We start from the raw sequence: 72,089 nt of genomic DNA, 5'->3' as shown, positions 1-72,089 counted from the left end.
AGAAATCTAATAGATACCTTTTCTGTAAAATCTTTTACATTTCTTTTATTTATCAGCACAAATACAACAAATGTAACAAAAAGGCAACAGTAAAAATATTGGGTTTCTGTCTGGATGGTCTCTTGTGACGAGCCGAAGGACAGATAATGGAAGTAGTGATCTTCCTCCCATATTTGGCCATACTGGGGGTTGTAAAATATATGTATGTATGTATGTATGTATGTATGTATGTATGTATGTATGTATGTATGTATGTGAGGAAGTTCACTACTTCCATTCTCTGTCTATCGGCTCATCAGATACCTATCATCCTGGCTTAGCTGATAAGGAGTCTAACTCTGTGGCTTAATGGTTAACACATCTGCCTAAGATGCAATACAGCATAGGTTTGAATCCCAGTAAGGGTATGGCTAGCTGATGAGAGCTAAATAGCTTGATATATGTATGTATGTATGTATGTATGTATATATATATATATATATATATATATATATATATATATATATATATATATATATATATGTATGTATATATATATGTATGTATATGTGTGTGTGTGTGTGTGTGTGTGTGTGTGTGTGTGTATATATTATATATATATATATATATATATATATATATATATATATATATATATATAATCTGCACACAAGTCAATACTGCTGTCCATTCAAACAACCCCTTACTTGCTTCTCACACATGAGAGACTGTGAGAATATAATTGCATGGTTTAGCTATATTACTAAAATGGTTGTGTTTGGCTTTCCAACAAGGCATCATAGTTTGGTGCTATTTATAAATTTTATTTCCAAGGTTTTAGTACTTTCCTTTTATTGTTTGGGGTGAAGTCAGAGCCCGCAGTTGTCCTTCAATTTAAACAAACAAAACAGCTTTTAAATACAACTGGGGAAAAGCCCAGGTCTTTATAACAATGAACTGTGCAATTGCCTCTTTCTCAACTCTGACACACTAGGACAGAACATCCAGTCAGAATTTTTCTCTGGGCACTTTTACTTCTGAAGGAAGTTCACAATCTGATTTTTCAAAAATAATTTGCAGGGAAAAGCAGAATAAAACTGTGTACTGTGTAGACTGACTGACCGATTGACCGACTCTGCTTTGTTGTTATTTAAAAGAAATATTTTTGGATAGTTTTTCTCTTCTGGAAATGAGGGCCAAAGAAAACAGAAAATGTAAGGAACCTGGGGAAAACAGCTGATGCAAATGTTTTTTTATGGCAGTGGGGCATGATAGAAACATTCATTCTGTGTTAACAATCGTTTTTATGATTGAGATTGGTGTAAACTTTTGTCTGTTTGGAACAAAGAGTAGGGATAGGTCTATTAAAATGGCCATTTTGCAACTTCGAAGTGACTATAACAAGAGGGATGGATGCTTGGAGAGCAAAATAATATTGCATTAATGCTGCAACAACAGGCTTTAAATCCCAAGATAAGAGGATGTGTGAAAAAAATGGAAGATGGAACTTATTTGAGGATTAGCATAAGTATGAAGAGGTACTAATCTCTATGAATGGCCATTATAATTAGAATTTCAGGCACATATTGGATGGAGTCTCTATCTGCACCTCATTTTGATATTATCCGATGTGGTGTTTATATAACACCAAGAAAGAATAAAAGAACTACTAGTAGTATGTGTCGGCCATAAAAATGAAAATTGCAAAGGTGTGACCTAGAACTATGGATACAGTTGGGTAACAATAGGTTAATATGTTTGCAAAAAGTAATCTTTCTTTATAGCAAACAAGTGCCTCAAGAAACCTGAATACCAAGGTGCATTATTGAATGGCTAGTGTTGAAATAAAATAATAAAATAAAATAATAAATAATAAAATAAAATAAGGAAAACAAAGGTGGAGAAATGAAATCAACAAATCAGAAAACTAGTTCTTGATGCAGATTATGGAACCATGAATTACTGATGTTAAACATACAGTTTAAACTTAGAAAATTGAAAGGAACCAGGTATATCAAGAGGATACAACAAAAGTATAGAATCGGAATTTGAGGATTAGCATAAGTATGAAGAGGTACTAATCTCTATGAATGGCCATTATAATTAGAATTTCAGGCACATATTGGATGGGGTCTCTATCTGCACCTCATTTTGATATTATCCGATGAGGTGTTTATATAACACCAAGAAAGAATAAAAAAACTACTAGTAGTATGTGTCAGCCATAAAAATGAAAATTGCAAATGAAAATTGTTCAGTGTAAAAAATAGAATTAGTACATTTAACTTACGTGAAAGAGAAGCTGAGAAGCTATGGGAAAAGAAAACCAAAAGGGGGAGGAGTCAAAATTTCAAAGAGAAAAAGATGCAATTAGCTTTTAGAACAGGTTATTGACCCACTCAATCTGATAGACAGGTAGGAGGACAAACAAGTAAAGGAAACAATGATAGCATGGGGGAAAAAATTGGTTAAATAATTGAATTAGATCAATGGCAAAAATTGTGAAATATATACAGTATATATTTTAACTATAAATTAACAATGTCAACTGCCTACAAAGAAAATTTGTATAAGATGTTGTATAGATGGCATTTTGCACCAATGTGGTTGGCAAAGATATTTAAAGATAAATCAGCTAAATGCTGGAAGTGCCACCAGATACCTGGGTCATATTATCATATGTGGTAGACTTGCCCAAAAGTAAAAAAATACTGGATAAAAGTACATATGTGGTTGGAAAAAATGATAAAACAGCATATTGATTTATTATTTATTTATTTATTTATTTATTTATTTATTTATTTATTTATTTATTTGTCTTGTATGCCGCCCACTCCCGAAGGACCCCAGGCGGCTCACAATAGACAAGGGAAGGGGGATAAATAGACAAAGACAACACTTTAAAAAGACGCAACATTCACAGTTTCCGTGGGGCTGGATGTTTCACAAGCCCCCCGGCCTGCTGGAGCAGCCAGGACTTGGTGGCTTTGCGGAAGGCCGGGAGGGTAGTAAGGGTCCGGATCTCCATGGGGAGGTCATTCCAGAGGGCTGGAGCTGCAACAGAGAAGGCTCTCCCCCAAGGAGTCGCCAGCCGACATTGGCTGGCAGATGGAATCCGGAGGAGACCTAACCTGTGAGATCTAATCAGTCTATGGGAGGTAATCGGCAGGAGGCGGTCTCTCAGGTACCCAGGTCCGATGCCATGTAGGGCTTTATAGGTAACGACCAGCACCTTGAAGCAGGTCCAGAGACTAATGGGTAGCCAGTGCAGCTCGCGGAGGATAGGTGTGATGTGGGTGTACCTGGGTGCACCCACGATCGCTCGCGCGGCTGCGTTCTGGACTAACTGAAGTCTTCGAACACTCTTCAAGGGCAGCCCCATATAGAGCGCGTTACAGTAATCCAGTCTTGAGGTCACAAGGGCATGAGTGACTGTCTGAAGGGCCTCCCGATCCAGGTAGGGTCGCAATTGGTGCACCAGGCGAACCTGGGCAAAGGTCCCCCTGGTCACAGCTGACAAAAGGTGTTCTAAAGTCAGCTGGGGATCCAGGAGGACTCCCAAATTGCGAACCCTCTCTGAGGGGCGTATAATTTCACCCCCCAGCCTGAGAGATGGAATACTTGGCCAATCTTTGGGAGGGAACATCAGAAGCCACTCGGTCTTGTCTGGATTGAGTGCCAACTTGTTTGCTCCCATCCAGACCCCAACAGCCTCCAGGCACTGGCACATCACTTCTACTGCTTCGCTGAGTTGGCACGGGGCGGACAGATGCAATTGCGTATCGTCCACGTATTGGTGGTACTTAATCCCGTGCTGGCATATGATCTCACCCAGCGGCTTCATGTAGATGTTAAATAGGAGGGGGGACAGGACCGAACCCCGCGGCACCCCATAGTTGAGGGGCCTTTGGGTCGACCTCTGCCCTCCAACCAACACCGACTGCGACCTGTCCGAGAGGTAGGAGGAGAACCACCAAAGGACGGTGCCTCCCACTCCCACCTCTCGCAACCGTCGCAGAAGTATACCATGGTCAATGGTATCGAAGGCCGCTGAGAGGTCAAGGAGCAAAAGGATAGAGGGGTGACCCCTATCCCTGGCTCGCCAGAGATCATTGGTCAGTGCGACCAAAGCAGTTTCCGTGCTGTAACCAGGCCTGAAACCCGACTGAAAGGAGTCTAGGTCGGAGTTGAGAGGCCACCACTTTCTCAACAACCTTCCCAACAAAGGGAAGGTTGGAGACTGGACGATAGTTGCTCAAAATGGCTGGGTCCAGAGACGGTTTCTTCAGGAGGGATCTCACCACCGCATCCTTTAGGAGGGACGGGAAAATTCCCTCCCGGAGAGAGGTGTTAACTATCGTCCGGCTCCAGCCCCGTGTCACCTCCCTGCTGGTCGAGACCAGCCAGGAGGGACACGGGTCCAGTATACAAGTGGAGGCACTCACTGCTCCCATGGCCTTGTCCACTTCCTCAGGAGAAGCAAGTTGAAACTCAATCCATAAAGTATGCTCAAGACCTTCCCCCGGTACCTCGGCTGGTACCGTGCAATTGGAGTCCAGCTCTGTCCAAATCCGAGCGACTTTATCCGTTAAATGCTGAACAAATTCCTCAGCTCTACCTTGTAAAGGGTCATCCGCATCCCTCCCTTTCAAGAGGGAGCGGGTTATTCTAAACAAGGCAGCTGGGCGCGATTCAGCAGATGCAATAAGGGCGGCAAAATGCGAACATTTCGCCGCCCGTATTGCCACGAGATAGGCTCTGATAAAGGCTCTCATCAGTGCTCGGTCTGACTCAGATTTACTGGCCCTCCAGCAGCGCTCTAGGCGTCTCTTTTGGCGCTTCATCTCCCGGAGTTCCTCGGTAAACCAAGGGGCCCTCCTGGATCCGCTGCCTTGGAGAGGTCGCAAAGGCGCAATCCGGTTTAGAGCCCCCGCCGCCGCTGTATTCCAAGCAGCGACTAAGGACTCCACCGGATTGTGGACGATAGTGTCAGGTATTTCTCCAAGCGCCGTCTGAAATCCCATAGGGTCCATCAGGCGCCTGGGGCGGAACCACCTAATCGGTTCCCCCTCCCTACAGTGGGGGATTGGTTTCCGAAAGTCAAGCCTCAGTAGGAAGTGATCAGACCATGACAAGGGCAAGGTTTTAATGCCCTTCAACTCTAGATCACATCTCCACTGCTCCGAAAGGAATACGAGGTCAAGCGTGTGACCTGCTGAATGAGTCGAACCCCGAATTACTTGGGTCAAGTCCATGGCTGTCATGGAAGCCATGAACTCCTGCGCCCCATCAGAGCATTCACCAAGTGTAGGCAGGTTGAAATCCCCCAGAACCATAAGCCTGGGGAACTCTACCGCCAACTTGGCTACTGACTCGAGGAGCGAGGGGAGGGCTGTTGCAACGCTGTTGGGAGGTAGGTACGTTAGCAACAAACCCACTTGACCCCCAAGGTCCAACTTCATCAACAGGGACTCACACCCGACAAGCTCCAGAGCAGGGATCCTACGAGGAACTAAAGACCTTCGGATGATGACAGCCACTCCCCCACCCCTTCTCTGGGGTCGCGGCTGATGAAGCACCTGAAATCCTTCTGAGCACATTTCAGTGAGGGGGACTCCTCCCTCCGGGCCCAGCCAGGTTTCAGTAATACATGCCAGGTCTGCCCCCTCGTCTAAAATTAGGTCCCGGACAAGGGGAACTTTGTGAACCACAGACCTGGCATTTAGCAACAACAGCCTGAGACCAGGGCCCTGACAGTTCTCGCCATCTGGCCCTGGAGTGGAACTAGCAGGGCCGGAAGGAGGGATCTCTGTGACGTAACGAACCCTCCTTCCCCGGTAATGGCTAGCCCTGAAGTTCCCGTCGTACCTGCCTCTCCCCATAGTGACCATAATGCTCCGGCCCACTCCCGCACCCGTAGACCCCATATCCCCTCCCACAGCCTCCGCTCCATCCAGCAGGCAATTTTTATCACTCATTCTGGGACGGGAGGTAGGCCTGGGCCCCCTACCACTTCTGCAATAGCACAGTGGAGGAGGCACCAGGCTGTACTTTCAATCCTCTCATACACACACAGCCACTCATCCATGCATTCCCCACATATGTTAATTAAACACAAAAAATACAACAATATGAGGTTAAAAAAGTGGGTACAGACATCAGCCAGGCACACCATTCACACTACATTCCTAAAATGTACGAAGCACTGCACAGGTACAGTTCAGATAGTCAATGGTGCGGAAGGAGGAGGGAGAACCAGAAACATTTCTATTGGGGATTCTACCCAAAAAATGCAGTAAGGAAATGCATATGTACTTATTCATATATTAACTGCCACTAGAATTGTATTTGCACAAAGTTGGAAGAGTGAAGAGATACCTACAGATGAAAATGTAATTAGGAAAATATAGAATGTGCAAAAATAGATTAACATTGGCAATTAAATAAAATAAAAATAAATATTTTTTAAAAAATCTGACAGACAGGTTATGTTGTGGGCCCTATCAGTCAAAGAGATTCAGCTGGTGAGATCTAGGAGGAAGGTCTTTCCTGCTGTGACCCCCAATCTTTGGAATATCCTGCTGCATGAGGTGAGGTCTGTCCCCACCCTTTTTCCTTCTGGAAGGACATTAAAACATGACCCTACTGGTTGGCTTGGGTTCCAGACAAGGGTCCTCTATTTTGGAGATGGCTGGTGGACTGATAGGATACTAGATTTGATCCAGGGTGGGTTCTGGCCGGCTTTACTGCCGGTTCACTAGTGCATGCATGCTGGATGCGCGCATGTGCAGTTCAATTAAAATTGTTCTGCGCATGCGCAGAACTCAAAAACAAAATGGCAGTGGTGACCGGGGAACTGGTTCAGGGGTGTGGCAGGCTTGGGTCACTGCCAGTGACCCAGGCTGCCATACCACTACCGGTCCAGCCGAACCAGGCCGAACCGGTAGGAACTCGCCTCTGACTTGATCTAAGCCAAAAGACCGAGAAGTGATGACCGTAATAAAGATATTTTCTACTCTATTCTGGTGGACTGATAGGAAAAATGTCACTACTCTACCATTCTTGCTTTTAGTTTTTTATTTTTTGTACCTAATGTGGTTATTTTTTAATATTTATTATTTTAATTTTAAATAATCCAGAGTCATTTTTCAAAATGAGATGGAAAGCAAATACATTTAAGGAATAAATAAATAATGGCCAGCATGAAAGCCTTTGGGTAACAAGGAAGTAGGATGCTTAACACTGTCAATGTCAAGAAAAGAAAGGACAAGTAAAAATACTGAAGAGTAACAGTATACAAAACATTCTGAATTTGAAGTGTTTCAGGCTTGAAATACCCTGTTCGGGTTTTCAAATAACTCTTCCAACCTTGCAGGAGGCATTCCAAGCTTGAATCCAATTTCAAACTTTAAAAAAATACCTATTTCAAGCTCAGGTGCACAGATGTTTCAGCCCAAAACACTTCTGGATGGCCAAAACAACTTGCTCAAAACTTGAAATACCTGTTTCTAGCTGAAAATAGTGTGTCCTGAGTTTCAAAATGTTGCACACCTCTGTTCAGAGTAAACACGACAAGAGATCTAATAGAGGCATATGAGGTCAAAGGAAGAGAGAAAGAATGTATTGCAATCCATTATAAAGCAGGCTACAGAGAGGCAGGCAATTGATAATAAGTAGTCAAATAGCAAATCTCCAGATGGAGATATATTTATTTCATTATTTCAAGCTGTAGGAATTGTTGGTGTGCACTTTGCCCAGAATGAAGAAGCGGGATGCAAAAGTAAACATTAGTGAACTGTTTTAAAATTCTGTTTCCAGAGGAGGAGGAGGAGGAGGAGGAGGAGGAGGAGGAGGAGGAGGAGGAGGAGGAGGAGGAGGAGGAGGAGGGGGAGGGGGAGGAGGAGGAAGAAGAAGAAGAAGAAGAAGAAGAAGAAGAAGAAGAAGAAGAAGAAGAAGAAGAAGAAGAAGAAGAAGAAGAAGAAGAAGAAGAAGAAGAAGAAGAAGGCGGCTATCACAAAGATGAGGGGGTAAAACTATTTTCCAAGCACCAGGAGGCAAGATAAGAACGGATGGATAACGGATGGAAAATAATCAAGGTGAGAAGCAACCTAGAACCAAGGAGAAATTTCCTCACAGAACAATCAATCAGTGGAATATCTTGGCTTCAGAAGCTTTGGGTGCCCCATCACTGGAGGCTTTCAAGAAGGGACTAGACAGCCATTTGTCTGAAATGGTATAGGGTCTCCTGCTTGTGCAAGGAGTTGCACTAGATGGCCTCCAAGGTCTCTTCCAACTTCATATATATATATATATATATATATATATATATATATATATATGTATATGTATATGTATATGTATATGTATATGTATATGTATATGTATATGTATATGTATATGTATATGTATATGTATATGTATATGTATATGTATATGTATATGTATATGTATATGTATATGTATATGTATATGTATATGTATATGTATATGTATATGTATATGTATATATGCATTATATGCCACCTACTTACTTCTAAGTGAGATGTAGCATATACATTTAATAAATAAATAAGCACATATACACATACGTGCAGAGGTGGTATTCAGCTGGTTCTGACCAGTTGTGGAGAATCGGTAGCAGAAATTTTGAGTAGTTCGGAGAACCTGTAAATACCACCTCTGACTGGCCATGCCCCCATCTATTCTTTGCTTCCAGAGTCCCAGCTAATTGGGAGGGAATGGGGATTTTGCAGTAAACTTCCTCTGTAGTGAGGAGGAAATAGATATTTTACAGTATCCTTTCCCTGCCACACCCACCAAGCCATGCCCACAATACCACGCCACGCCCACCATGCTGCGTCATGCCCACCATGCCACGCCCACAGAACCAGTAGTAAAAAAAATTGAATCCCACCACTGGTGCACACATACCGTATGTTAATATATGATGCCATATCCTATTTTTTGTCTGAAAGTTTCCTCTGTATGTGTTATGTACATGTACACATGCACACACAAGCAACTTTCAGAAAAGAGAGAGTGTCTTGAAGAGTATTTGAGTATTTGAAAATTTATTTATAGGCTGCCCTTTTCCCTGGGGGGACTCAGGGCGGCTTACAACTCAAAGGGGGGGGGGGAAATACAGACAATAACACATAAGGACAATACATAATTAAAAATAGAACACAACATTCATACCATTCGGGTGGGGGTGAGTTACATTCTTTAACCCCAGGCCTGACGGGATAGCCAGATTTTAAGGGCTGTGCGGAAGGTCTGGAGGGTGGTGAGGGTGCGAATCTCCACGGGGAGATCGTTCCAAAGGGTCGGAGCTACTACCGAGAAGGCTCTCCTCCGCGTAGTTGCCAGTCGACACTGACTGGCAGATGGAACTCGGAGGAGGCCTAATCTATGCGATCTGATGGGTCGCGAGGAGGTGATTGGCAGGAGGCGGTCTCTCAAGTATCCAGACAGAGTGTTATGAAATAACACAGCTAATATAAGATGGATAATGGAGAGACTAAGAAACTTATTTTTTGCAACATTTGCTACAGTAGAGCCAAAATATGGAAAGCATTAAAGCTAACATGTATACTAGATTACCTGATTATCCTTTTGAGACATCTTCACCGGGAACAAGAAAGTACATAAAAGAACCAACCAATCAGTCTCGAACCAAACAAGGTTGACTTCTCCCTTGAGAAACTCAGACAAGTAATTCAATTGGATGAAGGACTAGAAAAAAGACTATGTTTGGCCAGGTTGAGAGACAGGAAGCAGGCAAGACAATGAACAATGTGAGTAGAGGGGATTAAAGAAATGGCTTTCAAAGAGCTACAATGTGGTGCTGGGGACAAGTCAGGACAGTAAACAAGCATCCATGCTGTCACCAACAGATGGGATTTATTTGATGGCATCTAACTACAAAATAATCAGTAAAATGTTTTTTTTTCTTAGAAATGTTTCTAACCCCATCAATCAAACCGGTGTAATTATTTCATTATTCCAACGTTATTTCATTATTCAAACCATACTATAACCCATACCATTTCTTTTGGTTAAGTACATTTTCCCATAATTTATTTAAAGCATTGGTTCTTAAATCATTTGACCTGATTATGCCTTTTCCCCCATCTCAAATAATATAATTAAAAGACCCGGACTTTTGTTTTACACAAAGCATATTGGCAATAGCAGTCGCAAACTGGACCCTCAACTCACAAACAAGCAATTACAAATTGCGCTATTACCCCAGGATAAATACATCCAGTATAAGAACCAGTGATTTAGAGGCACAAGTATAGTTTGACTATAAATTTTAAAACCATAATATGGGTTTCGATTAGCATTAGTCATTTGACTAAATGGTGATCCACAAGCCAATAGTGCCTTGATTATATTTCCATACAATAAATAAAATCTAAAATCCAATCAGAGTCTACCTAGCCATCTCTCTCTCTCTCTCTCTCTCTCTCTTTCTCTGTCTGTCTATCATCTATCATCTTCATCTATATCTATTATCTACTTCTATCATCTATCTATCTATCTATCTATCTATCTATCTATCTATCTATCTATCTATCTATCTATCTATCATCTATCTAATCTATCTACAACCAAGCAAACATTGTTCAATATTGACAACTTCCAATTGCTTCTCTGTATACATAAAAGATGAAACAAGGAAGTTTAGATAGGTAGCAGATACCTACCCTGTTTCCCCTAAAATAAGACCTCCCTGGATAATAAGCCCAATTGGGCTTTTGAGCGCATGAGTTAAAATAAGCCCTTCCTAAAAATAAGCCCACCCCGAAAATATTGCAACACAGCAGCAGCCATGAGGTGACCATGCTGGCCACCTCCTGCACCTCAAAAATAATAAGACCTCCCCGAAAATAAGGCCAAGCGCTTATTTGGAGGTCAAAAGAAAATAAGACCCTGTCTTACTTTCGGGGAAACATGGTATCACTAATTTTATGAAGATACATTACTACACTGTTGATCAATATCTTATTATCCAGCTCTACAAAGTCCTCCTAAAAAGGTTTCATTCGTGACTATTTCAGAAGGCCTTATTCAGTGGCAAATCATGCTAAGTCATATTCCCTGCTCTACTCTGTGGAGGACATTGATATGGCCCTCACATAGGACAACCATAAATGGGATATTTCCACATAGTTCTCTTATATCTGGGTGTGACCTAAAGTGTTCTTATATGCTGTAAGGCATATAAGGCAAACTTGCTGCATCATGTTGCCATCATGTGATGTTTTGCAACTTTTTCCCATTCACGGAGCTGGGGTGGACATAGCCTGCACATGACGCATCCGGCCCATGGGCCACCAGATTGACACCCCTACAAGGGATTTAAATATGTAACAGCAATTCATGTATCATACACAGTTGTTTTGCTAAAGGAAGGAATAGCACATAAAAATGCTTTTTGAACAAATGGGTGGCCCAAGAGTTGAAACTGAAATAAATAAAGATATCGCTGTTACAATGAAGTGCAAGCACTTCTGCTATCGGCAAGGGAATCCACAGCGGGGTGGCTGCCATCTTAACTTTTTTGGCACCTCTCTTTCCTCTCTCCTTCCCTTTCCCCCTTCCGATGGTTGCCCAGACTGCAGACATTCTCAGAGGAAAAGCAGGTGACTTCTGGCAATCTCTAAAGTTTTTTATGAACTCCAAGATTTTCTACATTTGTATTCTAAAATCTTCCTAGGCTATAATTCACTTCGTGGGGCATAAAACCCCTCAGTGGGACTTCTAAGTAAATACTCCAAAAGACTGTTTTATTACAGTGAGGTTTTGATCTTTAAGGATTGAAACAGCTTTACTACTTCTCTGAAATACAAATATGAAATATTTTGGCTTGACCAAAATATTCTTTGCCTCAACCAACAGACACTTTGAGTACAACAGCTTTTCAAACCAATTTGTCTCACTTGTGCAAACATGCACTGGTTGTTGTTTTTATTGGTTGGGTTGTTGTTGTTGTTGTTGTTGTTTGGGGGGGATTCAGTTTATGGCCTCAAAAGTTGTTTCTTCTTGAGACTTCCTGGGAGGAGCCTACTGGTGGGGGCAGCAAAAAATCAGCTGCCTCCGAATTCCTGGCTACGTACCTGTTTAGAGGATCTTCCATCTGACGTCTTATCAGGTTTTCTTATCCTTCAGGCAAGAAGGAAAGAAGAAACTGTTTTGCTGGCAAATGCTCTTCGATTTTTGCAGCTTTTGTGCTTGCAAGGAAAGGGGGGCTAGCCCAAGGCAGAACGGCTGTCCGTGCTGGGAACTTCAAACTGCCTTGTGCAGGACAAAGTAGGTCTCCCCCACTCTGCTCAAAGTTTTGTTTGATTTAATCTTATCACGAGCTGAATCCGTTTACTGCGTGGACAATAATTGCTTATCAACATTTTAGCTTCTTTTCTTTTTCTCCTCCGAAAAATTATTTACTCAGAGGCTTTTAAAATGGCGCCGAGCAGGCTGGTTTCTCCGGTAATAACGAACACTTTTTGCTAATCCTCACAAGAATTCAAAACAAAAGAGATTGCTTATCATATGTTTTGGTTTCACAATAGAAGAATTTTACTCCTTCATTAACCTTGCTTATCTGGAAGTTAAACGGTGATGAATCTGCTGAACGGTCTTGTTACAATGTTTACTCACTGAAAGTTTTGCCAAGCCTTAAACTTCAAAATAAAAGCCTCTTTACTTAAAGCTGCATATTCAGGCAATAGAGTTTTATTAACTGCAGGCAGATAAATTTTGAAATGGCCTCAAAACCAAATATTAACTTGAAGTCGTCACCCTCTACTTCCAGGGGCACATCCTCAGTGCCTGGCACAAAGCTGCAGCCTCCGCTTCCTACGCCCCCTGCTGGGGATATGTTAACGAAAGAATTTTTCCTGAGTAATCTAAGCGAGGCTCTTAATGCACAGACAATTAAAATGGAAGATAAATTTAGAGATAATAGAGAGGAGAGAAAAGAGGAAATAAAAGAAATGAAAGAAGAAATTAAAAGTGAAATAAAAGGACTTAAACAGGAGCTGTATGAGAAATTTGAGGCTAAGGTTGATAAAATTAGAGACGACATGCTGAGTCTTGTAACTGTATTAACAGAACATATTTCTGGAGTGGAAGATACTCTAGAGGTTCTTAATGATGCCAATGCTAACTTGACATTGAAAACAGAGGTGGTGGAACAAAAAGTGGAAAATGCTGAAAAAGAAATTATTATGATACAGTACCGACAAATGGAGTTCGCATTAAGAGTAAGGGGGCTGCGTGAGGAGAAACAGGAGAACCTGAAACAGATCCTATCGGAAGCTTTTGACCGCCTGATGGGAAGACCAGGGACCAACCAAGACTGGCAAATTGACAAAGCTTACCGCGTTAACTCCTGGCTGGCAAAGCAGAAGCAGCTTCCTCGAGACATCGTTATATATTTTACTACAAGAGAGCTTAGAAATATGGTACTGCAAGCGTCTTATAACACTAAGCTTCAAATTGGCGGTCAAGACCTGGCTGTTTTGAAAGAGATACCACCTCAAATGTTAAGAGCCAGGAGAGACTACGCTTTTTTGGTCGAAGAACTCAGAAATCGTCAGATACAGTATAGATGGGATGCACCATTCGGCATCATATTTACATTTGATAAGCAAAGGTACCGCCTCAACTCTGTATGGAAAGCCCGAGATTTTTATTATAATATATTGAAGGCCGGACACCCTGCACCATCTGGACCTAGAGAAAGACCACAAGAAGGACAGGATAGACAGCAAACTACACAACCACCAGACAAGATGGAGCATCTCTCTTCTCTAGAAGTGCAAGGTGCTATGGAACCAAGACCTAGCTGCATGACTACTAGACGTATGGAGAAACAAGCTAAAAAGCAACAGCATCAACAATCATCGGCCATCGATCAAGGAACTACAATAACAAATCTGGAAGCAGTGGGAGGAGCTAGACCTAAGGTTAAACAGGCCGTGCAGGAAGCTCTAAAAATGCTTCAACCAACCAAAGATGACAACTAAGATTTTAACATGGAATGTCAACGGACTGAACTCTCCACAGAAGAGGAAGAAAATATTTCATTATCTCAAACAGTTTAAGAACGATGTAATTTGTTTGCAAGAAACTCATATCAAGTCAACTGATCAAAAATATTTGATCAACTCAAAACTTGGTCAACATTTTGCAACTTCTGCTATGGAAAAGAAGAATGGTATAGTTGTATACTTAAGAAAAGATATGAAAGCTGAATTAATAGAAGCAGATCCCTCCGGAAGATATATTGCTTTAGACTTAATCTTAGAAGGGAAAAAGACATTACTTTTGGGAATTTATGCTCCCAATCAACAGCAAGATAGATTCTATAGAAATCTTCATGCTAAATTAGTACAGTGGGACTATAGTTCCTGTATACTATTGGGTGACTGGAATGGAGTGATAGACACTAAGAGAGATAAGAAGATTTCCCGCCTAAATACCAAGATGCGAGCAAAGTTACCCAAATCTTTCTTTGACATTATGGATGATTTTGAATTGAGAGATATTTGGCGAGAAAGAAATGCAGAGGAATATGACTTCACTTTCTTCTCGGACAGGCATCAATCCCTCTCAAGGATTGATTTTATTCTAACCACTAATGATTTGCTTTCTAGGGTCAAGAAAACAAAGATTGCAGCTAGGGTCCTTTCGGACCATAACCCAGTTTGGATGGAGTTGGGAAGGGTAGTGCAGGCAAGAAGGTCTTGGAGATTGAATGAAAACTTATTTAGATATGAAAAGTATATTAATGATTGTAAAAAATTACTATCTGAATATTTTGTTTTGAATATGAATAAGGGTACATCTATGGAATTTGTATGGGACGCAAGCAAAGCGTATATGAGAGGAGTTTTGATGAATATAAATAAAACACATAGAAATAAGCAAGGGTTAAAACGAACAGAACTGGAAGAGGAAATTAAGAGAAAAGAGCTGGAGTTAACAATGAACCCAGACGATACAAAGGTTAAGGAAGCTATTAACATATTAAAATCTCAATTTGACATGTTGATCTCTGACCAGGTAGCTACTAATTTATTATATGCAAAACACAATACTTTTTGTAATGCAAACAAACCTGGCAGATGGTTAGCTTATCAGATTAGGAAAAAAAGGAAAACTCGAAATATATCTAAACTGATTTACAGAGGGAAGGAGGTGTTTCAACAGGAAGAGATTCAAAAGGCTTTCTGGGAATTTTTTACAGAACTGTATAAAGGGGATAAAATTAATGGTTTAGACATAGACAAATATTTAGACAAAGAGAAAATACCTTCAGTTAGAGAACAACACAGGCAAAAATTGAATCAACCAATAACCTCGGGGGAAATCCTGCAGGTAATTAAGCAATTAAAGTCAGGGAAAGCACCAGGTACAGATGGCTTGACAGCGGTTTACTATAAAAACTTACAGTTAGAAATGGTAGAACCTCTTAGAGAATTATTTAATATGATTCAAACGGAAGGTAAAGTCCCTCCATCTTGGAAGACAGCGTTTATATCTTTGATACCCAAAGAAGATCAAGATACTACTCAACCCAAAAATTATAGACCTATTTCATTACTGAATGTAGATTATAAAATTTTTACTAAAATATTAGCAAATAGGTTAATGTTGGTCACTCAACAATTGATACATACGGACCAAACAGGTTTTATACAAGGGAGACAGATGAAAAGTAATGTTAGATTAATTATTAATGCATTAGAATATTTGGGAAAGAACAACCAGATCCCTGCTGCGTTTATATTTTTGGATGCTGAGAAGGCCTTTGATCGAGTTAACTGGCAATTTCTGTTGAAGATACTGCAAAAAATGCAGATAGGAGATAATTTTTTACAGTCAATTAAAGCAATATACCAACAGCAAACAGCACAAATCATAGTCAATGGAAGTTTAACAGACTCTTTTCAAATTGGAAAAGGTACAAGACAGGGCTGTCCTTTGTCCCCATTATTGTTTATTATAACTTTGGAAGTATTGTTGAATAAAATACGGGGCTTGGATGGTTTAAAAGGGATCAAGATTAGGCAGCAAGAATATAGAGTCCGCGCTTTTGCGGACGATTTGGTCATAATATTGGAACAACCGCAGGAATCCAGTATGGTTTTAATGAATACGATTAATCAATATGGTCAAGTGTCGGGCTTTAAAATAAACTTAGGAAAAACCAAAATATTAGCTATAAATATGAATATTAAACAAAAGGAAGAATTAGGAGTGATGCTAGGATGTGAGGTAGTTAAAAAAGTCAAATATCTTGGAGTTAACATTTTAACTTCAAATGGGAAATTATATAAGCATAATTATGAACCACTTTGGCATAGCATACAGACAGAGATGAAAAAATGGGAGAAATTACACTTATCTTTGCTGGGTAGGATAGCGGCAGTGAAAATGAACATTTTACCAAAATTTTTATTTCTTTTCCAAATGTTACCTATACTTAAAAAAGATGCGAACCTTTTAGAATGGCAGAAGGGTATCAACAAATTTGTGTGGGCAGGAAAGAAGCCGAGGGTAAAGATGAAAATAATGCAAGATGTACGTGAGAGAGGAGGATTGAAACTACCTAATTTAAAACTATATTATGATGCAGTGGCATTATCTGTAATTAGTGATTGGATTCATTTAACCAATGATAGAATATTGAATATTGAGGGACACGATCTGGTATTTGGTTGGCATGCTTACCTGTTATTCAACAAAAAATTGGATAAGAATTTTAAAAGTCATATTTTAAGAAATGCTTTATTGCGGGTTTGGAAGAAATACCAATATAAATTAAATGACAAGATACCCATGTGGGCAATTCCTAGACACGCAATTGAAAATATGAATACAGCACAAAAACAGGACAGAATTACTTACAGACAGCTTCTTACCTCGGAAAGGGGGGTATTACAATTAAAATCTTTAGAGGTATTAAAAGAGGAGAAGGTAGTTCAAACATGGTTCCAGTATGGGCAATTACAGGCTAGGTGGAAAATAGATCAAAAAATTGGTTTTATTCAAGTTGAGGATAATCTGTTTAAACAAATAAGAGATCAAAGCTTAATGCATATAAAGAGGATATATAATGTATTAATACAGATGGATTCGGAAACAGAATTAGTTAAAGATTGTATGATAAAATGGGCTCAAAATATTGAGGAACCAATAATGTTGGATACATGGGAAAGAATCTGGGTAAGAAATGTGAAATTTACACAAGCTCAAAATCTGAGAGAAAATTTTTACAAGATGTTCTATAGATGGCATTTAGATCCTAAAAAGTTGGCTTCTATGTATCCGAATGTACAGCCTAAATGTTGGAGGTGTGGTTCTCTCGATGCTACATATTATCATATATGGTGGACCTGCCAAAAGGTTAAGGCATTTTGGATAAAAATATGGTGGGTCATGCAAAATGTTTTTAAAAGAAGGATAAAGTTTAGTCCTCAGTTATTTTTACTAGGTATATGTACTGACTTTACAGTGGTAGAGACCAATTTGATTCTGCACCTGATAACTGCAGCAAGACTGTTGGTGGCGCAATATTGGAAGAAGGAAGACTTGCCTACAATCCAAGAATGGACATTGAAAGTAACAAACTTAGCTGAAATGGCTAAAATATCGGCATATCTCAAAGATCATTCAAATGAGATATATAAACGAGACTGGAAAAAATGGATTGACTATATACAAAATAAATACGGGACTAAGAAATTCCAGTTAGCCTATGCTTAAGATCAGAAATGATTTAAACTGTTAAAAGTCAGTTCAGTAAGAAGAAGCTAAGGTCAATCTAGAATGTCATTAATTTCTTTATTTCTTTTTTCTCAATAGATTTTAGACTGTGTTAGTTAAAAATCCATACCGTGTACGGGTTCTGGGAAGTCAGGGGGGGGGAAGGAGGAGGGGGGTGGGGGGGTGGAGGGAGGGAGGGGTACACACAACAAAAAAAAAATTGTACTTCAATGTCTTAATGATTGACAAATGATGACATATTTGTGTTTTTTTAAAGAAAAATAAAAAAGTTCTGTTCAAAAAAAAAAAAAAAGTTGTTTCTTCTTTCCAGGGCTGGTTAGATTTCTCTTTATGTAAGTTATGCAAGTTTTTTTGAAAAAAGAAAAAAAAAGAAAAACCATCTAATCAACATTCTGTTTGAAAGAACACTAGTAACTCTTTTGGCATGTAGAAGAGAACAAAAGGAAATGGGGTAGATTCATCCTGGAAGCCAGTCAGCATTTGAAGTATTATTTGGATATTCTAGGGTAGGAAGACACTAACCCAATCCTATTTTTAAGACCGACCGACCGACCGACCGACCACACACACACACACACACACACACACACACACACGTTCAGAAGGATCATTATGTGAGAAAACACTACAGGAACAGGCCTGCATTCTTTTTCCATGTTTAAAATGACATGCTGTACTTGGCAGCTGTTCAGGTTTTGACTTCAGCTAAGAGGCTCTGCGATGCCCAGCAGCAACAAGGTGACTTAAGGACAAAGAAGCAAGCCAGGCTGCCTTGTTGAGAGGCAAATCCAGATTTTCATCTCTCTTTACTAGGCCTAAATTTAGGACAAGCACAATGATACTAGAGGAGGAAAAGGAAGGTAAATAAAAGGAGGGGGGTAAAGAATGGGGCTCTGTTTTCACTTAGCTGCAGTGGGGAAAAGTGTTCTTGCTAATACTAAATTAATTCTAGCTCTGCTTGGTGACAACTGCATATCATTCCATGACTTCCAGGAAACAAAATGTGTTACCCAAACCCATACTGAAAATTTTGAAAGAAAGTATAGGTTTTCTGCCAAAATGGTTGCAGTGGCAGCTTGCTAATAACTAATTAGCTTCCACAATGCATATACCCAGTCATAACAGGCCAACAGATAAGATTGCTGCACAGATTGTATTCAGCAGGTTCTGACCAGATCTGGAGAACCAATAGCAGAAATTTTGAGTAGTTCGGAGAACCTATAAATACCACCACTGACTGGCCCCAGCCCATCTATTTTCTGCCTCCCGAGTCCCAGCTGATCAGAAGGGAATGGGGATTTTATAGTATCCTTCCCCTGCCACGCCCAACAAGCCACACCCAACAAGCCACACCCAACAAGCCACACCCACAGAACCGTTAGTAAAAAAATTTAATCCCATCTCTGGATTGCTGCCCATCTTTAAGGTAACTGTCTACCTTACCGTTTGGCTCTATTTCCACACACTAACAACCCATACGTTTCCACACAAAGCCATTTATCCGATTTACTTTGAAAGTTCCATGGGTAAAAGCCCATGGAACTCATGCAGAACCTAGAGACACATTCTTGTAAAATAAAAATTATGTAACTTCTCAATTTAAAAAAAGAAGAAAAGTTTTTAAATATTAAATTGGCCCACACCAAGAAAATGGTTGATGGTCATGTTAACACCCAGCAGGTGCTAGGCTGCTATCTTTGCTGTAAAAGACTTGGGAGACATTGAGGAACTTCTTTTAGTCCAGTTATTTGACATTTCTCCAAAGCTTCATACATTTTTTAACCTTTGAAACTTTCCTTGGATAGTCAAATAAGGGTGTGCAGCTAAGAATGTCTTAGGAACGTCTCAGGATTCTTTTTCTTATGGATTGAGGAGGTGAAGAAAAGGTGTTAGTACAGCAGAACTGGCTGCGGCCAGGTGCAGCTGGAAAAATACCCAATTTCTATTCAACTTGAAAGGAGCAACTCATACATTTCTTAGTATTAATGATGAAATAAAGTCAGTGACAGGGGACATACATCATTCAGTATGATTAAGTAATCAAGTATCAAGCTATTCCTGTCAAACTCTAACTGAAAGTATAATTAGACATTTTCTTGTTGAGAATGATAGTTACATGAATGCAGGGACACTCCCCTTAGAAAATAAATTGTTCACTAAGCCACTGCAGTGTAGTGCAGCATTTCTCTTGGGCATGAAAGTGATAGATTCATAACCCTAGTGCAGCTATGAAACTCACTGAGTATCTGCCAATCATTATTATTTTCTATCCTGTTGGGCAACCATCCGATATATCAATTCCCAAATTTCAAGAAATTATATGAAGTAAAGGAATTAAACTTGGTCTTTTCTAAGAGTGTGGGAACTCTATCACACGTAGCAAGATTGCTACTTTTTTTCATCTGTAGAAAATGAGTCAGAAAAAAGGGAAGTGTTGAATGAATGGAAGACTTGCTTTCTAAACAAAGATCTCCAAGTGTTCTCCAATCACACTGACTTTGTAGAAGGCTGTTGAGTCTTGTACTAAGCTTTGTTCTACTCTGATCTTCAGTGTTTGTTATTTTTCTCATCCGAGTATAGACATGTCATAAAAGCTTTGGTGGAAACAATGAGAGGAGATGTTTCTTTGTTTTGTTGGTTCTTTGAGCATTTTAAACAACCATCATTCTTCCAACTCTTCTCCAGCTTTTCAAACCTTTTCTGAAAATTTTTCGTCTTCCGCCCCAACACATCCATTCATAACTTGATTCTTAACTTTCATGTTTGGGTACTGCTCTCTCCCTGGAGTTATATGGATACTACCCTTTCCCTGTTCTGCATTAATCAGTCTTTTTTAAACTAATGTGCACTATAAATTATTTCCCACACACACACACACTATTCCTGAGCTCTTCTCACTTTTTCTTTATGGTACAGTATGTGGCCTCTCTCCTTGGTGTGAATTATATTTAGCTCACTGTGATTAGTGCACAAGTAGAAGCATATTTGTTACTGGCATTGTCCATCTTTTAACCATGATCACAACTAAAGTCCCAGTTGGCAAGCAAGAGCAGTATTTTTGGAACACAGTTTCATTCCCTTTCTGAAGATGCTGCTGGTAGTAACCAACTGACTTCCAGTGCAAAGAGATGTCTCTTCTGAGCAAAGGCAAAAGTGGGGTGGGGTGGGGGCAGTGGTGAAATTCAAAAATTTTTACTACCAGTTCTGTGGGCATGGCTTGGTGGGTGTGGCAGGGGGAGATACTGCAAAATCTCCATTCCCACCCCACTCTGGGGCCAGCCAGGGGTGGTATTTGCCAGTTCTCCAAACTAAACAAAATTTCTACTACCAGTTCTCCAGAACCTGCTGAATTTCACCCCTGAGTGGTGGTTGGATTGTATTCCTGAAAATGGCAGCTCTAGTACTGGAAGAAAACAGTGAAAGGCCTTGTTAAATAGATATTATACTCCGTCTTGGTTACTGTTCTCTGTCATTTAGCAGAGAAATAATCTTCCTGGCCCAGATGTTTTCTTTGATTTAATTCCATGGGAGGGTCTGCAGGAAAAACAAAGGGAGCCCTCAACAGATAAATAGAGTTGCTTCTTATCCTTTAGTCCCTCTGTTCCAATGTTATTTTGAGAATCAGATGCTATCCCTGGAAATAATTCTCTGAAGGTGTCAATATGCATAATGGGGTAAAACAGAAAATATACTATTTCCTTTACTTTTAAATTTGTATATCAACCAATAATCTATTTACTTCAGAACCTCTTTGTCTCCACTCATCACCGTCCTACATTAAAGGCCATGTGCTTCTAGCTTTGAAATGCAAATGACATGATCATGTCCATCTTCCAAGTAGGAATGAGAAGGCTTTGGCTTTGTTTGTACAGAGGAAATAATATTGCTTTTGAATTTTGGTGATTCTTGAGAGAGGTTCTTGAGAATACTATGAACAATCAAAAGAACAAACAAATGAACACTGAGCAAAACAATCAGAGTTATTGCTTAAGGCAAAAACGACAAGATTCAAATTGTCATATTTTGGACACATTATATGAAACCCAGCTCCCTTGAGAAGCCTATAATGCTGGGAAACATGGAAGGGAAGAAGAATTTCACCAACATCAAAAAGGATGTCTTCACTGAGTCCAACAATTGGGGCACTGTCGGGGGACCTGAAGAACCAGGTTGGGGACAAATCATCCCAAAAAGATTTATCTAGTCACTGATCATCCTGGAGAAGATCTATGTGGTCACTAAAAGTCAACAGTGATTTGATGGCAGAAAATTAATCATAAAATATTGTACACAATTAGCACATTTCTTACCAAATGCAATTTTATATACCGGTATATACATAGAAATGTAGGTACTTAATTTTTTACAGATGTATTTTTATGTAACTGGCAACCATGTCTTGAAGTGACATCTTATTTTGAGAAAAGGAAACAAGTTAGAGATGCATTTTAAAAAATCAATATGTAAAGAAAGTTGGCAAGCAAACTTTAACTCATCCTCTTGGCAGGCCTTATACAAACTGCAAAGTTCATCCAGTTCTATCACAAAATTAAAAAAAGAGAAAACTATTTATGGATTTCCCATGGTAATTATGGAAGGTATAAACATCTAGGTTCCTAAATTCATTCTGGAGTTAAAGCAGGTTGCCTTCCAAAGTAGGAAATCAGGATCTTATGGTTGATACATAGTCTTATTGTTGGTTTTTACAGAATTCTTCTGATGCGAAAACATGGAGAATATATGAAAAGTAATTACAATCATTTGATCTTCTTGGGGAGAAGGCAAAATAAACATATGCTGTAAATTATGGTCTTATGGTGAATATTTCTTGCTCCTTTAACAGTATTTTCACATGTACATTATAAATATTGTTTTCCTTTTCTAGATTTATAGTCTTTAATTTCCTATGATAGTTGATATCTGGCTATATTTAAGAATTTACTCCTGCCTGAATACAAGTCGCTGTTAGACCCTATCCTTTTCTTTCAATTTATATTCTATTTTTGTTTGCCAGGAAAATTCTATTACTCTCCATTGCCTGATTAAAACTAAATATTAAAGCTCTTCCGGAGCAAAGAAAAATATTTTATAATGTCAACCATATGTTAACATTAGTTGAAAACAAACAGTTTTCTGCACTGAATATAGAACTGTCAAGTTGTTTTGGTAGAGAAAAATGTTAGGTTTTTTTTTTTAAACTATTGCAAAAATGCCACCTCCTTAATGGACATTTATGCTTTCTCCACCTAATAAAACATGCAAGAGACTTTTGCATTTTAGTCAAAAAAAATTAGCAATTCTCAATAAAGGTGGAAGAGGACATCAAGTTCCATCACATACACTAATTTATTATTTTAACCAATACTTCAAGTGGAACAGCTTGCCTCCAGAAGTTGTGAATACCCCAACACTGGAAGAGTGTCCAAAATATCTGTATAATACAGCCATTTAACTGTTTTTAATGTTTGACCCAGCTTTTCTCATATGCATCAAATATATAGTGGATTTTATTTCCAACTTTTTACTGCCTGATATAACAAGAGGGATCTTCTCTTCCAGAAAGCCCTTCTTTAGCTGTTTAAATAGATACCAATGTTTAAGCCAAGAAAACTGCCTTATACTGGACTTCTTACATATTTGAGTTGGGTAACCTACTCACCCAATAACCAACTCAGCACCAAGAACTCCACAGTTCTGCCCTAAGCTACAATTACAATACTTACTGTACTCTCTTCTATTGGCATCAACAACAGTTTAATTTGTGAATTGGTCCACTGCTATCTGGCATACATGATTTAATAATTAACAAGTTATAACTTTTATTGATCCAGTCTGTCTTTAAAATCCTGGGAGCAGGCCTTAGAGCTTGTATTTTTTTTAAAAGTTACATGCATCTGTTTTGAGGACAAACTTGAGCGAGACAGTTTTAAGATTCTCAGCCACTAGTCATGAAGACTCCTGCGAGTCCCTTGGACTGCAAGGCAATCAAACCGGTCAGTTCTAGAGGAGATCAACCTGACTTCTCTTTAGAAGGCCAGATCCTGAAGATGAAACTCAAGTACTTTGGCCACCTAATAAGAAGGAAGGACTCACTAGAGAAGAGCCTAATGCTGGGAAAGATTGAGGACAAAAGAAGAAGGGGACGATCGAGAATGAGGTGGCTGGATGGAGTCACTGAAGCAGTAGGCTTGAGTTTAAATGGGCTACAGAGAATGGTAGAGGACAGGAAGGCCTGGAGAAATGTTGTCCATGGGACTGTGATGGGTCAGACACAACTTTGCAATTAAAAACAAAAAGCATGCAAATGGGGAAGTATTAAGATGGGCTCTTGAAAGTTCCATTTGCAGGTCTAAATTTCTTAATCTGATGAAAAAAACAGATTGAATAAATTCATGAAGGACAGATCTAGCAAAGATCTCTTGGGCTTTAAGACCCCCATGCCATCTGAGGGCTGCGCAGTAAAACAATGGGAGCATGATACAGTTCCATTTCTTGCTTCCGGCTGGTCATGTGAGAAACAAAATGATGAACTAAGATGGTTCTTGGCCTGCTCTGTTTATTTTTTTAATGCTATTTTTTTTCCTCTGTTGCAATAATGCTCAGCTGGCTGTGAACCATTATAAACTGACATTCTGACTTTAGCAACTTTAATACATATCGGTACGCAAAACCTTGACATTTGTTGACAAGACATTCAGAGATTAGAGTTCTGAGAAATAATCAGAAATAGCCAATAGTGCTACCAATCCAAGAAGGATACAAAATATCAGCAAGAGCTGCTTGGTGAAACTGGACCAGGAGGAGTTTAATTAGTAAAATAACACTATAAACTTAACCAGATATCTAGACAATTCTGTGCCCTTTCTACAGATTTCTCTATAACCCAGTGAGTGAGCAAATTTATTTGATAAATGTCTTTCTCCGAGACTGAGTGTACACACATAGTTAACATAGGTTAATCACTGACTGAGACCTTACCAGTGAGTTTAGTAAAACTCAATCACATTAACTATGTCAAGAAACAACTTTTGGGAATACAAATTCCCTGTTCATTTCCCGCAGACCAGTCCGGTGTCCCAAAGCCTTTGTATCAGGAGAATACTGGCTTCATTAAAATCCCCATTGATCAGTGAGGCAGCAATAGCCTGATTATTATTACATGTTTTTTGATTATTAGTATTTTTGTCTGCGCATTCAAGCTTTAGCATAGAGCAGTGATGGCGAACCTCTTATCCACCGAGCTTCCAAACTGCGCATGCACGCATGCCCAAACTGAAAGTCGTGAACATGTGCATGCACAAACATGCGCACATGCGCTGCAGAGACCCGGAGACCAGCTGGCCAGCAGGAGGCAGGGCATCCCAACAACAGCAGTATGGCAAGACATAAGAGCTTCTTTTTTCAAGAGTTTCTGTTTTGTCGTTTGCAGGGAAAAAGAAGCTCACAAAAAAAAACACCACTGAAATCTGACCTGGGGCAACAGTGAGCGTGCCAGCAGAGAGGGCTTCTGCGTGCCACCTTTGGCATGCATGCCATAGGTTCACCATCACAGGCATAGAGTTTTGTTATAGCAAGACTTGTTATAGTGGCCTTGTTTCTCCTATTTTTCTTTGAGAATTGACTTTGTGATTTTGGAAATTATCCCCCCAGTTAATTGGGTTTGTTATTTGACACATGGCTAATCCAAAATAGCCCAGGTTGCCTCAGTGCTCTCCTATACCACTTCTGACTATGGTTTGGTGTCCATATAACACCTCTGTGGATTCAATCAAACATGTGATGCAAATTTAATCTAAGTAATAATTTTTTCTAAAACTTTGCTTACTCAAGTAATAACTATTTCTTTCAGTTCTTCTCAAGAGCATCTCTTCAGTTTTTATACTTTTAGTAAATAGTACTTTCTGCCTTTTCTCTGTAATCATAAGGGATTTGTTCCAAAACTCAGACAGCTGTTGCTTTAATTACATTTCTGTCTTTTGATAAACTGCCAATTCACCAATTACCAAATCCATCATTTTGAAATTTTCCCATAATTAAGCTTTACCTTCCAGCATTACTTTACTCCCATCATTAAACACTATTTAATTTTAAATACCTAGAGTATATAACCTATATAAAAAATTAGAAGGTCCAGTTATGGATTTATCTCACCAACTTCACTGTTTATTCAAAAAAGTGGAGCAAGTAACTGACTAAATTATGCAAAACAAAAAAATATACTAATTAGGTTAATTTTAAAGGCCACCAAAATCAACTCTTTCATGAAATAGTCTACAGCAATAAAATTTGATTTCTATAACCTATTTGATTAAAAATAAGGGAAGGATTGCATAACCTTTAATGAAAATGTTCCTGTTCTTAGTAATAGTTACAAACTATTCAAAAATCTTGAGAAAATACATTAGCAGCCATGAAAGACTTCAGCAGAATAAGTTGATAAAAAACCCAACTCTATATAATTTACATCAATTTCCAAAAATTACAAGAAAAAAGTAGACATCTATGTTGCGATGAAGGACTGTTGTAAAATACATGAGAAACATTTCTGAGCTCCCAAATATTTGTAATTGTGACTAAGATCTTGAGAGAGTTACACAATAATAGGGGATTGCAAGTAAATGATGAAAGATTCCAAAACCAATGCAAGTTAAAACCAATTAATTTTCAGTGTTAACAGAAACTGGGTTAACTGAAGTATTCCTATATGTTTGAAAACCTACAGTAGTTCTCAGCAATATACACCTACACATATAAAATCCATTCCTATTCATCAGTTTGAAAGGGCCATAGCCATCTTTCCTCGAAAACATTATTCAAAGTTTTCCCTCTCACTGAAGAAGTGCCATTCAGACAAAGAATAGAAACCAGAGTCATATTCCTTGGTTTGATCAAATACACAGAATGGATGACCCTGCACTCTGTCGGTATAACCAGGTTTGAATTGTATTTAGAGCAAAAGAAGGGATGGCCCCCTTATTATTTTCTCTGCTCTTTTGCTTTACACATTTTCCAAATGAGAAACAGTTCCATTCCAATGTATCCAGTGGTGAATTGCAAATATTTTTACTACAAGTTTGGGCTCACTCCTCCTCGCTCATGCGCAGAAGCGTCTGGGCCGGTGGGCGGGGCCTCCCACCACCGCTACTACCGGTTCAGCCGAACCGGGCCGAACTGGGAGCTACCCACCACTGAATGTACCTTATAAGTGAGCAAAATATGAATGTTTTCTAGAAATATGCATATTGTATCAAAATGCCCATTGGGAAACTTATATATATATGAAAAGATGGGTATGCTTGGTAAAATGGCGTGAACACCAGCTCCATTTAATGACCTGGAGTCTCATCTGACCAACACTGATGAAAATTAGTAGCAATTCCATGGAGTTCTCAGCAAAAGCAAAGGGGTAATGCAATTAACTACCACCCCTTGTGTGACTGCATGATGCCGACACACAAATCAAAGGGGCAAACCTTTGTTTTTGCTGCCACACATGCCTCCTGATTGATTTTCATACTTTCTACCAACACTGGCAATGACCACCATCATTAACTGCTCATTTACAATAATACAATAGCAGAGTTGGAAGGGACCTTGGAGGTCTTCTAATCCAAACCCCTGCCTAGGCAGGAAACCCTATACCATTTCAGACAGATGGGTATCCAACATCTTCTTAAAGACTTCCAGTGTTGGGGTATTCACAACTTCTGGAGGCAAGCTGTTCCACTGATTAACTGTTCTAACTGTCAGGAAATTTCTCCTCAGTTCTAAGTTGCTTCTCTCCTTGATTAGTTTCTACCCATTGCTTCTTGTTCTACCCTCAAGTGCCTTAGAGAATAGTTGGACTCACTCTTCTTTGTGACAACCCCTGAGATATTAGAACACTGCTATCATGTCTCCCCTAGTCCTTCTTTCTATTAAACTAGACATACCCAGTTCCTGCAATTGTTCTTCATGTTTTAATCTCCAGTCCCCTCCATTTGAGATGGAAGTAATCAAAAGTATTGTAAATATCTACAAATAAGCATTAAAAATGCCCTCCTAAATCAACCAAATTCCCACCCCCAAATATCCAGGCACATCACTCATATATAATGTGGATTTATTTATTTATTATTTTGTTCAATTTCTTTGCTGCCTTACCACAATTCTCTGGGTGGCTCACCAATGAACACTACTATCAAACCACAATAATATAGAGCCATATAGAGCCACAATAATATAGAGCCATATAGAGCCATTGGTAATAATGACTACCTTAGCTTGGCCACTCCCAAAGTAAAATTCAACACCCAATGAAAAAAGGATTGTTTTCACTTCCATCCTAAATGTTAATAGGGTTGGGGACATCTTTACATTGGGGGAGGGGAAGCTTGACCCCTTAGCTTTATATGGGTTAAGTAGGATATATATAGCAGGCCTTCGCACAGTGGTGGGTTTCAAATTTTTTTAGAGCCTCTTCTGTAGGTGTGGTCTGCTTTGTGGGAGTGGCTTGCCAGCTATGTGACCAGGTGGGCATGGCCAACTTGTAAAATGTGGTGAAACTCACTTCACAACGCTCTTGTTTAGCAACCAAAATGTTGACTCAGAAACTCTGGCACTTGAAGCACGCAAGTCTTAAAGCTGTCAAGTTACAAGATCCTTGCACCCCTAACCCTTTAGAAAAAAAACCCAGGGGTGTTCAAACTTTACAGCTTTAAGATTGTGGACTTCAACTCCCAGAATTCCTCCTCTCACTCTTAATCTTGATGATGTGCGGACGGGTTAGGGTGTAGATTTGTGGAACCTCTTCTATAGAAGAGGTTAGAACTGGCAGGAACCCACCCCTGCCTTCGCAAGTCAAATGCATAGGGCAGGCAGATTCTTTGTAAATGATAATTTCACAGCATTGTTTACATGAAAGCTCTTGATGGAGATTATCCAGCCCTGTTGTCAAGGAACCAAGTTTATTCACAGTAAATGCTTTAAGTCTAACAGATGAAAATCACTTTTAGACAATAAAAAGTATTGTTGCCACTGGGTCCATGGAAATTCTTACACTTTGTAACCATTTGATCATGGCCCTTAAGGGATAACTCAACACAGCAACAAATTTGGGGTGAATGTAAAATTGGCAGTGGAATTAAATTCTGAGGGAAAGAGACAATCAGGTAAAAAGGAATACAAAATGGAAATGTGTAGTGAGATTTAAAGCAATGTTTACAAAGAACTTAGGGTTTCCAGTGCTGTCAGTCTGAACTTGCATACAGATAGTCCTCATTCAGTGACCGTTCCGTCTTACTCCTCCAGAATGAGGAGACTTATGACCAGTCCTCAAAGTTGCGGCCATTGCAGCATTCCTGAGGCCACGTTATTGTGATTTGAGTTCTTGGCAACCAGCTCACAATTATGATGTGATCATCACTTGCAATCTTCACTACCAACTTCCAACAAATTAAGGCAACAGGGAAAGCCAATAGGAAGCCTCAAATCATGGTCACATGATGTCTCACTTAACAATAATTTGCTTTAAAACACAGCCATAACTGCAGTTATTGCAGTTGATCACATGATCAACTGCAATGATCACATGATTTTTCACTTTATGGCCATATTACTCAGTTCACAGTCTCAATTACAGTCATTATTGAGAACTACCTAAATTGTTGATCCCTATTGCCATGGAGTTATGAAATACTGCTATAGCATGCAGGTCTTTAAAACATAGTACAAAGTATTATGCCAAATCATAGTTGAGAGAGGTTGTTACATGCTTAGTCAGAATAGAATATTTGATTTGCTCGGTTGCTTCTCAAACTAAATGCAGGAAATGAAGAGAGAAAGGAAATTATTTTATTAATTTCAAAAATACATCCTTGTCCTTCAGAAGTATTAAATCCATTATGATCTCCTAATTAATTCTAATGATTCTCAAAAGTATTCTAATAATAAATGTAACTTTGGGGATTTCATAAGGAAAAAAAATTCATCATTGGGCAAAATTGTTATTATACATAATGAAAAGCAATGAGAATTAATTTTCTAGTTCTCCAAAACCTCAAGCAAGATGATACAAAAAGCAGAGGTGAAGGAATAAATTGGAAAATCTAAAAATTAGGCGAAATACTGGGGCCATTAGGCAGTGGTGGGTTTCAAATTTTTTTAGAACCTCTTCTATACGTGTGGCCTGCTTTGTGGGTGTGGCTCGGCAGCCATGTGACTGGGTGGGAGTGGCTTGCCAGCCATGTGAACCGGGTAGGCATGGCAAACTTGTAAAATGTGGTGAAACTCACTTAACAACGCTCTTGCTTAGCAACCAAAATGTTGGCTCAGAAACTCTGACATTTGAAGCACGCAAGTCTTAAAACTGTCAAGTTACACGACCCTTGCACTCCTAACCCTTTAGAAAAAAAACCAGGGGTGTTCAAACTTGACAGCTTTAAGACTTGTGGACTTCAACTCCCAGAATTCCTTCTCCAGTCATGTTGGCTCAGGAACTCTGGCACTGAAGTGTGCAAGTCTTAAAGCTGTCAAGTTACAAGATCCTTGCACCCCTAACCCTTTAGAAAAAAACCCCCAGGGGTATTCAAACTTGACAGCTTTAAGACTTGTGGACTTCAACTCCCAGAATACCTCCTCTCGCTCTTCATCTTGATGATGTCTGGACAGGCGGTGGGAGGAAGCTGGAACTGGTTCTTAACGGTACTGTAGATTTGAGGAATCTCTTCTATAGAAGAGGTTAGAACTGGCAGGAACCCACCCCTGCCATTAGGTCAGCAGTTTAAAGTCAGTTTCAAAATACAGGAAATCCACAACAAACCACAATTGAGACTGGAACATCCATCAGTCATTAAGTGAGTTGTGTACAAATTTATGATCTTTTTTGCCACAGCAGTTATGTATATCACATGGTTGTTGAGCAAATCAAGCTTGTATTTTAATTTCTCTTGTCAGAAGCCCCCTGAGAAAGTCAGAAATGGCAACCACATGACCCCGAATCACTTCTACCATTGTAAATACATGCTGGTTTCCAGGTGCTTGGTCATGTGACTGCGGAAACGCTACAAGTAAGTTTGAGGACCAGCTTTAGGTAACTCTTTCAGTGGCACTGAAACTTTCAATAGTTTTAAAATAAATGATCATACAGTTAGCTCAGTTAGCTGGGTATAGACATGTTAAACCATAAACCACTGTTCATAAGAAAGATATGGTAGAATATCACAAACCACTTTCTATTACAGAAGAATCACTTCCGGAAAATACACGTTTTGCACATCTAATTTACAAATACATTAGCCACTAATAGGAGTTGCTGGCATCAAATTACAGTTAGCAATCTGGGGGGGAGGGGGGAGGCAATAGCTGAGCCCTTAAACATGTTTGTCAAACTCGATCGCATCATGTGACATATCATGACATTTTTTGCCTTTGCGGAACTGGGGTGGGTGTAACCTGCGCATGACCTATCTGGCCCATGGGCCTCCAATTTGACAGGCTTCCCTTTAACTGAAACCCCAACCCCAATCTTCTATGACTTTAATTAGTTTTAAACTTTGATTAGTTTTTGTATTTTTGTATTATGTATTTAAGGCCTGTAAACTACTCTTCTTCAAAGGAAATAATTAAAATGCAATATAGTGAGATCTTAGTCATTAGGTCATTTTATCAAAGATCCAGCTTGGACCATTGTGAAACTAGTGTAGGGTTTTGTTAAAAATGGTTTAAATATATTTATCAAATACAAACTGGTTTCACAGGAGAAAAGAGGAACAAATGCAGTCATGGGGAACATTTATTCAGCTGAAGCTTATCTTATGTACCAGAAGCCCACAGTCCAAATGGGTTTTGTATGGCTTCCTTGGATGTGATTTATGATTCTCTCCAAATGTTGCCACCAAATTGTGTTACTAAACTGGTTACATCAGCTCACAAGAAGAAAGTAAGATTTTCAGGATAGAATAGGCAAGGAGGAAAAAAGAGGTTAGGTTACAGTATATTGGAAAGTCAGTGTCTGTACCTCAGCTCTTATTCATCAGTGAATGTATTCAGGTGGGGCCTCTTGACTGCATGTGATCTTGGGGAGGAAGTCAATTGTTTCTTTGGTTCCACAAATGCAACCTTCTGCTCTTGTACTACAATATTTTTAAAATAACTATTTAAGTTCCTGGGCTCAGAAAAAAATTATCACATGTATTTTTTTAATGTCGTACAAGATTATTATTATTAAGGATATTCAGAAATAATCATGTCAATTTAGTTTTAACTACAATTTTGCTTTAAATTTCATAAGATTTAACTTTTGTTCAGACTACATTTTGGAGTGGGACTTTCAGGATGTCCTTTAAAAAAATGTGTTCTTCAATCTAAAGGTAAAGGTTGTCCTCGCACATAGGTGCTAGGCGTTCCCGACTCTAGGGGGCGGTGCTCATCACCGTTTCAAAGCCGAAGAGCCAGCGCTGTCCAAATACATCTCTGTGGTCTTGTGGCCAGCATGACTAAATTCCAATGGCGCATGGAACGCTGTTACTTTCCCACCAAAGGTGGTTCCTATTTTTCTACTTGCATTTTTTACGTGCTTTCAAACTGCTAGGTTGGCAGAAGCTGGGACAAGTAATGGGAGCTCACCCCGTTACACGGCACTAGGGATTCAAACCGCCGAACTGCCAACCTTTCGATCGACAAGCTTAGTGTCTTAGCCACTGAAGCAACATGTCTCTGTCCTTCAATCTAGAGAGAAGCAAAACAACACAGTAGAGCCCTACCATTCACAAATAAGATGTAATATAATATACCTTTGACTTTAAAGAATTCAGTTGACAATAACCATTTTGGTTGGGAATAATATGATTGATAGTGCCAACATATTTGGAGGCCCACAAGTTGGACAAGACCAATCAAGGCATGCAGCAGAAATATACTATATACTAAAGAGGTTGCTTGATTAAGGACACAGGGGAAGAATAACTTATGTTAATCTTACATCGTAAGATATATGAGCTACTGCTTAAGTAATTATTTTTCAACTATTGACTAAATCAGATAGTATTCATTGCATTCCACTTCAAAAAGAATTACAAACCCTCTTTAATATTTTTGCATTACTTTGTATGAAGGTATACCTTTAGTAAGAGATTGTTTTAAATATTAGGCACAAGCAGCTACAAGTAAGCCTGATTCATGCCAGCCCATAGTGGATCAGATGCAAATTTTAACACATACATGAAACTGGAAAACAAGGATTGACACAGAATATTATTTTGAAATCTTTCCCACTAGGTTCATTTGACATCAACTATGGGCTCAGCTTTCTAAGGCAGATGGAATTTGATGTGAAAACAAGCCAAGCCTTTTCAGTCCTTTGATGTACTTTGAGTTGGTATCCCTCAGCATTATTTGTCCAATGGATATCTTTTCAATTATGATGGAAACTTATACATTTTATCTGTAAGCATGAGTAAAAGTTGCCAGGCTGATGAACTTTATAACACAGTTTGTCCAATAGATGACATATCACCTTGTGTTTACACAACACGGAAGAGCAGTGTTGACAAAGGATGACAAACGATATCCCTAGAGACTTTCTGTGAGTTGCAGAAAACTTGAACTGTCACTGGTGAGGCATAGCAATAGATCTAAGAAAGCTACCCTTGATTTCCACTGACGAGCTCATAAACTGACTTCCACCATCAGTATTCTCTGGAATAAGAAATACTCTTACTACATGTAGGAAATACTAGGCTGAACTTGAAGTTTATCACAGATAATGTTCCAGAACAAAATGTAACCATAGATTGCTTCAATTAATTTTATTAATTGAAATTTATTACTGTTTCAAGGATTGACATTGTTTTCACTATGAAAATGGACCAATATCCTCAGTATTTCTGTAAGTTGAGATAGTTTTCTCTGAAACAATCCTTCTTTAAGGCTGAACAAAAACACAAGTGAGAGCTTTGTTTCTGTAATGTCTTGGGGGGAGGGAACCTTATGGTTAGTAACTGCCTTGCTGGGACTTATCAGTGCTTGAAATTATTGTTCTGTCTCTTCAAAATCATGAAGTAGGAAACACTACAACGTGTGTGGGTGTTTGTGTTTGTGTGTAGCAAAAGAGAAAAAAGGAGAAAAATATGGAGTACGATAGTTAAATAACATTAGAGGATAATTAATAGTATACTGTAGTTGTATACAAGTTCATATCCAAACTGTGTTTTTGCACTTTTAAGAGATCTACAATCTTCATACTAGGATCAAACGGAACCATCTTTGCTTGTGGTTTTGCTGGACTTCTGGTTGTCTTTGTTCTCATCTCACAGACTAGGAGCAAATATTCCCTTTGAACTTTTGACCTTATAGCTAGCCTTTCCATCTGCAAATGAAAATGACATGGATAAATATGAATGTTATTTTACTTGCATGTAACAAAAGCAGAACGATGTTGAAGGAAGGAAATGCATGAACAAAAACAACTGAAAGTATGAATTGGCTCTAGTTCTCATCATAGTCACCAAATTCACCCACATCTAGCTTTCACTAGACTTTCCCATCTTCAGTGTCCTCCAAATTGTAGATAAACAGACTGAAAATTATAATGATGATGTACCATCAAGTTAAAGTCATCTTCTAGATATCACATACTTAGATGATCAGTTCCATTGTGTACCATGGCTCTTTAGATATTCCATCATTCCCGCTAGTCTTTTGATTTAACAATGATCAAAGTGCTGGTCTAACTTCATCTTCTAGTACTAGAAATTCCTGTATACAGAGAATGCCTTCTAAGGTATCTGACAGAATTGCTGACATTTCTAACATACAGAATTTCAGTCCTTCCAATCTTTTTGATCTTTAAATTAGTTACTATCTGCCCATTGGCATTCTTTAACACACCAATTCAAAGTTGAAACCTCCTTCTGAATTCAGAGATCTCTTTGTCTCTTCTAATAGCTCTCTGAAATTCTTTGCTAAATTCCTTCCTCGTGTTTTTACTGTTTTTTGGTTTTGGCTTCTCTTCTGTTCTTAGCTATTTCCATTATTTTTTTCTGACAATAATTTACTTTTTTTCTGTTACTTCTGTTATGGTCTTTGGCAGTCTCTTTTCATTATTCATCCTTAACAACTTCTTTAATTTGATTCCACAGAGCTTCAGTGGAAGAGATTCAGGACTTTAAAGTAATTTCTGATGTTTCTGATGGACATGTCTGTTCATCCATCTACCTATAATGTAGCCAATTTGATTTCTTCCATCTGATGATGTCTGTACGTGTGTCATTTTTATTATTGGAAGATTGTGCTAACAATGAAGAAGTTATTAGATTGACAGAAATTAATAAATCGTTATCCTGCTTCATAGTTTCCTAAGCCATATATAGTCCAATTATATTTTTCTTTTTAATATTTCCAGCTGTTAGCCCCAATAGGCAGATGCCTAGAACATCAACCTATGACATTGCTGCCAAATATAGTTTCCTGCTAGATTTAGCTGGCCAGTTGCAATGACTATAATATTTTCAGTGACTCTTCTGGGACCATATACCCTGGCAGGTATCACCAGTATTCTTTGCTCATCGCTCCCAGAAACATACACCACCATCACAATGAGGAAACACAACAGGACTTGAAGGAGGTCAACTTCCAGATTTAATCTTCCAGACCCTGAAGAAAGAATGATACTGTCTGGGAGATAAGAACTCCCACTACAGTATTCACCACTCTATGAAGTGGAATGAAACTCTAAGAACAGTGTGGAGTGGACTTCAGGGAAGATGTTTCCCCTCCCACAAAGTTCGCCTCCTTAAAGTCATCTTGACCACTTGAATAAACCAGTTCCTAAGCCAGAATTGATGCATATAATGAATTGCATTGTTTGGAGTATAAATGGACAAATACTTTAAAACATGTAGGCATAAATATTGCTTGAAGAAAGACCTAGTGCCTCATAACGGTGAACTTACTGTTTTCCAAGATTAGTTTCTGATGGAACAATGTAAGCCAGTTCGATTGTTTCTAAGATGTTCTATATACTACATTATTTATTTGGGTTTTATTTCTCCCATTCATGCATATGTCCTGTTTTTAATTCTATATTATTTTTAATTGTTCTGTTTCATTTGGTGGTTAGACCCCTTTAGCATCATTGTTTTAATTTTAAGGTGAGATCAAAGAAATAAATATTGATTTAACCAAATAGTTCCAAGTAGTTCTACATACAATGTAGTGTATTTCATCTGATTGTTAAAAAAACAATTGTATCCCCTTCCATTTTACATTTACTGTATTTATTTTAAAGATCATTTTAATGAGGCATTTATTTAGGTGAAAGCATTACCAAACCAAACCACCTCTTTGAAGCTATATACCATTCTGATTCTTATGTTCCTAAATGCATGCTTCGGTTGCAAAATTCAACTCTTCCAACATCTCTTCACCTGTTTTCTATTGCTCTTATGATTCAATAATCAATTTTATTATAGAGTTGAACCATTCATTTTAATGATTGATTGTAGTTACAACAGCAATCAAAAAAGTGACTTATGACCATTTTTCATACCTATGATGTTTGCATCCCCATGGCCACACAATCAACCTTCAAACACTTGGCAACTGGCATGTATTTATGGTTGCTATATTCCAGGGTCATGTGATCAAGTTTTTCAACCTTTTGACAAGCAAAGTCTATGGGAAACCAGGATTCACTTAACAATCATGTTATTAACTTAGCAACTCAATGATTCATTTAACAATTGTGGCAAGAAAAGACATAACATGGGGCAAAACTCATTTAGCAACTGTTTGGCTTGGCAACAGAAATGTTGGGTTCAATTGTGGGTCATAAGTCGAATACTACTTTAACATCCCAATAGGGCAGGGGTCGGCAACACTCAAAGAGCCACAAAGGTCCTAACCAGAAGCCCCCTTTCCATTCTGGAGCTGACCAGAAGTCTGGTTTCCCCACCATAGAGTATCCTCCTACAGCGGCATCCTTTTTCCTCTACCTGTCCTAATGGAAAGCCTTATCAATTGTGGAGCTGATCAGAAAACCTACTCCTTGCCATAAAGTCTCCTCCTGGCGCACCTGCTTCCCCCACCCCAACTGGAAGCTCCTCTCAAAATTGTGGTGCCGACTGGTGACAGGGATCCACAGCAGAGGGATGAAAGAGCCATATGCAGCTCCACAGTGTGAGCTCTATCGGTTCAATTTAAATTGTTTTTGGCACAAACTAAGTTTGAGGAAGACTGAGAAAACAGTCTTCTGCCACATCAAGATGCTGATGGAGTTTTAAATGAAAGGTATATATGGTAAGTTGCAAGTGTCATGGCAACAAAAGGGGAACATGTGTATAATAGGATTGTGCACAGCATTTGAATAATCTCTCTTTCAAATGTTCTGCCCTGGTGGAAGCTTTGTGTGGCTGTCCCCAGTAGTCTGCACCTGTGTAGGAGTTACAGAAATGCAGATCCTTTAATACTTCAAAACTCTTTCTTTGCATCAGTGCACTCCACAAAGCTGCCAGTGTCCTACTGACCATTAAAGCTGAACATATCTCAGAGCCTGTCAGTTTGCCATGCGTGCACCAGGCTGAAGTTGGACCTCAACAAACTGGTGACGGAGTGATTGAAGCATGGACAGGCAAGGCCAACATCACTTATGGCTTCCTTGTTCTTCACAGCTGCAGCTGTTTTTTTCCCCTGTGTGTGATAAAATATATTTATGTAATCAATTTTTAGCCTGCTTTCCATTAAAATTGAGCTTTGAAACTGAGCTAAATTTCCAGAAATTACTGCCTCTTACTATGAAAGTGGCATATGCCAAATTGAAGACAAAACACTTTTTTCTCTCTCTCTTTGAGAAGTGCCAATGCAATTTTTATTGCTTGGCAGTATTGGAAATAATTTTAGGTTTAGTTGCTTTTTCTGAGGGGATAAATCCTGCCAAATGTTAATGATTAGGTTCATAATAACCAAACCAAATGTTAGGATCCGATTAACGAAGAATGTTGCCTTGTAAGTGGTCAAAATGAAATAGTGAAAAGGCAGTTTAAGGTGTATGGGTTTTTTGTTACTATTGTTTAATTTGATACTATGATACTCTTCTTTAAAAAAAACTGATTCATTGGAGACTTTTGCAACAATATAAGAAAAGGGTTTAGTGGTATAGACTTCAGCCTCAGGCAAGCACTTGAGTTTGAATTTGAGACCTTTGCTGTGACTTTTCTTCCAAACTAAGAAATAAGCGTTATCTTTTTTCCAATAGATAGGGAAAACATGGAAACAATTTTGGGAAATTGAGAAGTGATAAAATGATTGAGTTGGAAAAGTTATACACACATGCATACATACACACACGCACGCACGCACACACACACACACATCAGTTCTGTAATTGTAGAAAGCTGCTCGTCATCTACCAAGTTATTTCTTAGAATAAATGTTGAAAAAAGCATCTATCCTATTAGTATTTCCATTTTTTATGTACAGGTAGTCTAGTGGTGGGTTCTGGATCCCGTTACAACTGGTACGGTTGCAGCGGGGCCCAGCATCCTCCACATGAACGTGCACATCGTGCGCATACATTTTACCTTCCAGTGATGCCTGCACGGAAGCGCCGAAGAGTTTAAAGACAGGTAAGGAGTGTGGGCAAACGGGTGGGCCCTCCGGGGCACTGTACCGGAACCGTACCCGGTCCTCCAGGCAGGCTCCAGTACACCTGTATTGGGCCATACCACCTGCAACCCACCACTGAGGTAGTCCTTGACTTACAACAGTTCCTTTAGTGACTGTTTGAAGTTACAACAGCACTGAAAGAAATGAGTTACAAACAATTCCCACACTTACGATCATTGCAGAATCCCAATGGTCACTTGATTAAAATTTGGATGCTTGATATCTGGTTCATATTTATGATGGTTGCAGTGTCCTGGTATTCATGTGATCACATTTTGTAAACTTCTGTCAACCAACGCCAATGAGGAAGTCAGATTCACTTAACAACCATGTTACCAACTTAACAACTGTAGGGATTCACTTAACAACTGTGGCAAAAGGGTCGTAAAATGGAGCAAAGTTCACTTAACAAATGTCTTATTTAGCAACATAAATTTGGGGCTCAATTATAGTCGTAAGTTGAGGACTTTCTGTATAACAAGCAATCTCATCATTGCTCAGAGTATAAGTACTGGTACATAACAAGCAGCCCTATTAACTGAATTTCCAAATGGATTCAAAGTTATTATTGGTTTGCCAAATACTCCCAAAATGTTATTTCATTATAATTCATTCTATTCCTTACCATTGACTACATTTTGCAGACTGCTGATTCTAATATATAATAAATTTAGATGAGAATAGATTCCCTACCCATAAACTTAGATCCAGAATGATTCTACCTAAAATTAGTAGTAAAAACTGTTTTGAAAATATCACACAATTCCGTATTTTTTTTCTAACTCACAGATAAATCTTCCATCATATAGTCATTCCTCCTGCCTCATAAACTCATTTTCTTTGCTACTGGTGCAAGAATTGTTCTAGGAGAATTATATTCTTATAAATACAAGCCTAAGACTTATTCAGCGAAAAGGACAAAAATGTATTTAGTACAATTGGCAGTATAATGGTACTGCCAATTCAAGGAACAAGCAAATCTACTAGGCAAAACAGAAACAGAGTCCTACGGGATTGGGTGGCATATAAATTTTAATAATAAAATAATAAATAAATAAATAAATAAATAAATAAATAAATAAATAAACAAACAAACAAACACATTATTCTTATTGAAACCAAGCATAATCTCACAATAACATATTGGAGTGCCCCAAGTTTAATGGCAGTATTACTGGGGATTTCACCTTTTGCCATTGTTAGGGGCCCTGACAAATCCCTGGCCTTGTCTATCTGTTTAGAATCTGTTTAGAAAATTGCCATTTCAATGGAGAAGAATTTTATATTCCTAAATCCTTTTCCTACTGTCCTTAATAATGCCAAAAATCTGTCTTTGGTTATAATATCAATGACTCACTATGCAGAGTCTATGTCAAAGATACTAAAGTTGTTTCCATATTGCTCTAATTAAACTATCATGTCTGTGCAAAAGACTTTTATCATAGGATAATGGTATCCTGCTGCTTTATAAATGCCAAAGCAAAGCTGGAGACATTTAAGGGAAACTCTTGAAGCAAAATATTTACTGTTAGAACAGAAACATAATTTTACTCTTCCAAGTCCCAACTCCCAAATAGATCACATACAAGAGAACCACATAAAAATAATGGATCTGGAATTCTTCAGTTCATCAAGAAATATTCAGTTTCTCAAAAAACTGTAATATTCTAAAGGCATGCATTTGGAGTTAATATTCTCTTATTTAAATGGAAATTTGAATTGAGCAAGCCAATTTCTAAATATGGATCAAATCATTTAGATAAGTCAGATCTCCTGACCTACATATAAATACTTAATATAGGATACTATATCTATACATATAGATGCTATATCTATAACACCAGATGATAAATTTCAATATATGCAAAATTAAATGCAGGTTAAATTCTGTAAACATTTTTCTAATACGTTTATAAATACTTTTCAGAATGTTTTGTAACACAGAATATTCTAGACAAGATTTTAAAGGCTGTAATGTCTTTAAAGTCTGTAAAGAGATCCAGGTGTTTTCATCATCCATTTATCATGTTTTTTTCATACTAGGAAAAATGTTAAGGTGAAAAACACAAAATACATATATTTCGTTGGGTACCATAAGGAACTGTCTTTCTGAATGCTCTCTGTAGCATTTTCTACCAATTGAAGAAAAGGATAGATTTTTAATGATTGAATACATGTTACATGGTTTTTATTTTTCAATAAACATTCAGAATGAAGTATTACATGACAATGTAATCAAAGACTTAATAATTCAACATATAATATCTAGCATATAACAAGACAAGGGAAAAAGGAAAGAGAAAAAAGGACAAAGGAAAATCGAAGTGGCGGGGACTTTAGGGCAAGCCATTACCGGGGAAGGAGGGTTCGCTACATTACAGAGATCCCTCCTTCCGGCCCTATGAGTCCCACTCCAAGACCAGATGGCGTGAGTAGTCAGGACCCTGGTCTCAGGCTGCTGTTGCTAAATGCCAGGTCTGTTGTTCACAAAGCTCCCCTCGTCCGGGACTTAATTGTTGACGAGAGGGCAGACCTGGCATGTATTACTGAAACCTGGCTGGGCACAGAAGGAGGAGTCCCCCTTGTAGAGATGTGCCCAGAGGGATTTCAGGTGCTTCATCAGCCGAGAGCCCAGGGAAGGGGTGGCGGTGTGGCTATTATTATCCGGGAGTCTCTGTTACCTCGTAGGGTCCCTGCTCCGGAGCTTGCCGGGTGTGAGTCCCTGCTGATAAAGTTGGACCTCAAGGGTCAAGTGGGTCTGCTGCTAACGTACCTGCCTCCCAACTGCGTTGCAGCATCCCTCCCCTCGCTCCTCGAGTCAGTAGCCGAGCTGGCAGTTGAGCTCCCCAGGCTTATAGTTCTGGGGGACTTTAATTTGCCATCGCTCGGCGAACGCTCTGACGGGGCGCAGGAGATCATGGCTTCCATGACAGCCATGGACTTGACCCAGGTAATCCGGGGCCCAACTCATACAGCGGGTCACATGCTCGACCTCGTATTCCTCTCGGAGCAGTGGATGCGTGATCTTGGTCTGAGGGGTAATGAGATCATACCCCTGTCGTGGTCAGACCACTGCCTACTGAGGCTTGACTTCCGGAGGCCAAACCCCCACCGTAGGGAGGAGGAACCGACCAGGTGGTTCCGCCCCAGGCGACTTATGGACCCTTTGAGGTTCCAGACGGAGCTTGGGGTAATTCCCGACACTCTCGCCCACAGTTCGGCGGAGACTCCGATGCCGCCTGGCGCCCCTCCGGGTCAGGGGATCCCGGAGACCTCCTTGGTTCACCGAGGAGCTCCGGGAGAAGAAGCGCCGGAGGAGACGCCTAGAGCACCTGTGGAGGTCCGATAAGTCCGAGGCGAACCGAGCACTTTTAACTACCTGCACCAAGGATTACATCCGGGCACTAAGAGTTGCCAAAAGAACGCATATCTCCGCCTTGGTAGCGTCCGCCGAGTCACGCCCAGCCGCCCTGTTTAGGATCACCCGCTCCCTCCTCAATAGGAGGGATGTGGGAGACCCCTTGCAGGGTAGGGCTGAGGACTATGCCCAGTTCTTGGCGGACAAAGCTGCTCGGTTTCGGTCGGACTTGGACTCCACCGCCGTAGATCCAGCCGAGACACAGGGGGATTACTTGGCAAACCATCTCTGGGTTGAGTTCCAGGATGTTGCCTCTGGGGATGTGGACAAGGCCATTCGAGCTGTAAGTGCCTCCACCTGTATTCTGGACCCGTGTCCCTCCTGGCTGGTTGCCAACAGCAGGGAGGTGACACATGGCTGGATCCAGGCGGTTGTGACCGCCTCCCTTTGGGAGGGGCACTTCCCCGCCGCACTTAAGACGGCGGTGGTGAGACCCCTCCTGAAGAAACCATCCTTGGATCCAACCATTTTAAACAACTATCGTCCTGTCTCCAACCTCCCCTTTATTGGGAAGGTTGTTGAGAAGGTGGTGGCCTTCCAGCTTCAACGGGCCTTGGAGGAAGCTAGTTATCTTGACCCCTTCCAGTCCGGCTTCAGACCTGGTCACAGCACTGAAACCGCTTTGGTCGCATTGACTGATGATCTCTGGAGGGTCAGAGATGGAGGCCATGCGTCCATCCTGGTTCTCCTTGACCTCTCAGCGGCTTTCGATACCATCGACCATGGTATCCTTCTGCGACGACTGCGGGAGGTGGGGGTGGGAGGCACTGTTTTGCAGTGGTTCTCCTCCTACCTCTCGGACAGGTTGCAGTCGGTGTTGGTCGGGCGGCAGAGATCGTCCCTGAGGCCCCTAACATACAGGGTGCCGCAGGGTTCGGTCTTATCCCCCCTACTATTTAACATATACATGAAACCGCTGGGCGAGATCATCCGGAGGCACGGGATAAAATACCATCAATATGCGGACGATACACAATTGTATCTGTCCGCCCCGTGCCAACTCAATGAAGCGGTGGACGTGATGAACCAGGGTCTTGAGGCCGTTAAGAACTGGATGAGCGCTAACAAACTGGTACTCAACCCGGACAAGACCGAGTGGCTGTTGTGTTTCCCTCCCAACAATTTGGCCGATATTCCAACACTCAGGCTGGGGGGTCAAATTTTATACCCCTCAGATAGGGTCCGTAATCTAGGAGTCCTCCTGGATCCACAGCTGACTTTTGACCATCAGTTGTCGGCTGTGACCAGGGGGGCATTTGCCCAGGTTCGCCTGGCCCGTCAGTTACGGCCCTACCTGAACCGGGAGGCTCTCGCAACAGTCACTCGAGCCCTTGTAGATCACAGGAAGGCTGGAATACTGCAATGGGCTCTACATGGGGTTGCCCTTGAAGTGCATCCGACGACTGCAGTTAGTCCAGAATGCAGCCGCGCGAGTGATAGTGGGCGCACCGCGGTTCGCCCACATTACACCCATCCTCCGCGAGCTGCACTGGCTACCTGTCGATCTCTGGGTGCGCTTCAGGGTATTGATGACCACCTTTAAAGCACTCCATGGTAGTGGATCTGGGTACTTGAGAGACCGCCTTCTGCCGATTACCTCCCTTCGACCGATTAGATCGCACAGATTGGGCCTCCTCCGGATTCCATCTGCCAGTCAATGTCGACTGGCGACTACACGGAGGAGAGCCTTTTCTGTTGCAGCTCCGACCCTGTGGAACGATCTCCCCGTTGAGATCCGTACCCTCACCACCATCCAGACCTTCCGCACGGCCCTTAAGACCTGGCTCTCCCAGCAGGCCTGGGGATAAGTTCTTAAATTACCCGCCCGAGTGTTGACTGTTGAATGCAAGTTGTGTTTTACTATTTTATTTTGTTCACTTATTGTTTGTCTTTATTACTGCACCCCCTTCCCTGTGATTGTAAGCCGCCCTGAGTCCCCTCAGGGAGAAGGGCGGCCTATAAATCTTAATAAATGAAAAAATGAAAAAAATGAAAGAAATTGTTACTGTATATTAGAAAATAACTGAGTAAACAATTATAAGGAATTTGCCTAGATCACCAACTGATTAAATAAACAAGCCTTTGAGTTAATGCAGTTTTATTTTCAACTGGTAAGATGAAGCTGTGAAGATAACATGGTACAGCTATTAAAAGATTCCTGCAATCCTCTGGCCTCATACTGTAACAGTTCTAAGGATCTAGAACTGTCAATATGCTATTTGTGAGTCTCCTATTAGAGGGCTAACACATCCGTTCTAGTACCATGTAGAGAGCTATCTGTTCTAGTACCATGTTTCCCCAAAAATAAGACAGTGTCTTATTTTCTTTTGACTCCCAAAATAAGCACTTGGCCTTATATTTGGGGAGGTCTTATTATTTTTGGGTGCAGGAGGCGGCGAGCGTGGTCATCTCATGGCTATTCCTGTGTTGCAATATTTGGGAGGAGGGCTTATTTTGGGGGGAGGGGTTATTTTAGTGCATGCGCTCAAAAACTCGATTGGAATTATTACCTGGGGAGGTCTTATTTTCAGGGAAACAGGGTACTGTCATGACTCATTTGTGTGTCCATATTATAGACTATATATATATATATATATATATATATATATATATATATATATATATATATATATATATATATATATATATATATATATATATATATATATATATTGTCATCATACCTATCAGATTCTTCTGAATCACTTATAGGTTTTCTCCAAGAGCAAATTACATATTATCTTTAATAGGATGTACATTATTTTAATGAAAACCAGTCTCAGTATTTTGTACTGTTGAACAAAATATCCACTTAGTCTTTTATTTATATGGTATAAATACAGTATTTTCAAAAGTAAATAACACCTGGAATCAGAAGGACATGAGTCTATGCAGAGAAAGTAGGAAGCATTTTCTCTTCTCACTACCTCAAAATGGACAGCGTTAAAGGTTTAACTTTCATTTTTTTAAATGTTGACACTTTCTTACATCCATATTAACGTACGTTTTCTCTCTCCTAAGCTACTATTGTAGCTCACAGTAAAGAACTCAAACTCTCAAATTGCCAATCTATCCATTCCCTGAAAAGTAAACTTATTTTGTTTCTGCAATATAGCTTTTCCTAAAAGTTATTTTCAAGGAGGTTGATAATTCCATGGATTGACCCATTATTTTACATTCAGAAAGCTCTGGACTGATTGAATGCATTTACAGATAATAGGACTAGATTATGGTTGCATTGCTGATGTTAGTTAGTTAGTTAGTTAGTTAGTTAGTTAGTTAGTTAGTTAGTTAGTTAGTTAGTTAGTAGTAATTTAGTAATAACATCTTGCTTTACTGCTGTAAATCTCACAGGGTAACTGCTCACTTCTTTCAAAAATGTTGTACAGTATTTGTATCATGGGAAGATCAAGAAATAAAGAAGAGTTTTTCTGCTCCTGTGTTTAACTTTTATACATACAAATAGATACAAATAATGATAGCTTGTCTACTTTCTGACACTTAGTCTGTCACAGGGCAAAAGCAAATAACACAAATAAAAGTACATTCCATTTGAAAGTGAGCTTGGTATAGTGATTAAGGCAGCAGGCTAGAAAACAGGAGACTCTGAGTTCCAGTCCCGCTTTAGGTTTAAAGCCAGCTCAGTGATTTTGGGTTAGCCACTTTCTCTCAGCCCTTCTCTCAGAAGGAAGCAATGGCAAACCATTTCTGAAAAATCTTGCCAAGAAAATTACAAGGGCTTGTCCAGCGAGTCTCTGAGACTCAGACTGAACAGAAGGGAGGGGGAAATCATTCCATTTACTCCGCAAGACGTTCCCTAACTCCTTTCCATGCATTTACACATCCCAAGCATAAAGTCTTTTTCTAGTAAATGCTGGATTATATAGTATCAATAAATGTAACTTGTTGGCAAACAAAAACAGCCTCCAATAAATTATGAAATTCATCTGAAATAAGGAAGTAGCCAGGTTTACTTTAGTTTCTAATAACCATTAACACATTAAATGCAAGACCAAGCATATAGCATAGACATATAAGGTTGGAAAATTGGTGTTTTAACCGTTCAGTTTTAAAAAGCTGTTTTTTATTGGGAAAAATGTGAAATCATTGGACCCTGTAAGATGCAAAAAAATTCCATGGAGAGTGTGAAGAAAGGAAATGTATAAGCAATGATATAGAGCAGTAATGGCTAACTTTTTATAAAGTGTGCCAAAACTGTGTGTGCAAACACTATTGTGTGCGTGAGGGTGTGCCCACCCACCCGCGCATGCATGAGTGACCCCACCACCATGCATGCGTGAGCGACCCCCGCATGGGAAAGGATTTTCACCCTCCCCAGGCTCCTTAGGATTTCCTGATTTCCAGCCTTCCAAAGGGCTGGGGGAGACTGTTTTCGTCCTCCCCAGGCTTCAGGAAAGCCTCCAGAGCCTGGGGAGTGTGAAAAAGGCCCCCACGGCCCTCCGGAAGGCTGGAAATCAGCTGGCCAGCGCGCACATGTGTGCTGGAGCTGAGGGCTGCCAAGGGCTGCTGTGCCAGCAAATATGGCTCCGTGTGCCACCTGTGGCACATGTGCCATAGGTTTGCCATCACGGATATAGAATATAGTCTCCAACAATTCCACAAACTGTTTTGACTAACAGTTCATGAAATACTACTTTAAATTAATGTTGATGATATAACATACAGTATGCACAAAAGTAATTTTTAATAAGGGGGGGGGGAATCTCCACCTTCTTTTATTTTCTCATGTGTCTGCATTAATCATTTGATATTAATGGTTCTCAGCACATCTTCTGTCAAGAAATGACCTTAACACAGGAAACATTTTGTTCTCAACAACCTTGAAAATTAACTATTAATATGGCTAAACTTGAAATGCAGGATACCTGAAAGAAACCAGAGTATTCTATTATTTCATGGTTTGATGTAGTCATCAAAGGTTACTCACCCTCATGTTTATAAATTATATACTGCAGGATTAACTTCCCCAGATTAACCTGTTTAAAAATAACAGATTATGAGAAGGGAGTTAGTAAACTTTATGTATCTGGAATTGAATCACCCTAAAAGCATTTACAGCTCAAGGCTTCATTCTTTCTAGAATTTGTACCTGATATTAAATTTAATTTTATGACATAAAATGCAAAAACAATTTTACTGTTGTTGTTTTTCTTAGAGCTATAATTATTGAATGTACTTTCATCTATATATATAAATCAAGAAAGTAGAGATTTTTCACAGAGGTGTAGAACCTATAATATACTTTAATAAAATGAAGAATAGACTATTGTTTTAATTTTTCTTTACAAAGTATTAAATTATTATTACTTAATATACTCCAAGTATTAGATTAGCAGGCTAGTCAAAGTACATTTCATCAGGAAGGAAGGAACAGAAGAGTTTAATCTAGAGAGATTTCAAGTGAAAAAAATATAGTTTAAAAAATATATTTTATCTTTCTTCAGAGTAAAGTTTCATGCATAGTATGTCTTGAATACTTCAAAATTCAGAGCAGGCAAGGATTATTTTACAGTATACCTACAGGTAGGCCTTAATTTACAACAATTGGGATCAGATTTCCAGTCATAAATTGTTAAGGTTATAATTCCAGGCTCCCATGTCACCAGACCCGAGTTCACATTTTTTGCACTGGCTATTAAATGAATCACCATGGCTAAGTGGACCCACAGTAATTAAGTCAACGCCATGTCCCTAAGTATGAACCCTTAGAATTCTTCTAAATGGACGTTTTTTACCAGAAACTGGCAAAAAAATCCAAATCACAATCATGTGACTCATTTTACAATGGCCAGAAGTGCTTTACTGGGCCTAAAGCACCCATTCTGGGCCTACTGAAATTTAAAATGGTTGTTAAATGACCAGTCATAAGTCAAGGACTATATGTAGTCCAAAAGGTTACAATCACTCTATCTCTTTAGATATCTTATGAAATCATCTCAAAACAGACCAAAAACATATTTGTGATACAAATTTGATTCTTAAAGATGATAATGGAAAAACCAAACATCTGAATGAGCTATTATTATCTTAAGCACAACAAAAAGCTACGAAATATTCTTAAAAAACAGAATTTGTACCACAGGTCCACAGAGCAAGAACTCCTACTGGAATCATCATACTTTGAGGGCAATTACATAAAACACATATTGTAGAAGGAAAAAAGTTAGCCATTACCTACAATTTAAAATGAAATTCCGAAATATCTCAGAACAATGAGTTAAGCTCCCAACTTGTCCATTACAAAATGCAATGAAGTATGAAACAAATGCCACAGTTGTAACTGCCTTGTTAGAAGGTGCCCTCATACACAACTTGAAACAACTTTAAAAATGCAAACCACATGAACCATGGCAAATCTTAATATGTGAAATGATGTACATATCCAGTGGTGGGATTCAGCCAGTTCGCACCTATTCAGGAACACTGTTGTTAAGCAGTTTGGAGAACCGGTTGTTGGAAGAAATTTCATTTTGGTTTTTTTCCACTTTACAGGGCTAATCCTGTAAGGAAGGCAGGATGGAAACATTCTGTTGTTGTTTCTAGCCTAATCTTTATTGCCTTGCTTACAGAAACTGGCTCTCTGGTTAACCCTTATTACATTGTAACAGCTAAGGCGAAGCACCCATCGACCCACTGGCCATGACCATCCAGGCACATGACCACTGACACACCCCTACCCAGTTGGTTATTAGGGCAGAGAACCAGTTGTTATTTGAATCCCACCACTATGCATATCTATTTCCATTCTATGGATAAAGAACCTCTTAAACTTTAGGGCACTTACCTCACCATTTACTTCAAATCTTCAACATATCTTGCCAATTTGGACTGAAGTGTGAAACACAATCTGAGAAGTGGGGCCAGGGCAGACAGTCACCTACAAACACAAAAGCACCATATGGAGCTCACCTCCTTTTCACTAAGTGGTTTTCAAATGTAGTTATTATATAGATAGATCTCACATATTCTAAGGAATTGTAATCATCATAAATCTGATGAAACCAGGAAATAATGGACTTTGCAAATGTGAAATGCATGTACTCAGGCACACCTATGATAAAATTCAAGAAGGATGTGGAATATTTTTTCCTGTCTCAAAAGAAAAGTATGAAAATGTTGCTAGCAATTTCAACAGATGGAAAATACCTAATCAAATGGGGGAAGAGGAGGTAAATCAGATGTACCTGGCTATTAATAACACAAATACTCTCTACTACTTCAAAGCGTCCCTCTTAAACTCAGATATTAGAAATAAATCTTGGTGATATTTATTTTAAAATAAATAATTTGAGACCATTTCCCAAATCAAAGGCTATTCCCTTTCCCCAATTAAAGCAATGTAGGGAAAAAAATGGGTTGGAAAATTTAGAAATAATAAATAATCCTCGATACATATTTTTAATGAAAAGGTCTTCAAATGAGAATCCTTTTCTGAAAGTTGTTTCCAGTTTATCATCATGATTTCTAACCTTCTACTTACAATATGATGGTAAAGATTAAATTTGGCAGTTGTTTTTCAAATGTTTTTTACAGCTTAATCTTATCCATTCTTTTTCTAACTCTTTCCCTATATTTTCTCTGTATATTTCTCTGGTTAGGTACCACAGGAAAAAGTAAAAACTTCCATAAACAGAGATTTTGAGAGAAACACTGATTCGGTCTATTTTATCTGAGTAAAATTATTTGTACAATCTCAAATAGTGGGTATCACATTACTAGCCGGTTCTTCTGTATAATGAGTAATACTGATATTGCTCAATTCAAACCTCTTTCCTACTCATATGAGAAAACAGAACAATAAAGAGCAACAAAAATATTGATATGTCTAAATTTTAATGTAAGTGTACAGGTGTACATGAAGATATATCTACGAGATGCACATGCAGGGCAGAAAACCCTCATTTTCTTAAATATGATGTAAATAATTGCACTTCGTTGTATAGAATTTACACTCTCAAAAGACCTAAATTAGTGAGGCCTTGAACTGAGTTGAACTTTGAAATAAAACTCCATTAAATTGAAAAGACATGTGATGTGCCCAATTATGTGATTGGGAAGCAACTTTATTCCTCACAAGCATCCCTAGACATAGGTATCAAGTTATAGGTAAGTATAGTCAAGTACAGTTATACACACATGTGCATGCGTGCACGCATGCACACATAAATAATTTGTTCTGGTTAGTGTCACAGTTATTTTTCACATCTCAGCAATTGCAAAATAAAAAAGAATCTTGACAAAGACAAAAAGAACAGCATATTCCATTTAAATGTATTTTTGGAAGATTTGGAAGTCAATTTAAAAAGCAGACTTTTCTCATAAAATAATGGACTGTCAAATGGAGAAGACAAAATGTTCCTTCTTCCTTTCAACAGCTAAAGCAAGGACAGTAGAACCAAGTGACACATCAAAACTTGTGACACAGATGAATGATCTTAAAGCTGTTGTAACTTCTGCACACAAATTCCCTCACTCAAATATAATTTTTACTTCCCTTCCCTCATTTTTAATCAATTCCTACTCTCTCAATCTTCTTCAGAATATTTTGGATTACAGTGGGTGGGCTAGAAATGTTTTTAATAAAATACATTTTTTTTTACTTTTTTTGTCATAAAATCATTAACAAAAACTGAGTCTTGGTGGATATTGACACTTGCAAGAATTTTATCTCCACTAGACTTTGCTGCCAATTAAGAAGACTCTGACTCACCTAAATTCAGATGGCAGCCATAAAACTGGAGTTATTTTCTGTAACCTTTCCAGTATTCTTTTTTTAAAAAAAAAAACAAAATGAAGAAAAAGTTCCCTCTTTTGAAATTGCTCGAATTGTGAGAAATTCTATTACAATTTCCATTAGCATGGTCAAATGCAGCATAAGCTTTTTTTATCAGTGACTTTAGTTTGAACCTAATTAGCTCTGGAGTTGTGCAGGCAGGCTTGATACTAGTCCAGGGTGGGTCAGCCCTTAAAGATTGAAGATTGGTCAGTATATCAAATTATTCTGGGGGATGGGACGGGAAGACACCTCACAGGGCACAATTTTGCAGTAGGTTAACCCCATATTTTTGGTTTGCAATCCTGTTCAGAGGTAGGTTTTTTTTATCTTTATAGGGTTATGTCCTTGCGGGGGAGGGGGATCTGCCTCAAAAATAAGTTTCCCTCCTCTCGAGAATGTATCAAGTAAAGACCTCTCTTGCATGGAGTGGAGCGCTTCTTCGGAATCGGACTCTCCTAATATCAAAAGTAACAATCCTAATGGGATTGCATTACAAGCCGGACGTTTGCCCGGTCGGCTTCCTCGAAGATGAGCCACCCTCACGGCCAACCCTTAGGATATCCCCAACTCAGAAGCGTCCGGCTCAGCTTTCCCTTTCTCGTGGCTTTGGGCAGGTGTGAGCGCTGCCCGGCGGGAGAAAGGAGAAAAAAGGGAGGGGGGGACGTCGAAGGCCGGCGAGGGCCTCGTGGGCCCCTCCTCGCCAGCATCAGCGGCGCGCGCGAGCTGCCAGCCAGCTGCTCCGCTGACGTCACGGCCCAACCCTTGTTTTTTCTCTGTGTGTGTATCTGTGTGTGGGAGAGTATGTGTGTGTGCGTCTCTCTCTCTCTCTCTCTCTCTCTCCCTCCCTCCCTCCCTCCCCTCCTTCCTCTTTCCCCTCCCCACGTGCTGGAGAGAGTAAAGTTTGTTGTTTCCCGTCGCCAGGGCGACCTTCCCTAGCCCCCGCAAATGGGCGGGGCTCCGAGGCGAGGGTGGGGCGGGGCGGGGCTAGCTTGGAGTTTATAAGTAAGGCAACGGCGGGCGCGCGGCTTGACAGTTCAGGCCGCGCGGGTATCCTTTCTCCGCCGAAAAGTAGTGGGGAGGAGAGAAAGGAGGAGGAGAAGGAAAAAAAAAAAAAAGCCGGAGCGCGCTTGCGAGAGGCGAGGGAGAAAAAAAGAAAAAGAGAGAGCGCGCGTGAGAGAAAGCTCCAGCCCCTCCCGTCCAGTTAGCCAGCCAGGGACACGCGGCGGCTGCGGGAAACTCCAGAAGTCCCCTCATGGCAGAGGCGCGAGCAGGGAATCCCCAGGAATTCCAGCTGTTGGTGTTGCCGCTGACGCTGACGCCGATTTGCGAAGCGGCTTCGGCTGCTGCTGCTGCTGCTGCTGCTGCTACTCCCTGGCGGGGTTTCTCCTCCTCTTCCTCGTAGGAGCCGCTCGCTGCAAGACATTTCCGCAGCCTTTCCTCCAAAGGACTTTTTGTTGTTGCTTTCAACGTGACTATTTCACTTGCAATATACGGCGTGTGTATATACATATATGTGTGTGTATATCTATATCTATATTTATCCACAACTAGGTTAAACTAGCTAGCCGTTTTCTGTGCCTTCCGATCACGCAGCGGCTTTTGACACGTTAATGAGGTGGGTGGCATTCCTCCCCCCCTTTTTGTCTATTCCTTTTATTTTTTTTCCTTGCCTCGACCCGAACTTGGAATTAAAAAGTTTCAGTGTGCAGTATCCAACGGCGGAGCTGCTCTTCCTCCTTCCCTCCCTTCTTCCTTCCCTCGCTCCCTCCTTCTTAGATGCAGCCGTCCCTCCGTCGGTCGCTTTACTCTCCCTTTGACGTTTTTGCAGGCAGCCGCCCCCCGGCGAGTTTGACATGGCACTCAGCGGCACCCTCCTCCCTTCCATCTCCACCTTCGCCACGGCGGCCACGGCCGGCAGGGAAAAAGCCTTGAGACAAGCAGGTGGCCACAACGTGAGTATTCGCCGGGGTGGCTGGGTGTAACGGAGGAATAATTCTGCAGCGTGTGGAAAGAATTTTAGCCCCAACTTCGCTCGAAGGAGCATATATATATATATATTCCTTCAAGCGATGTTATATATATATATATGCATGAGAATGGGCTTGAACAGGTGTAGAGTTACCTTCTTGTGCCACCCTGAGAAAGTACTGTATAACGCGGCAAATCCTCCCCTCGCTTTGCTGGAAAAAAGCTCTCCAATTAGGGAGGCTTTTTAAATTATTATTATTATTATTTTTAAAGCAGTTGGGTGTTGATGAACAGTTGTGGGGGGGGGATTGCTTTTTTTTAAAGGCTCAAATGACAAAAAATGGAGCCAAAGAAACATGTTCTCCTAGAATCTGGAAAGCAATTGGATTCTGACCAGAATTCTAATCAGATTTCCAGAAATAAAACAAAAGTTCTTCCCTGGTGCAGCTATGCCTACTATAAAACAGGAAGCAGGCTTTAAAAAAAAGTAAAGGAAGTCATTCTAACTTTCGTGGTATAGTTTTATAGGTACACTCATCTATGAGAATATGAGATTTCTCTCCCGGGTAATCCAGATATTAACTGTCTTACTAAAAACATAACACACAAATCCACATTGGGTGCACACTAGCCCCAAATTCACCATGGCTAACTTAATCATGATGTACTCATTCAGACTTTCTGAGTTTGCCCAGCACAAGGAACCATCAGCTAAACTCCTGGGCTGGGTTTGGCAATCCATTTGGCTAAAATGTGGTTTGCTAGTTGTAGTTCAGTGTGCCGTTTAAATGTAGCAGTGGTTTTTGTTTGTTTGTTTGTTTCTTTTCCCTCAATTCTTGGATTGTGCCAAAAACGTCTTTACCATTTGTGTAGGCATAGATTTTGCTTTGAGTTTAAACATCAGCATTTTGTGTGAAGTGAGAGGAAACACCCATGGATAGGAAAATATACCATGAAGGAATACAATGAATTAAATAAGAAACTGAAGTATGTGGCGTATCACAAACCAAAATCATGGGTGTGGATGGAGATGTTTAATACATTGGCAGCCTCTGGAAATATATACACCTACTCATGTGCCTAGGTTAGCTTTTCTTTGTATCGTTTCAGGCTGATGCCTTGCTTCTCTAGCTGCTATTGTATAATGCATGAAACCTCAGAAAACGCCTACATGTGCCTAATTATTAATGAGTGTAATCTAATGCATTAATGTGGCATGTGCAGTTATTGCAAAATCAGTTTATTTGTATTTTCCTAAATCTGTGACTACACCAAAACCGCTTTTTTTTTGGGGGGGGGGGGGGTTCTGTCATGTATATTTATCACATTTACTGGGTCTGGAAGAAAGCTTTAATACATAGATAAAAGTACTGGAAATGTACATATAACCTATATACAGACACAGTATAATAAGTATAAGCTAATGATAGGATTGCAAAGTAATGCCTTTATTTTTATCTTGTGACTTTTGAGCAGAATGCTGCTCATGCTAAACACTAATAATTATGGCTTTAAAATGAGTTAGTTAAGCCTTGTAGTTTCAGACTTGACAGTTAAAATTCTGGCATAAGCTCATAAACTAGGGCTATTTTATGTCCCCCTAAAAATCACATAGCACAAAATGGAGAAGGAAAAATGAGCAGTTGTGTGTCAGCGTGTGATAGTTTGGAAATATTTTACACCTGGCCCTAAAAACTCATGTAGCAGATTTTTGAGAGAAAATTCCTAGCATATACTTTTGTAATCAGGTTATTTAAGTCAGTTTTTCTCAAAGATACCCCCTCAATATTGTATATTTAATTTCATAGCTCCACTTTTCAGCAGTAGATTTCTTTAAGCTATACAACCACTGTTTCAAATGTATACAGAGGAGGTTTTTTTGTTAAAAAAAATGACTACTAACCCAGTGGCAATATGGTAGAGTTGCCAACTCAATTATACGATCCAAAGAGTCATATTTTAAGCATTTAAGGATTTTTTTTGCTGTATGTCTATTAATATCTAGTACCTGGGTTTTTTTGTGCTTTTCTTGACTTAAAAAGTCTACTTGACATCTTAGTTGATTTTGCCAGCAAACAAAAGGAGACTTTCCATTAATGCTACATTTTTATCTTCTTCACACAGAAGTGGAGGGAGGAGCTTTCTCACCTCAAGCGGATCCCCCCTGTACTGACAGGACGGCATTTTGACTTCTCTTCTGAGCTGGAAAACACCACAAACGGCAACAGTGGGACTATGTCAAGGCGGGAGACGGAGGAGTTGAATGAACTTCTGGACTTTGATTTCATTTTGTCGAATTCCCTGATGCCCCAGGAGCAGCCCACAGCTGCTGCTGCCGTTGTGAGTGCTCCTGGTTCTTCACCCTCTGTCACAAGTAGCACCTGTCCTCCTCTGACCACCTGTGATTTTTCCTACCAGCTGCAAAGGGAAGATCACCCTGGAGGTATAATGTACACTAGAGAACATGTTCCAGCTGCCCCTTTCAACCTGGCTGATATAAATGACGTATCCCCTTCGGGTGGATTTGTAGCTGAACTGATGAGGCCAGATCTGGACCCTGTTTATATGCAACAGCAGCAGACCCAGCAGCCACCTCCTCCTCCACCTCTTCCACTAAGCAGCCTTCATGGGAAATTTGTGTTGAAGGCTACGGTGAACATGGGAGAATGCAATAACCACATCAAAAACAGTGTTGCTTCTGCAGCTTCCCCCTGCACAGATGGACCTGTGCCCCCTTCAGTGTACAACCATGTGCCAAGAATGTGCCCCAAAATCAAGCAAGAGGCAGCCCCTTCGTGCACCATGGGCCAATCCCATGGGAATAGTCCAAGGGCCCAGCCGCATGACTTCTCTTTGGGTCGGCCGTTACCTAGTAGGACTAATCCTCCCTTAACTCCAGAGGAGATGATGTCTCCTAGAGACTGCCACCCTTCCCCCCAGGGCTTAAGTCATTCAACTCTTCCACTTCCTCCAGGCTACCATCCTGGCCCGGCCTACCCTCCTTTTCTTCCAGAGCAGCTGCCACCCAACGCCCTTCAGTATCAAGGTCAGTCTTACTATCTAAATGTTTTTGGAGAGCCTTTAAATATGCCTCGTTTGGTACAAGGGATGGTGCTGACTCCGCCCTCTTCACCTCTAGAGCTGATGCCTTCGGGGAGCTGCCTCTCTGAAGAGACCAAGCCCAAGAGAGGACGGAGGTCATGGCCCAGGAAAAGGACTGCCACACACACCTGTGAATACGCAGGCTGTGGTAAAACATACACAAAGAGCTCTCACCTCAAAGCACATCTTCGGACCCATACAGGTAAGGGCGATTTAATAGTGCTTTGCTTCAATAGTACGAGAAGACTGTTCTGATGTAGACAATTCAGCATTCTACTGAAAGGCAATTGAGATTAGTTAGTCACCTTTATTGCTTAAACAGATTTAGACTTCATCTGCCACTTGGCCAGATGTTTTAGATCACATATTTTTCAGCGTGCAAAGTGTAGAGAAATGGACCCAGCCATTATCCCTTTGTCAAGTCCACATTGTAGTTTTTAGAGCCAGTGGAACCTGTCTGATGAGAGATAATAGTGGGTGGAAAAAGAAAGATTGTACACCACTTTCACACTTTTAACTACTATTTAGCGATCATCCTATGAATGTTTTCTAAGAGGTATCTCTGAGTGTGCTTAGAACTGCAATTTTAACTCCTAAAACTCCAGCAAAAAGTCCTGGGAATTATTTGAGAGGTGCAGCATGATCCATGGCATATATGAGTGAACCCTTTTGTCCTTTCCCCAGAATTGCCTAACTAGGGTTTTTTTGTGTGTTTTTTTTGGGAGGGGGAGGGTGTTCAGTGGGATTTTGATAGAAACTTAAAGATCCTGCTCAATGGATAACAGGCACGCGCTAAGGAGCCATGTTTTGCTCTCAAACCACATCTATCCCTGAGGGGAAAAAATTGCTAGTGTTTAGTTTGTGTGGATTAGAACACAACTCTGTTATTAACACAAGGAGTTAGAATAGCACCATTTCACAACTGTATTAAATAGTGGGTTGTAGTATTGTCCATTAACATAGGAGTTTAACTGTCAAAAGCCCATTACAATTATGGATTTGCTTTCAGATTGAAGGTATTGGTTAAAATGGCTCAAAATGACTCACTCCTAGCAGAGGAATTGTTTTGCAGATAGATGCTTGAGCACTGCTTGCCTGGCTATGGCCATGTGGCTGGTTAATTACAAGGTAGCTAGAAACCCAAACTGAATTAAGCATGTTTATCCTGATAACATTATTGACATGTTTCTTCAGGGAAATGGATGCTGAAATTAACCACAATTTGTTTATTTTCTTGCTCTTGTTTTGGGTTTATGATTCCTGTTCATTCTCATTTTCTATAAATCACCCAATCTTAGTTTACTGACTACGATCCAGGAAATCAAGTTTTATATTGGAGTTGTTTTGAATTTATTTAAACCAGACTGCTCTCCCACAAAGAATTGACAGTTCTTTTCTTTTTTTTTTCCCAGTGCATAAAAACAACTGCCAGTCAACAGTCCTCTTAGCTCTGGAAAATCTGTAATTCTGGATTTTCCAGCCACCTGCATAAAGTGACAAAAATAACCAATTTAATTGGTTTTTGCTGCTAAGATTTATATGTCGCATAAGTTATGAAATATTATTTTAAAAATTGTCAGTTTACTTCACATACACCATGTTGCCTTGGAAGAAAGTATCTTAGTTTCCAAAGGAGCTTAATTTTAAGTCAATATATTTAAAATGGCAATGTGCATGTGATTTCTGATTAACTGTGTATTAAAAGTGCAGGAACATGAACTCTACCTACCAACCCACCCCAATATTTTCTAAGTTATTCGAAAGGATTTATCTCCAGTTAAATAATTTGGGCTGCCTTATAAAAAAAAAAAGATAAGCAAGATAACATCCTAATTTGAAACACTGATTTTCATTGATTTCAGTGACATTTCCTCTGTATAAGAATGGTGGAGATTATCAGCCCATTTGTGGTAGCAGTAGTATAAGTGCGCAGTTCAGACATGGAATTAAACTCTTTCTGTTCTCCAGATGGCTTAGGAGAATGAACTTTAAAAGAAATTTAACAAGGTTGATAGGTTGAAACTTTCATGAAAGCAGCAGCATATAGTTAAACATGAAAACTTCACTAAGATATTTCTTAGTGCTATTTTTTTTTGTTGGTTTTCTCTATATCTGAAAGATGATAGGAGTACTGTACTCCTTCCATACTACTTTAATCCAGAAGCAGTCAGAAAAGAATTTAAGAAAAGGAGTGCATAGGTCATATTGCCACACAATCAGTAAAATTGTTTATTGTCTTTTTATGTTTCTATATATGTCCTGATTTCTGAGTACATAGAGGCTGCTGACAGATAATATTTTGCAATAATTGGTGATAAAGTTGAATCATTGTTACCTATAGCACGCACTGATTTTTAAATAAGTCCTGTCCAATCATGAATATTATCTTAGTGTAATCTTTTGAAAGTGGAAATGCCCTAAAATAATGAAAAAGAAAAAAAAGTAACATGTGCCTACTTGGATGCCCAAAAGCAATTCTCATTACCCATAGTTACAGGTTTAGTACCCTATTTCCTTTCAGTTTCTTTTATTCGGCTGTTTCCAATCACATAATTATTACAGCTTCTTTTTAATTTTTCCAAACCTAGTGAACAGAAAGGACTGTGAGCTAAATGTATATATGCATTATAGGAAAACATGTATGTAATTAAACTACTTTTCAGAATTCTGGGGAAAGAAGTAGGCAACAGTTCATATGAGACAATTTTGCTCAGCCAGTAGAATACACGTATCCACGTTTTCTTGAATCCGCAAGGATAGTAACAGGTGTCTCTAATCATTGGAGAATTTGTTAACGATAATGGACTTGTATTTATTTTGTGGTCCATTCATTGTTACTTGTTCCAATGTTTGCCCCAAATGCAGAAGTAATTGATGTGATTCTTTATTTCTGAAGGTGAGAAGCCCTATCACTGTGACTGGGAAGGCTGTGGCTGGAAATTTGCCCGCTCCGATGAACTTACACGTCACTACAGAAAACATACAGGCCACCGCCCTTTCCAGTGCCAGAGGTGTGACAGAGCATTTTCCAGATCTGACCACCTCGCCTTACACATGAAAAGACATTTTTGAGAAGGACACAAGGAACTTTACCTTTACAGCCTGGAGAAGATTCAGTATTTGACAGCACAAGGACTGTCTTCCACATGAGGGAAGGACTCCACTTTTAAAGCACTACAGAAAACCCCAGTGAAGTCTTCCACACACACAAAAAAGGGGGGGGGGTCAAAAGGAATGAACAATTTTAAACAAATGTGGATTTTTTTAATAAACAAAGGGAACAATGACTGGATTTAAAATCATCATTCCATTTTTTTAAAAAAAATCTGACTTGAATCTTTCTGGACTACAGAATGCCAAGGACTGACTGGAAGTCAAGGATATCAGGGTTAACACAAATGTTGAGGGGGGGGAGGGAGGGAGGGATGGATGGATGGATGGATGGATGGATGGATGGATGGATGGATGGATGGCTGAATGATTGGATGGATGGATGGATAGGAAATTACGTAGGGAACCAAGTGGTAAAGACAGATATTACACTAGTAGAACAGTAACTCTGCTTTTGAAGGTTCTTTACCTCAATCAGGCCAAAAGCTTTACTTTTTTCCTTGGAAGAGAGAAAACTAAGTTTCCAAAGCATTTTTGTAACAATTTTAAAAGGTGTATTGTTTTGGGGAGAAAGCAAATGTACATATCGTATTTAAATGGAATCTAAAAGCAGCATGCCTTAAGGAAGTTGAGAAATACAAGCTTGATCCCAGAAGCACCATTTGATTTTATAAAAGACATGTTACTTCCAAAACATTGAGCTAGCCTGGCTCATATTGTGGCAATAGTGATAAATCCACTATGATTACTCTTTGAATGTCATGCCTGTCTTTACCCTAAATTCCCTTAAAATTTCTTTTCAATGCAATATTGTAAACATGATATAATCCTGCAATTTCTTTTACTAAACTATGTCAAATGGGGAAGAAGAAGAAATTCAGGTTTAGAGTTGTGGTTAAAAGTCTATTTTCATGGTGCTGAATGACATTTGGTTCTTAAGGTACCAAAAAAGGAAGCCAAAGTTCTCAAACTGCTGCATATTTGACAAGGAAATACATTTGTCTTCCGATCTACAATTAATGATGACCTAAGTCAGGTTAATAAACCTGGTTTATTTGTGTTTAATTTTCTATGCAGACAGTCTGTAATGCACTGTGGTTTCAATGTGCAATAATTTGTACAATGGTTTATTCACAAAAATGCCTTAAGCAGAACAATTTTTTTTCTATATAGGTCTTTACATATTAAATATGTAATATAAATTTAAGGAGACTTCTATTTTGTATATTTTGTAAACTATGAAGTGAAATGAACATTTTGACAGAGTTTGTATTTTGCATATTCATTTTGCTGAAAGTAACTTTTAAATAAACCTATTTTATCTGAGTGGATTTTTATGCTTTTTCTAAATCGTTTTAATATGATACAATGAAAAGCTGAATGGATAGTTTATATTTAGGCATAATGTTCAAGAGCTGTGATGGCTCCATATTTTAAAAAGTTTTGCACTGCTTCTAGTCATCTTTACTCTGGTGTAAGCCGATCAAATACAGTTTAGCTTATCCCCAAAATAAATTATTCTCGGCTGTAATCCTAAACATACTTACCAGGATTTTGTGGAGCAAAGAAGCCATGTTGCAGTGTACCTTAACTATTATGTGGTTAAATAATATTGTAATACTATGTAGTAATTTAGGGAGAAAAACTAACAGAGATAGTCCAAACATTCTAAGAGTTTGATATATTTATTATTTAAACATATTTTATTAGGCATTCTGGTCATCTGCAAAGTATATCTATATTTAAGTTGAGTCTATATCTCTTAGATCTAGTGTTACATTATCTTCAAAAGGAAATTTTGTCAAATTAATTGTTTTTATGATATTTTCAAGACTCGGAGGTAGAATGTGTTGCTATAAAACTTCAAATCTCTTTAAATAAGTTAAAGACTAGCGTTTTAGCTGAAAACTGCAAATACCTGTACATATAAGTGAGGGTTCCTTTTTATTGAAGTTCAGATCGTGTTTCCCGAATGCTGTTAAAGCAAAACTTCGTGTAAGTTATCATTTGAAGCATTCTTTGGGAATATTATTACTGTTTGACATTTAACTTTTATTTGAATCCAATTACCAAAATTCATAGTACCTTCTTAAATGTGTCTTTGTTTTTTGAAAATACCCCTCTTTCTAAATCATAGTTTTATAGAATTGAAGACTTACCTTTCATGAAATTTGTAGGGAAAGCATTTGGTTTATATTTTTCAAATGGAATGATCAGTTTTTGCAAGAAGCATATGAAATTAAAGTTTACTTAAGGATGTGTGTACTTTTTGAACAGTATACATTTTAATTTCTACTTCTGTAACCTGCTCTTCCTCCATAGAGTTTGAATTTGTGAACTAAATTTGCATGTTAATGTGACCCCAATCATTGTGCATAGATATCACTAAAACAAATTCAAGCATAAATTTTGAGAAAATGGAAGACAAAAAAAATGAAAACATGTTTGAATTGCTGTTGCATATAGAGTTTTTTAACTTGTCAGAGTTATCGATAATTTATTCAGTGACTAAAAGTGTTTTTCTTTCGGCAGTTAATACCCTATTGTTCCCCTTCCAGTCCACATTCAGTACTCAAGGAATATAATCTCACAACCATTTCTCTAGTTGACCATAAGCCTAGTTTTATTAATCTGATCTTATGTTTGACATCTGCATTGCAAAATTTCTTGAAGACTATTACTAAATGTTCTCATGTTCCTTCTTTTTCCTGTTCAATCTTCAAAGGTTGAAATATTTCGTTCTTCTTTTGGGTCCTCTTCTTCTTAATTATGCAGTTTAGGGTTGGAGGGAGAAGAAGGAAGACACTAGGTCCCAAGTTAAAAAGTGACTCCTTAGAGGGCATCTTATTTAAGAGCTTCCCAGATTTTGATGATACTCCTTGGTACGGTTTGTACCTTGTGATATACAACATATCTCTATTTCCTCTGCCCAGAACTTCTGATTTTTTCATTATAGTTCCATAAAGTAGCCTAATTAATGAGACAAAAATCCATAAATATTTACCTCTTGATTCAACAGCTTGAGAAATCTCACTGTGTTCAGTGACGGTTACTTCTAAATAAGAGTCTACAGAATTGCAGCATTTTTAGCAAGACTTTGAAATCTGATCCCCATTTCTGCCTATGCAGGCTCCCAATGCTGCTGTCTAAAGATTTGCCCCTTAGAATTTATGTATAAAAGTATCTAATCTGCAACATCTTCACTTAAAGAGAATGTATATAATACAGCAACCAATTTAATTTTACAGAACAGTATACTGTAAAGTATATGTGTGGTCTTTTAAAATTCATCTGGATGGGGAAAACAGTTCAAATGCATTGTCGGGTAAAATGCTGATATATTTGTTTCATGCTGTTAATTGCAAGTGCATTCTTGCTTATGACATTAAAGCAATTTTCATTAAGATTTTTTTCTAATTCAACAACAGCTGGTTATTAATATAAACAATATGTATGTTATCTAGCTGTGATGTCCTATGTGTACGTTTATACAAAGGTAGCATTTTTATTGAAATTTTTCCCAAGCTTAAAAATATTTTTGCTTCTTTTTTTCCATTGCCAAAAGCTATATCTTACTCAGTGTAGGACTTTGATAAAAATGAAACACCATTCTAAGTTCTCTGTTTTAAATCCTTTGCTGTGCCTTTAATTTTTTTTATTTCACCCATTGTTCAGGGTGAGTGCCAGATAACACTCCTTAATGCATGTAAGACAGCTTTCCTTCATTTTGAGCCCTTGTTCTTTTGGTGGTCTCCAGGCATGAGAACAAAATATCAACATCAGCAATTGTAATTTAAAAGGCAGGTGTAGCTAAAAATAACTTGCTGCATTGGCCACCTGTTCCATTATATGCTGTGGTTCCCGGACCTAAAAAAAAAATCAATAGAGCAACAATACATCATGAACACTTGCTCCAATTTATAGCATACTGGTTGCGTGCAGGAGTTGGGGAGCTGACAGTATTTTGATACAGAATAAAAAACAGTAGTGTTCTATGCTGCGGAAACATTCTGCTTCCCTTACTTAGAGATTTTGAAATAACATTTAGTTCGTGCACAAAGCTTACTGCTGAATTACTTCAGTCAGATTCTGAAAGGAGATTGATAGGGAAAGAGACCTTAACAACAAATGTTTTTCTCCTCCTTTCTGAATCTGAAGTTTCCTGTTGACAAAATTACCCTATGATGCATAGGAGGCGAATTCTGGATCCAACTTATTTCAGAGAATTCTACAAATATGACCCATTGCTCGGTTTTTGGGTTGAACAAGGGCCACCATACAATAAAACCCAACGTGGACTAATGTGTATCTTGAAACAAGTCATTCTAATATACTTCCATATATATATATATATATATATATATATATATATATATATATATATATATATATATATATATATATATATATACATACATACATACATACATACATACATACATACATACATACATATATATATATATATATATTAGATTTTTACAACCCCTGGTAAGCCCCAATTATGGGAGGAAGCTAACTGCTTCCATCATCTGTCCTTCGGCTCGTCACAAGAGTCCATCACGACAGAAACCCAATATTTTTACTGTTGCCTTTGTTATATTTGTGTTTTTTTATTTGTGCTGATATTTATTATTATTTACTAGTCTCCCTTTATTTATTTATCAGCACAAATAAAAAAACATATATATATATATATATATATATATATATATATATATGTGTGTGTGTGTGTGTGTGTGTGTGTGTGTGTGTGTGTGTGTGTTTATTTGTGCTGATAAATAAATAAAGGGAGACTAGTATAGATCTATTTCAAGCTATTTAGCTCTCATCAGCTAGCCATACCCTTACTGGGATTTGAACCTGGGCTATATGGCATACTAGGCACACATATATATATATATACTTTTATTAACATTTTAAGACAGAAATTCCCTCTAAGCTATGCGGCTGTATGGCCGCGCACGTGGCAACAAAACACCGCGCAGCAGTTTCCAACTGCCGCGCAGTGGTTTCTGTGAGACACCTTCCACCATAATAGGAGAGGAGAGCCAGCCTGGAGACAGCAATCAGTTCTAGATTCACAAGGCAGAAAGTAAGTAGCTCAGAGAAGGGGTGTGCGGGTTGGGAGAAGGCATGGGATGGGCTCCCAGCAGCGGCTGCTCAGATTTGCCAGAGAGGGAGGGAGGGAGGGAGGGAGGGAGGGAGAGAGAGAGAGAGAGAGAGAGTATCCCTCCTTCCTTCAGCCCAACACTCTTGCTGGCATCCCAGCCAGATGAGAGGGACTGCAGAGGGTCTCCTCGAGTCTAGGGCAGCGAGTCATTCGATGGGAAAGTTGCCTCTTGGAAGGAATGACCCGGATTGGCTCCCGCTTCATCTCTCCTGCTTTGTCTCTCCTGCCTCTTTGCTTCCCCGTTCGGTCTTTGGGCGGCAGATCAAAAGCGGAAGCCAATCCGCAGAAGAACTCATGATTAGAATAAAAACAGATGAAAGAAATATGGAAAGAATAAAGACAAAAGTGCAGAAAACTAAGGAGAGAAATCATTCTGATAGACTTCTATCTTCACCCAGGTGTTTGGTGAAAGAGAGGAAGAGACCTCACTTCATTGCGCTTGCCATCTTTTACCTTTATTTGTTATGTTTTATTGAATATACTGTAATTTCTTTGATTGTTATGAGCTTCCCAGGGTCACTGAGAGTTGGGCAGGAGACGAAGTGTTTTAGTTGTTGTTGTTGTAAATGGTTGGTCACACAGCCAGCCAGATATTTAGATTGTATTCGGCATTTTTACCCACCTATCAAGTCCTTCCCAAAGGACCTGGGATAGGCAGATGTTGTTTGATGGTGTTACAAATACTGTCGCAGGATGTAAGCTATTCCAAATAAAGCTTTGCAATTGATTGATGATGATTTTGTCAATGTCTATGGTGTTTAAGTGGTGCTTCAATTGTCTTCTTATTGGACTTGATTTGTAATAGCAGATCATTATACCTTGGTTTTTACTCTGTATATTTGCAGTGGGTAATTTTTTTTTAGTACTCTGGTAGCTGCTGGCTCTGGTTCCACAGCCAACAGTCCTGAGTCCTGTAGCCTATTTGTCATTAGATGCCTAGGTGCTCCAACACCTAGCATGTTCCTTGTCAACCAGGTGAGGACCGATCTAGTATGAGTTTCTGTAAATTATATCTTACTATATTGTTTATGGGAAAGGCATTTTTTTGTCTAGTTCCTCTGTTGAGACCTGTCCAGTATGTTGAACATCTGGCCTCACTCTCATCTTCCTTGTAGCATGCAAGCTCCACAACCATGCCAAGGTACAAACCACTGGGGAATTATTACTATTATTTTCTCTAAACAACCAAATATATAATATACTAGTTAAAAAACAAACCAAAGACAGTTGATGCTACATTGTCAAGTACAAGGATGTTGTTCAGCTGATTTACATATAATGAAGCAGTTTTCAGTCAAAGCATTACAATAGTAAAATCAATATAAAATAGGATATTGTTGCTTTAAAAAGATTTCAGTCATACCTGTCAGAAATTCTTTAAAGCAGCTGTTTCTTTTGCCTAAATATCAAAACTAAGATCCAAGGAAAAGCTGCTGCTGCTGTTTTAACAAGCTGCAAGCCACAGCTTCAGTTTGCATCTTTTTGACCTCAAAGAATTTTCTGGCAATGACTCTGAAGAGCTGCATCTAATAAAAACACATTCATTAAAAAGGTAAGTGGGATTCATAGGGAAAATGGTAATAGTAGGCATCTCACAAATTTCAATGGGGTGAGCATCCCAGAGATCTAGCACCAAAGGTAGAACTCCCTTGTCCCATGACTAATACATATCTTAATCGTCTCCAGTCTTCAACTAGAAAATCTCTGAGCCTATATTGTTAGCTCCTAAGGCCGTAGCTATCAGAAACTTAAAACATGATGTGGAAGCTAATAAGCAGCCAGAACAATTGCTTTCGCACAGAGGTGGGGTAAAATGACCCCTTTATGACTTGTGGACTTCAACTCCCAGAATTCTTGAGCCAGCATCTGACCAAGCATGGCTGTCCCAGGAATTCTGGGAGTTGAAGTCCACAAATCATAAAAAGACCAGGGTTCCCTACCCCTGCTTTAGCGGAAGTGTCAAGAGATGCATGGCAAATGCCCCCCTCCGGAGCCTTTCTGCCCACAATTGCACTTTCTAAACAAACGCAAGAGTGGAGAATGTTACAGTAATCCAAACCTGCATTTATGAGAAGAAAAAACATAAGACTTATGGACTGCTTTTCAGTACTCACATTAAAAATAATACGGCTTAGTTGATTAACCAATCTTAATTTAACTCTGAACGGTTCTCTGATTCAGTCCAGATTGGTGCTTACTTAATTTACTCAACAATTCTCATGCATTGTGAGCTTACTTGAAGTGCCCACATTAGGAAATGTAATCCTCATACCAACCAAGAAAAGTTTGAAAAACCGAAAAAAACAAAACCCGACACATTTGTAAGGACAAATAAATTGCTCACTGCAGGATGATACATGTCTGTTTGAAAAGTGCTGACTTTATTTATGGCAAATCAGTTTTAAAAAAACAAAATAAGCGAAATAAACTCACAGTAATGAAGAGCTTTGTTCCTCATTAACCTTTTTCTGTATATCTGATACAAAGCCTGGAGAGAAATCCCATGCATATCAAAACAATTTAATTATTTGTAGCTCAGCACAAACATATTTCAGTTTTTCCCTGTTGGGCAAAATCCTCAGTCTTAATAAATTCAGTTTTTTTTTCTAGTAGACCTATTAATCTAATGAAGATACACAATTGTTGCTATTGAGTGAATTAAAATACTTAATTAAGTCAGAATGAATCATTCATTGTATCTAATTCTGCTTAACACACTAAAAACATAAAAGAACATCAGCATAAGAATAAAATATGAGTTTGGGTAGATAGATTAAATCAGTGAAATCAACTGAAGGGTTTTCGTTTAATTCCACAAATTACAACTGAAGAAAAACAGCATTCTAGAATGTATTTAAAGAAAAAAAATGAATTTGCTACCATCAGATCTATATCCTAAAGTCCTCTAAGTATTTATTTCAAGACAGAAGAGTTACAAATTATATACAGTACAGTGATAGGAACACTACATTCTGTGTGCCCACCTCACTTCCTTGGTGCCAAAATTTACTTTTGAACTAACAAATTCAAACAAATTCATTCAAATATATGTTAGACTATAGTGAATTCCTTAAATATGAAGGGAAGTCTGGAAATAAGATGGCAAAATCAAGAAATAGGGGGAATGTATTGGTCAAAACCAGCATGCACATTTCAGATGATTGTCTGAAAAGTACATTTTCGCAATTTCAAAATTATACCACAACAGAACTGATATTTCAGAAGGGTTTAACTAGTCTAATGGTCATTCCAAGCTCACCTGATTGGTTTCTACCAGTCCATAGCTAATATTCACAAAATATTGTCATGAAGACCTCCATTCGATAAACTTTGAAAGCAGTGAAAAATATTCTACTTTTGATTCTAACCTCTAAAAATAGCTAAAGTTTCAGACTATTTCTGAAGCAAACTAGATGCAATTTATTTCATTTGCATCAGTGCATGTCTTTTGTGTAATCACATATTTAACATTATATACTATCTTCATCAAGCCATTATTGTGCGAAGAATTATGCATAGATATTATAGACACAATATAAAATATTAAATGCATAATTGCCCAAATACAGAACTGTCAGTGACAGAAATTGTCAGTCATTTGGCATTAACAAACACCTTTCTTCCCCAAAGTATGTTCAGTTGTGGTCTTACTGTAACCTTATATATGCCAACTTCAATACAAGGTTGAAATGTATTGTCAAATCCATGTGCATAAAAATGCACACATATGTACTGTACATATTTATGACATGACTTATGATACGCAACAGCTAGGGCTTTGCTTCAACATTTAAGTGGGGAATAACTATAGTTGTGTCATGGTGAAGAGCAATCTGATAATTATCCCATTCTTTTTGTCTCACGAGAATAATAGAAAGCCGTATGTCACTCAATCATTTCTGTTCAAGTGCTAAATAAATAGTTGCTCCCCATTAGTTCATCTTCCCGTGGCATTTTCATTGAACTACAAGTAATCAACCAGAAATGTAAATTATAAACAGTTAGTGGTGAACTTCTTAAACAATAATAAAAAAGCAAAATTGGAGAAATTATCAGATTTAAGATAAGATTTTTATAGTGAAACTGCCTTATCCAATGTACAGAATTTTGCAGCTTTAGACATTGTTTTCTGGCATTTGTAAACTTCCCACAATTGGCTGTTTAAGAAATGGAGACAAAAGATATTAAGTGTTTCTTAATTATTAAGAATGTAAGATGTTAATTACACCCTAACTGGGATCCAAGAAGTACATTTTAATTCAGAAATTTCAAACAAACTCCTGCTGCAAGATACACTTAATATTAAAAAGTTAGTAATTGACAAATATTCTGGAAATCAGTAGCTGGACCATCTTAGAACAAAGCTTAAGTTAGATTGATGTGAAAAAATCTTTAACTAAGCATGTTCATTTTAAAAATTCTTAAAGCCCAAGCTTCAAGCTATAATTTATTAGTTTTATTGCCTTTGGCTTCAAAGATACTTTTCTGTCAGTAGTTATCTTGCTTTTTCTTCCAATTGTCAAAAAAACTATTTTTTATATAAAGATAAAAGATATATATTGTCATAACATTGGCAAATTTGGTGGGAATACATTCTAAATTCTATATATAGCAAACCATAATTAAGTTATATATTCTTTGATATTAATTTTAGCCCTTTAACCTTCCTCTCCCATTTCTGGTATGTATAAATCAGGGACCTGTTTTTCAAGAGTTGGAAGAATGTATCCATGAATCAGAGCGTTATGCACATCAAGAAAATAATGATTTATAATGAAGAGGCTTACTGCCAAATTTACCTTCATTGGCTTAAAGGAGCCTAGCAGATAATTTTATGGAGGTTGCTAGTCCACAAGAGCTTCCATTAGTTCCCTCTACCTATTTTAATCAGACATCTATGACTGAAAAAGAAGATAAACTAAATCATATGTTTTAAAGAAACATTTTCTGCATTCATTAGCATGCCACTTCCCCTTTATATTCAGTATTCTGCTTTTCTTTTTAAATTTTCCACTTCTCTCTTACTAAGTGGTATGCTTTTCTCTCTATAAACTATATTTTCCTATAAATGTCTGATAATCGGGGTTAAAATGGCTGTCAATCATTCATGATCTCAGACAGATCAGATTAAATAAAAGGTCTTAACCATACTGGAGAAAATTGACTATGTTTAATCCAATCCTATGAAGTGAGTCCTAAGAATTTATCTGTACTAAAATGTATTTAATGTCTTGACCTTAAGTACAAATCCTTTCTGACTGGACTAAATGAGTATGATATGAACATTAAAGACTCAACCTGAGTATGGTTTATTCCCCATTTGGTATAAAACCACGAACTGGATTCCTGACAGAAAATAGAAAACAATAACAAGCATTTTTTGAAGGTGTGTTCAGATGTGTTGCTTTGTTTTTTGGCTGTTGTTGCTTTTTTTTTTTAAGTGACAACTGCCCTCTGCTGCCTGAAAGACTTAACAGTTTCCCTATGAGCTTCAAAAGACGAAGAAATCATATTCCTAGTGTATTTGTGTAGAAATCCCTCCGGGGTATGTTCGATGATTGTGATCAGATCCTTGAAGGGGTGACATAAGGAAGCTCGAATTCTCTCCTTGTTGAAGAAACAGCCATTTGTAGATGAATAACCAAACAATTAAAGTGAAAAACCCTTTCTAAGGAGAGCTTGTGTCGGACTGTGAGGCTGAAACAACAAGAACAAAAAAGAGAGCTCTATCACACTGAGAAACCTTTTCTGCATAATTTTGTTTTGGACTCAGCAGACTTGTTCTAGATGCATGCTAAGGCTTGCTAAATCCTGTTATTCAAGTTCTGTGCTATTAAAAGTTTTCAGACTTTCAATGAAAATTCAGCCTCTTCACGCTGCCAGATGGCAAAGTCCCCTCCTCTTCACCATCACGCAAGTTACACATTTCTTTGCAGCAGGTTGCAAGCAAGTGTAGGAAACCTGCTTCCTTCTCCTGGATGGGATTACTCGAAACTATAAACCAGGATGATGGTGATTACTATCTATCAGGGAAAACAGCATTATGTGTGAGTGAAGAGCTCCTTCCAGCTGCTGTTCTGAAGAGTGCCACTGCCACCCTTTCAATCCTTTTCTTGCACCAGCTAATTTCAAGGAGGGGAAAGGAACAAGGAAGCTACTTGTAACTTTCCTTTACTGCATCATTCTGGGTATCAAGAATGGGTGGAGAGTAAGTGAGGAGTCACCAGTACTGGTATTTAAATTGATCTACTATAGCTATTGCAGGCATATTGAACTTCTTGAGAAGAACTAAACTCTCCAATTATCTATGGAGACTCTCAATCATTCAAGTCATGGTTGTCCCAAAGGTGCTTCCCTTCCTTCCCCCAGCTTCCTCAAAAGGTAACAGGACTTTCTTGGTTTTTTTTCTTTGGAAATGTTTCACTTCTCATCCAAGAACTGAAGAAACTTTTTTGATGAGAAGCAAAATGTTGTCAAAGAAAAAAACCCCAAGAAAATCCAGTTTCCTTTTGTGGGGGGACCCACATTTTGGGGGATAACTCTCCAATTGTTCATGGGAGTATTGTAGATACAATCAGTCACCATGCAAAAGAACATTTACCTAAGCTTATTCCTTTTTCCTATCACATGTTCCTGCTGGACTCAGTTCTTGGAAAACTACTACTTCTTGCTAATGTTAAAGCAAAGGTGCCGTTTCTTCTTTTAGATAACCCCAAGGAGTAATTCAGAAGTGAAATTGGATACTTGAAATGCTTTATAATGCTTTGATTGGTTTTAGTAATCGGCCTTTTTCTGTCAGTGTGACTATTTGCAAGGGAGAGTATTGAATATTACACACATAGAATGAAACACAGGTAGTCCTCAACTTACAGCAGTTTGTTTGGTGACCTTCAAAGTTACAACAGCACTGAAAAAGTGACAGGATCATTTTTCACACTTATGACCAATGCAGCATCCCCATGGTCATGTGACCAAAATTTAGGTGCTTGGCAACTGATTCATATTTATGATGGTTGCAGTGTCCCAGAGTCATGTTCTTTTACAAACTTCTGACAGACAAAGTCAATGGAGAAGCCAGATTCACTTAACAACCATGTTACTAGCTAACAGCTGCAATGATTCACTTAACAGCTATGTCTAGAAAGATTGTAAAATTAACAAATGTCTCACATAACATTTGGGTTCAATTGTAGTTGTAACTCCAGGAGTACCTATAAAGGAGTTGGAGAACACACATTCCATAAAGATTTGTGCTTTCTGCTGATACCCACCCATAAAGAGGAAGGGAGGAAGATAACTAATATGAAGGCTAAAATTCAAAAAGTACCTCAGGATATGTTTTTCTGGAAAACAAAATTGGGCAGTTTTGACTCACTTTCCCACCCCAAAATAAATTCTCTCACATACCCCTGAGATAAAGTAACTGGCTTTTGCTGTGCAATGCAAAATGGTGAAGAATGGTCCTTGGTCCCTTGATATAACTCCCATATCTCCTCCCACACCAATATCTCTCATTTTAGTTCTTCAGGTTCATGGTAGTCAACAGAATTCCGAACAATTTCTAAGAGTTCCTCCCAGCAGTGATTAATCAACACAAAGAATACAGAAACAGGGATTATCCCTGATGTATTGATGAGAATATTTGGGAAGTATGGTGCGAGTGATAGAAATAAACCGGTTCCACCATCCATAGCTTCCTGATCATTTTATGCTCAGAGGCATCTGCAGGTGGAGCAAGAGGAAGCAAAGGCCAACAAGTTCATGATGATGTCCTCCCACAACAAAGCATTTGCATGATGATGTCACTGCAGTGCATTGGCACTTTGATAACTGTGTAGTTGTCTATGGGTGCTGCTGTTGTAATGGGCAGAAGGAATAACTTCAAGGAACAGGTGGAAGAAATGCAATCAAGACAATAGTGAGAGAAAAGAAATCTGTGTCCGAGCCAGAACTGTAAGCTGAGAAAACAGTTCAGACCACGGGTGTCAAACTCACAGCGTCATGTTGCTGTCACATGACGTATCACAACAATTTTCCCTTCGTGGCGCTGGGGTGAGGGTGGCATGCAAGTAAAATATCCGGCCCATGGGCTGCCAGTT

At 39.0% G+C, this 72,089-nt stretch overlaps 1 protein-coding gene and 1 long non-coding RNA gene across 4 annotated transcripts; one reads left to right on the top strand and one right to left on the bottom strand.

Moving 5' to 3' along the window:
• Positions 1-34,046: 34,046 nt before the first annotated feature.
• Positions 34,047-48,725, bottom strand: LOC116505810. Its single transcript, XR_004254974.1, has 3 exons — positions 48,645-48,725; positions 46,788-46,836; positions 34,047-34,126 (listed from the first exon to the last, which is right to left on the bottom strand). It is a non-coding gene; the product is annotated as an uncharacterized LOC116505810 (long non-coding RNA).
• A 2,957-nt stretch (positions 48,726-51,682) lies between these two features.
• Positions 51,683-59,106, top strand: KLF4 (Kruppel like factor 4). 3 transcript variants are annotated; one of them, XM_032212469.1, is made up of 5 exons: positions 51,683-52,251; positions 52,465-52,588; positions 54,729-55,650; positions 55,744-55,908; positions 58,603-59,106. In XM_032212469.1, exons 1-5 carry the CDS (start codon positions 52,247-52,249, stop codon positions 58,776-58,778), a joined length of 1,392 nt encoding a protein of 463 aa, XP_032068360.1. In that variant the 5' UTR covers positions 51,683-52,246; the 3' UTR covers positions 58,779-59,106. The 3 variants fall into 3 exon arrangements, with proteins under 3 accessions (XP_032068360.1, XP_032068359.1, XP_032068358.1); XM_032212468.1 differs by having other exon boundaries at positions 54,732-55,908; XM_032212467.1 differs by having other exon boundaries at positions 54,729-55,908.
• The last annotated feature ends 12,983 nt before the right edge of the window (positions 59,107-72,089 follow it).

The sequence above is a fragment of the Thamnophis elegans genome, chromosome 3, assembly GCF_009769535.1.
Source record: "Thamnophis elegans isolate rThaEle1 chromosome 3, rThaEle1.pri, whole genome shotgun sequence".
NCBI lineage: Eukaryota > Metazoa > Chordata > Lepidosauria > Squamata > Colubridae > Thamnophis > Thamnophis elegans.
This window is presented reverse-complemented; position numbering and strand designations above follow the sequence as displayed.

Bases quoted from the DNA above. Each gene is read 5' to 3' on its own strand.
- KLF4 (XM_032212467.1), top strand. The intron at 52,589-54,728 runs GTGAGTATTCGC...TTCTTCACACAG, and splicing joins GACAAGCAGGTGGCCACAAC to AAGTGGAGGGAGGAGCTTTC. The intron at 55,909-58,602 runs GTAAGGGCGATT...TTATTTCTGAAG, and splicing joins ACATCTTCGGACCCATACAG to GTGAGAAGCCCTATCACTGT.